Source organism: Pipistrellus hanaki (genome assembly GCF_964339955.1).
Source record: "Pipistrellus hanaki genome assembly, chromosome: 1".
Classification (NCBI taxonomy): Eukaryota; Metazoa; Chordata; class Mammalia; order Chiroptera; family Vespertilionidae; genus Pipistrellus; species Pipistrellus hanaki.
The window spans coordinates 1,475,106-1,543,629 of NC_140503.1; the positions used below are offsets into that span (position 1 = coordinate 1,475,106).

General features: G+C 64.1%; 3 protein-coding genes across 3 annotated transcripts; 2 read left to right on the plus strand and 1 right to left on the minus strand.

Moving 5' to 3' along the window:
* Positions 1-3,755: 3,755 nt before the first annotated feature.
* Positions 3,756-48,692, minus strand: TDRD9 (tudor domain containing 9; the record flags this gene model as incomplete). The annotated part of the gene is made up of 36 exons (XM_084860838.1): positions 3,756-4,173; positions 5,600-5,672; positions 6,409-6,527; positions 6,986-7,124; positions 7,892-7,988; positions 8,429-8,538; positions 9,547-9,617; positions 10,809-10,961; positions 11,537-11,797; positions 12,580-12,669; positions 12,877-13,089; positions 13,596-13,707; positions 15,780-15,953; positions 17,126-17,226; positions 18,186-18,293; positions 18,984-19,100; positions 21,118-21,171; positions 21,649-21,693; positions 22,042-22,105; positions 22,179-22,242; positions 23,105-23,270; positions 24,096-24,227; positions 24,578-24,675; positions 25,621-25,725; positions 26,489-26,546; positions 27,569-27,653; positions 27,778-27,832; positions 28,611-28,675; positions 31,233-31,336; positions 31,482-31,646; positions 33,390-33,470; positions 34,374-34,496; positions 35,064-35,285; positions 36,190-36,287; positions 38,022-38,128; positions 48,460-48,692. The coding sequence occupies 36 exons, from the start codon at positions 48,690-48,692 to the stop codon at positions 4,072-4,074; spliced, it is 4,164 nt and encodes a 1,387-aa protein (XP_084716964.1). The 3' UTR covers positions 3,756-4,071.
* Positions 42,588-44,032, plus strand: RD3L (RD3 like; the record flags this gene model as incomplete). Its single annotated transcript, XM_084864112.1, has 2 exons — positions 42,588-42,894; positions 43,744-44,032. Exons 1-2 carry the CDS (start codon positions 42,602-42,604, stop codon positions 44,030-44,032), a joined length of 582 nt encoding a protein of 193 aa, XP_084720238.1. The 5' UTR covers positions 42,588-42,601.
* A 5,210-nt stretch (positions 48,693-53,902) lies between the features above and the next one.
* ATP5MJ (ATP synthase membrane subunit j) lies at positions 53,903-59,337 on the plus strand. The gene is made up of 4 exons (XM_084874072.1): positions 53,903-54,041; positions 57,746-57,869; positions 58,618-58,641; positions 59,183-59,337. The coding sequence occupies exons 2-4, from the start codon at positions 57,746-57,748 to the stop codon at positions 59,215-59,217; spliced, it is 183 nt and encodes a 60-aa protein (XP_084730198.1). The 5' UTR covers positions 53,903-54,041; the 3' UTR covers positions 59,218-59,337.
* Positions 59,338-68,524: the final 9,187 nt, after the last annotated feature.

The window sequence follows — 68,524 nt, forward strand, 5'->3', positions numbered from 1 at the left end:
TGGGGGCAGAGGCTGCGGGCGCCGGAGAGGGTGCGGGCGCCGGTGAGGGTGCGGGCGCCGGAGAGGGTGCGGGCGCCGGAGAGGGTGCGGAGCCCGGGACGCGGGGCTGCGGGGCGGCGGGAACGGACTGAGGAGGAGAGCCCAGGGCCGGGGTGGTGGGGCCCGCTGGGCGGGGCCTGCTGGGGGCGGGCGCCCCCGCCTGGCGGCGCAGGAGGGAACTCTGGAGCTGGGTCTCCCCGAAAGTAGGGGAGGGGTGGGCCTGCGGGGCTGGAGGGGCACCTGCTTGGGGGCGGGGAGGGGCGGGGCCTATCGGGACGGGCGGGGCCTGGTGGGAGGGGCCTATTGGGTGGGCGGGGTCTGGAGGGCGGGGCGGGGCCTGTGGGGCTAGGGAGGCGGGCCGGAGGGTGAGGCGGGGCCTATTGGGGAGGGGCGGGGCCTGGTGGGGAAGGGGCCTATTGGGGATAGGCGGGGCCAAGCGGGTGGGGCGGGGCCTGGCTGGAGGGGCGCGGCCTGAGCGCTGGGGATCCGTGTCTGGGGCCAGGGACAGGGGTGCAGGCTGTGCCCCGCAGACAGTAGCATCAGCAGCCGCAGGGATCCGGTGCCCAGCAGCCTGGCGCTGTTAACCACCTTGGGGTCCACTCCATGGGGTGGTCGGGCCTGGGCAGAAACCCCAGGCCGCCCCTCGCACCCAGTCCAGAAGGACCCCCAGGGCAGGGCGGGAAGGAAGGTGCAGGGTCCGAGGAACGATTTGGAGCTGCCCGTTCCCGGCACAGCCCAGGCCGCCCACGGTTTGGGAAGAGCCCGGATTGTGGTTCTACGGAAGTTACTGTGATCCTGGTCATAAGTAAGTCCCTTCCCGGTCACCTGGGCGCTGCCTGGGGGGGTGGGGTCTGTATTAGGTTGGGGGGTCTGTGTTAGTTTGGGGGGTCTGTGCTAGTTTGGGGGGTATTAGTTTGGGGGTCTGTATTAATGTGGGGGATTTGTATTAGTTTTGGGGGTCTGTATTAGTTTTGGAGGGTCTGTATTAGTTTTGGAGGGTCTGTATTAGTTTTGGGGGGTCTGCATTAGTTTGGGGGGTCTGTGTTGGTTTGGGGGTCTGTATTAGTGTGGGGGTCTGTGTTGGTTTGGGGGTCTGTATTAGTGTGGGGGTCTGTGTTGGTTTGGGGGTCTGTATTAGTGTGGGGGTCTGTGTTGGTTTGGGGGTCTGTATTAGTGTGGGGGTCTGTGTTGGTTTGGGGGTATTAGTTTGGGGGTCTGTATTAGTTTTGGGGGGTCTGTATTGGTTTGCTCCAGCCACCTCAGCAGGAGGGCAGAAGGCAGCTTGTTCACAGAGGGTCTCAGTCCTGGGGGCTGGGATCTGAGCTGGGCAGGCCGGTCTCCTCCCCAGGCCCCTCGTCACTGATCCCGGTGTCTGTGCCCAAACCCCCTCTCCCAGGTCACCACTTGGCCTCTGTTCACTCCAGCCCCCTAAGGCTGGGGTAGGGAGGGGCCGCTCCTGCTCGGCTGCAGCTCCCTGGGCCTCGCTCGGTGCTCTCACCGTCACGCCGGCTGGCAGTGGTTTACTGGATGTGACTCCAAAGCGCAGGAAGATGCGCACAGACAAATGGGACACAGCTGCCCAAATGGTCTGTGCACCGAGGACACGGGGCAGGGGGAGAAGCCACGTGTGGGCCCGGGAAGACGTGGCCAGCACAGCCCATTGGGCCGGAGCGCTGTCCGGACCCAGCAGCCGCTCCGGGATGGCCCAGGTGCGGGGGGTCCGGGGACACACGTGCCTGTGCTCACAGCTGCCCTCCCGCAGCCGAGGGGAGCCCGGGGCCTGAGGACGGGGATGAACGGAGCCGGGGTGCCCCCTCGGACACGCCGCCTGGAGAGCCTGCCCGGAGCCCAGGAGGCCTGGCCTGTGAGGACGGGGATGAACGGAGCCGGGGTGCCCCCTCGGACACGCCGCCCAGAGAGCCTGCCCGGAGCCCAGGAGGCTTGGCCTGTGAGGACGGGGATGAACGGAGCCGGGGTGCCCCCTCGGACACGCCGCCCGGAGAGCCTGCCCGGAGCCGCAGGAGGCCTGGCCTGTGTGCGGGGAGAAGCCAGTCCGGGCGACGGCGGCTCCCTGCTCACAGGAGGGACCGGTCTGAGCGGGACGCGGGTGGGAGTGGGGCGGGGAGGTGGGGGCCTCTTTATGGGGCGTTCCAGACAGCGCGATGCGAGTCCTGGAGACGGTCTCAGCAATGTCCGGAACATGTAGCCGGTTACCCTGGAAAACGCTGCTTTCCACTCCGTAAAGGGAGTCGGACAGACCAGGAAAGCATGTCCATCAGCAGGTCTGGCCGAGGACCGTCTCCTGAAGGACAGCGAACTACCCCGCTCCCCACTGGGGGTTCCGGCAGCGAGAACAGGAGCAGGAGCCGCCCTGCCTGTCCTCAGGGCCCTCTGCTGGCAGGGCCTGGCGTGGCCCCCTGAGGCAGGAGGCGCCGGGCAGGGCTCCAGGGCAGGGCCATGGCTCCGGGGCCTGTGTGTGTGTAAGTGACCGCACCGCTGGGTGCCCAGAAGGCCCCTCGGGCATCGCCGTCTGCCCAGGAGGCCGCTCCCAGCAGCTTCACTCCTCAGGGCCGTCAGCGGAGAGCGAGCGAGCTCACAGCCCAGCAAGGAGGCGGCTGCAGACACCAGGCCCACGAATCGGACCAGGCAGGCGAGGCCAGTGACGTGGGCGTGTGGCGGACTGCTGTGGAGACGGTTACCCCGTGCGGCTGGCTGCACGGGGTGGGGTCAGCGGCATCCGCCGAACCAGGCCTCAGACCTGACGTGAATTCCTAATCACCGCGAAGGGACAGCCCCCGCCGGGCAGAGCCACGTGGCGGGGCAGTAGGGAGGGTGGGCCACGCCCCTCTGGATAAGCCACCGCCATCGCGCCCGGGACGTGCTCCTGTCGCCGATGAGAACGCTCGGCGGGAACTCCTCCTCGACGTGTCCGACCTCGTTTCCCGAACGAGGTGTCCCCGTGCCAACGGTTTGCCAGCTCGTGGGGGGCTCCAGGCCTGCCGCCAGCGACCCTGCGGGGCTGAGGTGGCAGTGCCCCCGTCCTGACGCCCCGATTCATGAGGAGACAGCGCCCCGCCCCTGGAATTGGGGGCTGAAACCCAAGCACGAGCAGCTCACTCCGGACGCTGAAGCGAGAAGACAGCCTGTGAGGCTGACAGGCAGTTCCAACCCCAGGTCTCCAAGAGCAGCCCTTGTGCAGGCCCTCCTTGTGCCCTGGCCCATGTGCTCAATGGTTAGAGCGCTGGCCTGTGAACTGAAGGGTCACAGTTTCCATTCTGGGTTGCAGGTTCGATCCCCAGCCCTCAGGTCCAGGTCCACACTCACCACTGAGCCACACTGGCGGCGAGGCCTCTTTTAAAAGGCAGCTCTGCGAACAGCCCTGCACCCGTGGCCACAGGGCTCAGCTGGCTCCTGCCCGGCAGCGGGCTCCGTCAGGGCACAGGCCCGGTGGTGGCTCCATCCCCAGTGTGGGGTGGGCAGGCAGGAGGCCTCACTGATGTTTCTCTCTCCCCCTCTCCCTTACACTCTAAAATCAATAACAACATTAAAAAATAAGCCTATATTCCTTTATCGGTTTTATAACTTTGGACTTTTTTGGGGGTTAAAATACATTTCCGTCTCCTGATGTAAAAATGTCAGAAACAGAAACTGAGTCTAATGCTTTATTGTCTGAACAGATGCAGCTGCCAGTAACCTCCGATTTCCAAAATGGGAGCTGAGAATTGTAACTGAGATGAAAACCAAAATCACACAAAACTCAAGTTCCTTTTCCTGAACTCAGACATGTTCCCTCCTGGACAGACTGGAGGACCCGGGCGTGCAGAGCAGCTGTGGCACGTGGCGGGGCAGGGCGGGGACAAAGGGGACAGACACGCGAGCTCGGCTGCTGAGCTTCCTCGGACAGCAGACACGGCTCCATCCGGGCGAGGCTTTCAGAGGTTCTGTTTTCAGGTGAGACAGGCGGGTCCCTGCCAGGAGCAGGGACAGCTCAGACACCGGCCTGGAGGTGGCCGCCGGCCCGGCGCCCGGCGCCTAGGAGCTGAGCAGGATCAGCCGGTGCAGCTGGTACAGGAAGGGGCTCTTGCCCCGGCCGCCCTCCCGCTCCGCCTGCTCCATGACCAGCTTCGGGTCCACCTGTGGCACAGAAGCACCCGTCAGCCGTGGACGGGCCCCGAGGAGCCGCGTGCAGGGAGAACGCACGCACAGGCACACGCACACGCACAGGCACAGGCACACGCACAGGCACACGCACAGGCACACACACACGCACACGCACACACACAGGCACAGGCACACGCACAGGCACACGCACACACACGCACACGCATAGGCACACGCACACACACACACAGGCACACGCACACGCACAGGCACACACACGCACACGCACACACACACAGGCACACGAACAGGCACACGCACACGCGCACAGGCACATGCACACGCACACGCACAGGCACACACACAGGCACACGCACACGCACAGGCACACGCACAGGCACAGGCACACGCACACGCACACGCACACACACAGGCGGGAGGCAGCAGAAGTGCGTTCCCAGGTCACCCCGCCCAGCCCAGCCCCGCTGAGTGACCTGCCTTCAAACCCACTGAACGGCCCGGAGCCGCCCCCAGGCCCCCCGCGCTGTGTGGGCGTGGCGTGCGTGACTTCGCTGGAAGCATACGAAGCAGCACGTTCTCTGTTTTGTTTTTCAGGGGAGAGCGCGGACGCAGTCCCCCACCACCAACCATGCAGTCGAGTTTCCACATTTGGGAAATCGCAGGGGTCAGCACACGGGTGCCACGGGTAAGCCCCGCCCTGGGAAAGCCACCTTCGCGGCCATGGTCTCTCCCTGCCAGGGAAGTCACATCTCCTAAAGCGCTGACCGGCCTCACAGCGAAGTTCTGCTCCGAGCTTCACCCCGGGAAACGGCGGGTGGCTGGCCCCACCCCGGGGCCCGCAGAGCCCGTCCCCGCGGAGCGGGCTGGGACGGCCCTGAGGCTCCGACGACGAAGCCGGTCACAGGCACACAGAGCGAGGGCACGTGGCCTGGGGAGGGCCCTTCACCAGACACCCCGCTCTGGGCTAAAGCTCAGACCCTCCTGGGCCCATCTCCGGGACCCCACATTGCACCCCGTTCTCCGCCCTTCCCAGGAGAGGCCCAGGGGCGGAGGGCCCCGCCGAGGCTTTGATGCTAAGGCTGAGCTGGGCCCAGGTTCCCTGCTGAGGCCGGGAGGTGACCAGGGTTGGACGCGGGGGTGCGGGTGGGACCACACAGCTGGAGGGTGGGTGTGCAGGGGCGGGAGCAGGGTCGGCACCTAGGGCCCCTTCCCAGCCTCCAGCCTCTGAGCCCCTGAGCGAATGGCTGCTGGCTGGCCCGCCCGGGAGGTGCTGTGACAGCGGGAGCCAGGACAGGGACACTCAGACCTTCTGCTCCACCCACAGCCCCAGGCAGGACCAGGCCGGTGTCGGGTCCAGAAAGGGGGAGGGGGTCTGGGGGAGGAGAGGTCTGTGCGGCCTCGATAACCAGCCGCCTGCTCTCGGGCCGCTGCCCCTCACCTGGTTCCACTCGTACGGCTTCTCAGGCCACTTGGGGGCCGTCCTCGCTCTCGGCTTCAGCTGACAGAACAAACTAGAAGTTGGGAAAGAGAATCAGTCATCCACTGCGCTTTCCTAAAGAGCCAACCCTGCACCTGCCCTCGGATTCGCTGCGACCTCGCACACAGAGCAGGCTCAGGGTGCGGCTGGCCACGCAGGCCCCACGGCCCCGCACTCACGCCTCTCGAGCATGGTGACCAGCCGGACGCCCCACAGCACAACCCTGACGGGCGCCGCCCACGGCAGTTCTCTCTGGGCCACACCCACAGGCTACCTTACCTGCGACACGTATGTGTTTTCCTGAGGAGCAGGGAGGAGAGTGAACCAAACCAGCCTCTCTCCCGGCAGCTCCAGCTCCGCCGCCACTGTCAGTGCCCACAGCCAGGACACCACCCACCTGCTCGCACAGCTCAGGGTGCTGTCTGGCGGAGGGCCCTGCCACCAGCCCCGGTCTGGCTGGGTTTGGCCTTGGGGGTCCAGGCAGCAGGGGGAGGGGGGTCAGGAGGCTTGTCCCTGACCTTCCTGGGGGAGGCTCACAGGCCGAGCTCAGCCTGCAGGCCCTGCCCCCAGGGACCCACTGCCACTGCACCTGGAAAGGGTCCCTCGGCTCCATTTTTCTCAGGTCACCCAACGTGAGGGTGCCCAGCTCCTGCCCAGGCGGCTGCTCCCGCTGAGCCGGGGCCTGGCCCAGAGGGTCTGTTACCGCCGCCCAGCCTACCCTGCCCGGACTCCTGGAGGGCCAGAGGCTGGGCTGGAGGGAGCGCACTCACCCCAGCAGCTTCTGGCGGACGCTGTCCTGCAGCTGCGCCACCCGCTCGGGGCCCAGGTGCCTGGCCCCGTTGGGCCCGTCGCACACCAGCTTGTTGATGGTGGCCCGCAGGATGTTGATCTGCAGAGGGAGGAGCAGAGTGCCCGGTGGCCCTGGGGCAGCGGCTCACTGCGGCTCCCGCTCAGCATGGCACAGAGCCTCACACACACACACACACACCCCCTCCTCTCCCAGCAAATTCAGACACAGTCCCTTCCACTGCCACTGCTGTCACTTAAGAAATTAACAAAAAAGCAAAAATCAGCAACAAAGGTTCCTGAGCACAAGACCCTCCCTGAGCCTGGAGCCCCGTGCCTGTGAGCACACGCTGCCCCGCGGACGTCTGCGGGAGCCTGTGAGGAGCGGCTGGGGGCCCTGCGGGAGCCCACGGTGTGCGGCCTGGCTGCCTCTGCCTCCGCGGGAGGAGCGGGCCTCTGCGTCCCCACAGCCTGAGCGGCCGCTGCGCTGTCGGCGCCCAGGGGCACAGGAGCCGGACCGCCGCCCGGCGGGGGGGAGGGGGACACGCAGGAGCAGCTCACCTCCACCACGTCCTCCACGCTGAAGCGCACGTCGAAGGCCAGCTCCATGTCGTGCTCGGGCAGGATGGGCGCCCCGGTGGCCGGGCTCCAGCCCAGGCCGCAGAGGGCTCCGGTGTAGCTCTTCCCGTCCGGGTCCACCCTGGGCGACGAGAGACGGGGCTGGCACTGCTTCCATGAGGACAGAGCTGACCCCGGGTCCAGGCCACAAGCGGGGTGCACAGTCATCAATGACATGGTGGCCGACCACGCCTAGAGCCCCACTTCTCCCCGTGAGCAGACGAGGCGCCGTGTCTGTGCCCGCCGCTGCCCGCCGCCCCCGCGATCCCCCCCCCCCCCGGCGCCTCCTTGGTGAGGCTGGACAAGGGGCACCTGGGCGGCACTGCCTGGGCTCTTGCTGACAACTAGCTGCTAGACATTGAGCCACGCTCACAAGCCACAAACCCAGCGCAGCCTTCACAGCGTCAGAGCCACGTGCCAGCTCCACCTGTCTCCTCTGCCTGTGGCATTCGCACTCCTGGGGAGGCCGCGTGGACCTGCCTGAGCCTTAGCTGCCCTCAGCCAAGGTGCCCGCCGGCACAGGCTCCCGCCGGCACAGGGCACCGGCCAGCACAGGCTCCCGCCGGCACAGGGCTCCCGCCGGCATAGGCTCCCGCCAGCACAGGGCGCCCGCCGGCACAGGGTGCCCACCAGCACAGGCTCCCGCCAGCACAGGGCGCCCGCTGGCACAGGGTGCCCACCAGCACAAGCTCTCGCCGGCACAGGGCGCCCGCCGGCACAGGGTGCCCACCGGCACAGGCTCCCGCCAGCACAGGGCACCGGCCAGCACAGGGCACCGGCCAGCAGCAGGTGTGTCGTGGCCGGTGGTCCTCCCCGGGGCCACCCGGTGGTCCTCCTGGGCCGGCGTACCTGAGCTCCATCACCGGGGCGAACAGCATGCCGAGCAGGGCGGGCAGCCCGGGGATGTGCGGCAGCAGGGACGTCTCCCTCAGCAGCATGGTGGACCCTGAGGACAGGCGTGCGGGTCCGTGCACAAGCCCCACTGCCACCCTGGCCCCACAGGCACACCCGCAGCCACGGGCCCCATGGCCGGCCCCTCAGCCCTGCAGACCGACGCCTGGTCCCAGGGCTCAGCCGCAGCCGTGGCGGGACCTCTGCTCGGGCCTTCTCCCCTCCTCCTCGCCAGGCGGGGGTCTGCAGGGCCGGGACTTGGCTGGCTCCTCTTCGCAGCGCAGACGGTGAGGATGAGGGGGCAGCTGCTCTGGGGCAGGAGAGGCCGAGGCTCCCCTCTCAGACCGGCCTCCGCCCACCGCTCAGGGAGCAGCCCAGACCACGCGATGCACCACCCCCAGGACAGCGGCCTGCTGGAGGGCTGTAGGGGGAGAGGAGCGGGGGGAGGGGGGTGAACCGGAGGGGGGAGGAGCCGGAGGGCCCCGCCGCACTCACCCGTGGCGTTGACGGAAAGCGAGGCAGCCACCAGCACCCGCTGGTGCAGGTCCTCGGGGGCGTCGCTGATGGCCACCGAGTTGATGCTCTCCTTCTCGATCCAAACGCGCCTGGGAGGAGGGCACAGCCGTGGTCCCGCCTGGGCGTGTGGCTGCCCACTGCCCTCTCCCTCCCACCTCCGCCAGACAGGCACCCCGGGGAGGGAGGGGCAGAGAACTCCCACATCACCTGCAGACACCCCCCACGCCCACGGAGAGGAGAAAGTGGTGGGCTCTGGGCGCAGCATGGACGCCGTGCAGCCCACAGGCCCCCCGGGACCCTTCCGCCTGAAACCCAGGGCACACCGGAGCGCCGCCGTGGTCCCCTGGCTGCCGTGCGGCTGAGGTGCTCAGCCAGCAGGCCTGGGCGGGAGTCTCACTTCTAACAAGGCCCAGACCCCGTGCTGCCGGTCCAGGGCCTGAGGGGCAGGCTCCCCTGCAGCCAGTGACCCAGGAAAACGCACGCAGGAGGGCTGCCCCGGCACCGCCACTGCACCAGCCGCAACCCTCTGCTCCCACCAACCCCTCCGCGAGGGGCTCTCCGGGGAGGCACACCTGCGCCGACGCTCCCACCTGGTCCCCTCTCCCCACACCCCGTGGCCGCCGCACTGAGCCTCAGGTCTCTGACAGCCTCCCTGGGGGGCCTCCGGGGCTTTCTCCGTGCTGTGGCCCCAGGCCTCGTCAGCTGCCGTGTGAGACCACTTCCCCTGCAGGCCACCGACTGCACTGTTCGCTACGGCCCCACTGCGCCGACCTCAGCCTGGGGCCGTCTGAACGCGCTGAGCGACGACAGCGAGGGCAGAAAAAAACAAGTCTTTGGTGGAAAATACTCAGAAACATCTTGCACAGTATGGGGGGGGCAATGTTAAAATATATACACAGATAATAATTTAATAAAAAAATATTAAAAAACAAAACAAAACATCTTGCACAGAACGGCTGTCAGATCGGAGGGAGGGAGGGAGGGAGGGAGGGAGGGAGGGAGGGGAGTTAGAAAAGGTAACGGGCGCTCACACGGTGGGGTACAGGGAGCCATTTCTGGGAGCAGAGTGACCGTCCACGGGGACGAGGGAACCGTACCTGAACTTGGATATTCTGGTCACACTGTGGCACTTCAGCTCGTAGGGGTTAAAGGGCCCGTGCAGAACTACCTGTCACACAACACACACGTTACCAGGAAGCAAGACACCCCTGCACGTGCACTTAAGCCCAAAGCAGCTCTGTTCTAAAAAGAAAGATGCCCGCTGATGTTCTGTCTCCCTCCTCTCTGAGAGCAACACGAAGCTTTTAAAGCAGCCACGTCCTCGAGATCAGCAGGAGTAGTGCTCCAAGGTCCTCGTCTGACTCCTCCCTCGCCACGCACACTGCAGAGCCGCTGCCAAGGCCACGCGAGCACTCAGCCCCGGGGGGGGGGGGGGGGGCATCCCCTCCCGCAGTGCCCAGGCGGTGGGCAGGCAGCGCGGAGCGGCGGGCCCGGCAGGACAGGGTGGGGACGCCGCAGCCGGTGCCTCCCCCCTCGGGCAGGCCACAGGAACCCAATGTCCGCTGTTTCCTCCCATACACAAGCTGCTCGCCTTGGGAAAGGCTGGTCTGAAAAAGGACTAGCCCTGCTGGTGTGGCTCGGTGGCTGAGAGGGTCAGCCTGCACCGTGAAGGGTCTCGTGTTCGAGTCCCAGTCAAGGGTACTTGCGTGGGTTGTGGTTCGCTCCCCACCCCCAGTCGAGACACAACCAATGTGTCTCTTTCACATCAATGTTTCTCTCCATCTCCCTCCCTCCCTCTCTGAAAAGCAATGGAAAAACATCCTCAGATGAGGATTAACAAAAACATATCTATGTAAAAAGCCAGCGACCAGAACACTGTAATGACCACAAGGCTGGTAGCTATGACGCCCTCTGCAGCCAGCAAATTGGCCCGACTGGGGAGAGGCCCCTGCTCCTAGCCGGCCCCGCCCAGATTGGCCCATAGCCCCTCCCCCCACCAGCTCCGCCCCCAATTGGCCCCTCCACTTTGATCAGGGGCGGGACCTGCTGCCCAGTCCTGATCAGTCCCCGATCAGGAGGTCCCAGCTGGCCAACCTCCCGCTGTCTCCTCCGGATAGGCCTGACTGGGGCCGGCCTGCCAGACCCCACCGTGCACGAATTCGTGCACTGGGCCTCTCTAGTGACTGAATAACACACACTGCTTATTTACTGTGTTTGAGAAAGACGAGTCCAAGCGTTCCCTACAGCAAACCCCAAGTTTCTCTTGGTGACAGGCTCCCGGGGGACGAGGCCGGGGAGCCAGGAGAACGGCCGTGCCCGTGCCCACCTGGGCTGGCAGTGCGAGTGAGGCCGGAGGTACCTTGTGGTTTGGGGGCCCCAGCTTGTTGGAGGAGAAGCTGTCCAGCAAGACCCGGATCAGGTGCTTCTCACTGTCCTTCGTGGGGGAGGGCGAGCACGTGTTGGCCACGTGTTCTGATTTGGAAAAGAGACCCTTGAGAGCTTCGTGGCTTTGCTGAACGGAAGCAGAGAAGCTTGTCTTACTACAGGAAAGTGGGTCAAAGCCCTCTGTCCAACTAACCCGTGTTTCCGAGGCGGGACCTCTCGCAGCCGACCTCCGGGACGGAGGCTCCAGAGTGACGGCCAAAGACACCGTCACCCACACAGGAGCGGGCCGGGCTTCCCCAGGGCTCGGCCACGCCGCACTGCCCCGCCGCCGGCGCCGAGGGCGAGGGGTGTGCGAGCAAGAAGCCGGCAGAGTGCTTTCCGCACACGCGGTGCCGACCGCTGGGGATGTCACCGGGACCGGAAGTGTGTCTAGGATGGGACCCCACGGGCAGCTCTAGCTCACGACCCCCCACCCCTCTCCCCGCAGGGTCACAGCTGAACCCCGCCTGCCACAGCAGCCTCACTGCGCCCTCTACACCACAGACCCAGAGACCCCGCTGCAGGGAGGGCTGTGACGTTTTAAATGTTTGAATGACAGGAAACAGGCACCACCACCGGCCACCACAGTCTGAGGACCCAGCGGACCCAGAGGGCACCCAGGTCCTCACAGGACGCCCCCTCCCGGCCCCCAGGCCTGCGCACCCGGGACTCGTAGCACTCCTCGGCCAGCTCGGCGTGGCCCTCCTCGATGAGCACGTCCCGGACGTTGACGAAGTCCTGCAGCCCCGAGGACAGGTACAGGTCCACGTGCAGGACGCTGTGCACCACCGAGAAGACCTTGACGAGCAGCGCGCGGCCGCTGACCAGGGCGGCGAAGCGCCGGCTGGCCTCTCCGCTCCAGTGCTCGCCGCACACCAGGGACCGCGCCGACGGGCGCAGCCTGCAGACCTTGAACTCCAGCGCCTGCGGGCGAGGGCAGGGCTGGCCAGGTCTGAGCCATCCGCCCCAGGGTCTGCCCTGTGGCTCACGGCGCTCTCATAAACCCACCCTAGCCCGGTCCAGCGGATCGAGGGTCAAGCTGGTCCCATAAACCCGGAAGTCACCAGCTCTGTTCCCTTCAGGGCATCGGCCCAGATCTCCGGGGGTCCCCGTGGGGGCGTGCAGGAGGCAGCTGATGGATGATTCTCTCACATGGAAGTGTCTACCTCTCTCCCCCTCTCTCACGTTCTGCAACCAATAAAAAAGCACCTGGGCTGAAACCGGTTTGGCTCAGTGGATAGAGCGTCGGCCTGCGGACTGAAAGGTCCCGGGTTCGATTCCAGTCAAGGGCATGTACCTTGGCTGCAGGCACATCCCCGGTAGGGGGTGTGCAAGAGGCAGCTGGTCGATGTTTCTCTCTCATCGATGTTTCTAGCTCTCTATCCCTCTTCCTTCCTCTCTGTAAAAATCAATAAAATATATATTTTAAAGAAAGCACCCGAACTGAGCGAGGCTCCCGGGGAGAGGCCTGGGCTGGCTCCTCAGCAGCAATGCAGGTGCAGGAGGCCTACTCATCCTGACAGACAGCCGTCCGTCTGTCTCCAGCCGCCAGAAGTCGCCTGGTTTCAATAGGACCAGAAACCTGTACCAACTATGAAACCGTCCACGTATTTAACTCCACGACCAACACTGGCAAAAATGCCCGCAGCGACACACGTGCAGGAAAAGCAGAGCCCGATCGGGTGGGGTGGCAGGAGCCCGCCCACCTGGAAGGGAAGCTCGAGAAGCTGGCTGGGGATCTCCATCAGCAGGTCCAGGGCCACGTGGGACTTGTTGCCGTAGTCCACGAAAAACACCTGCAGGCAGGGGCGCACGTCAGCACGAGGCCCGGCGGCTCCTCCGTGTCCTCCTGCCGGCCAGGGCCGTGCGGCGTCCCCTCTGCTCCCCCGTCCCTGAGGGCGAGCTCTCCTGCGGGGCACCTGTCTAACGCTCCTTCCTGCCGCACTTCCCTCTGGCGAGGACTCTGCCCCACTGCCAGGGCCCCGTGAGCGCGGCGGACGCACCTCGGCAGAGCTCCCCGACACATACAGGATCTGCGCCCGGAAGTAGCTCCGCTCCTCGGCGTCGGCAAACGGCGCCAGGCAGACCAGGTCCGGGTGCGGGTGGACGGCCAAGGGCGCCAGCTTCAGGCGCTTTATCTCCACCATCAGCTTCTTCAGGGTGGCGGCGTTCTTCTCGTCGATCCTGTACCCCCAGAAGTGCCCCACCTCCACCACCTGCAGGAGGAGGCGCCGTGAGCCTCAGGCCCCTGCGGCCCAGCTCCAACCACTGCCGGCAGGGGGCCGGGCTCCCAGCAGCGCCCAGGAAGGGGTTCCAGCAGCTACGGGGAGGCCCGCCCCACAGCAGGAGCAGGAGGCCCGGCCGGCAGCCCTCCCCCTGCCGCCACCGCTGCCCTGGAGCCAGGTGCCCGTAGCTGCCCAGCGGCATGGCTGCCACGCGCAGGAAGCATGCCTGCACTCCAGCTGGCACGAGCTCCCAGGCCCCAGGTAACCGTGCGAGGCTCACTGTGTGGCCATACGGACATGGACAGCACAGGTGCACACTCTTACTCCCGTTAACATTTGCATGTGCATCTTGTGGCTAAAACTGGTTCTTAGTGTTTACACATGACTAACATTTAAAACTCCGCTTCCAGTCGAAAACGAGCATTGGTGCTTCACCTGGCGTGCTGCCCATTTCGGCTACGCCCCCTCCCGCGGGGACGGCACCCTCGTGGGCCTACCTCCGTGACGTCCACCGTGAGGAAGAGGTCCGGCACCAGCCGGGACCTGCCCGTCGTGCTGAACGACACCTGGACGGGGTCCACCGTCTGCTTCTGGAAGTCCACGTTCACCCTGCACGGTTTGGAAAAGGAGTCACAGGCCCGCGTGCCAGGAAACAGGCGGGAGTGTGACCTCACCGCCGCCCCGCCCCCACCGCTGCGGGACGGGAACGCCCTGGGCAAACACCGCAGAGACGGGCTTGGTCCCCCGGCTCGAGTGTCTGCTGCTTCCTGAGCGGCCACACGCCCGCGAGGGACACAGCCACGGCCTGGAGCTCACAGCAAGTGCCAGGCTGCGTGTCCCGGGTTCGGAGGCGAGGGGCCTGGGCCTCCAGAACTCAGCAGGCGGCCAGCCCAGCGGGACAGTCCCCGAGACCAGGCAGGGCCTTGCCCTCCAGCTAAGAGCGCCCGCACACTGCCCAGTGTGACACGCAGCTTCGCTGAGACGACCCTGCCCTCCCCGACACCGACTTCACTGCCGTAAGGTGGAGAATTGTAGCAGATCCTGTCCAGCTCTCCCCAGTCCAGTCCCCCTGACTGACCGAGAGCAGCTGAGGCAAAGGCACCCCAGGTGTCCAGACCACCACACCCCGTGCCTGGCCCGGCAGCCCACGATGGCGCTCACGGCACGCACTGCCCTCACCAGCTCGAGCTCCTGGTGGAGTAAAACGTCCCGAGGAGAAAGTGCGAGGGGGAAAGGCTAACCACGTGCAGGCGAACAGGACCCAGGGCCACGTGATGTCAGCCGTGGTCCCAGAGAAGAAGTTCAGGTGCTCGACGGCCGCTGCCCAGAGCCAGAGCCACAGGCGGGCACCGGGAGCCCGCTCACCAGGGAAGGGCCCTTCGCCCGCCCACCGTCCGCTGAGAACGGAGCGCAGTGTGGTTTGCTCTCAGAGGAAGGAGGGCCTGGGGTTCAGTCTAAAGAGGGGGAACGCGCCCGCCACCCTGCTGCCACACTCGGCGCGCGGCCCGCCACCCTGCTGCCACACTCGGCGCGCGGCCCGCCTCCAGCAGTGCGCTCAGTGGAGAGGCTCGCTGGCCCACAGCGGAGACGTGGCAGCCAGAGGGCAACGCCCGGGCACAGAATGGAGGCCCCTGGACAGACGCCGGCAGACCCACGGCGCACGAGAAGCCAGCAAACCTCCACGAGCGGCCACGCCACCCCGTGGCGGCAGCAGCATCGCGACCCCAGCAGAGCGCTGGTGGGCGGGGCTCAGGGACCCTGCGCACCGGGCCGCACGGGGCCGCACGGGGGCAGCTGGAGACCAGCCTGAGGCCCGCAGACGGACACAGAGCCCCCGGCGGGCGGCCAGCAGCCCCTCTTCTGTGCCTTTAGCCAAGGCCCGGAAACATCGACTCACAACAAGACCTGCCCTGTCCCAGCAACAGGGCAGGAGGGCCCGTGCCGGCTGTGAGTGGGCAGAGAAGGGGTGGCCTGTTACTCAGCCATAAAACACAAGGCAATCTTATCACTGAAACAACGTGCATGGGCCGTGAAGGCACTGCCCTAAGGGAACTCTAACACAAACACACACACACCTCTCAGGCCCGACAGGCCGGCCTCCGTGACTGAACGTGGACCTATGAACCAGGAGGTCACTGTTTGATTCCCGGTCAAGCCACACGCCCAGTTGCGGGCTTGATCCCCCATCAATGGTTCTCTCATCGTTGATGTTTCTATCCCGCTCTCCCTCTCCCTTCTTCTCTGAAATCAATAAAACCGTATTTAAAAAAATTTTTTAAAAAAGTGCTCAGGCTGTGGTTACGGGCAGCGGGAGGGGTGGGGAGAGGAAATTGGAGGAAGGTGCTCAGAGAACAGGAAGGACCAGCTCAGACTCTGGTCCCAGGCTCGTAGCACCCGAGGTGCCAGCACCACACCGCCCCCCCGCAGACAGGACAGGTGTGAGCAGTGAACCTGGCTGTTTTCTGCTCCCTCCGCTCTCACTGTCTGGGAGGCAGGAGGCAGTGGTGGTTGCTCCACACCCATGTGAACTGCACCGGAACGTGCTCAGCGGGGGAAGATGGAGCCCCTTTGGCTCCGAGGGGAGGGATGCGCCCAGCACACAGCCAGGGGAGGGCCAGCGGTGCTGCCAGGGGGTGCGGGTGGCCGTGTGAGAAAACGGGCACAGGGAGCCCTCTGAGTACCTGGTGTTCCTGAGCCGGGACACGACGCCCCCCTGCACCCGGCCCTCGATCTCCTCCGCCGAGTGCACGCTGAGCTCCAGGGCCACCTTGAGCTGGGACATCTTCACCGCCATGTACACCGCGGGCAGCACCTTGAACCTCTCGGTCGGGTTCCGGGAAAACTCCACGAAGGCCCTGCTCCGCAAGGCAATGAGGTCCCGTCACCGCCCCGGCCGGTCTGGCTCCGGGACAGAGCGCCGCTGCCACGGGAGGGTCCCGTTTGGTTCGGCAGGGGCAGCACCTCGCTGCAGGCTCCCGGCCCTGGTCAGGAGCATGCGGGAGGCAACACAGATGTGTGTCTCTCACATCGACGTCTCTGTCTCTCCCTCTCCCTCCCCTTCTAAGAGTCAAAGGAAAAAATACCCTGGGGTGAGGATTAAAAAAGTAAGTAAAAGTGAAGCTGCCGGCACCCGGGAAGCAGCTGAGTGCATCAGCACCTCTCAGCGAGAGCCTCAGCCACACCAGCGACTCCCCCTCCCCGGGACACGCAGCCACGACAGTGACAGGTCACTGCACCGACATCGGGGTCCGCCTGCACCAGGTGCAGACGGAATTCTCGGTCAAGAAACACTCGTGCTCACGATTAGAACAGAAGGGCAGGTGTGGGCTTTCTGTTTCATTGTAAAATAAGCCGCAGGTAAGAGGAGAGCACACATGCACGGTGGCCTCCCTTCAGACACCAGGCGACCACCCACAGAGTGGCAGCTGCCCCTCCCCGCCCACCGGGGGTCAGGCTGCAGGGCACCTGCCGACACCTCCCTCCAAGTGCACGGGCTTGTGGATGTCAAATGCCCGGTCAACACAGTCCCCACGACTGCCACGGAGCGAGGGACGCCGTGCTGGAGGGCAGTGCGCCAGGGGCAGGCAGCCCCTCGGGCCCTCAGGGGCTCGGGGGCCCTCAGGGGCGCGGGGGCCCTCAGGGGCGCGGGGGGCCCTCAGGGGCGCGGGGGCCCTCAGGGGCGCGGGGGGCCCTCAGGGGCGCGGGGGCCCTCAGGGGCGCGGGGGCCCTCAGGGGCGCGGGGGCCCTCAGGGGCGCGGGGGGCCCTCAGGGGCGCGGGGGCCCTCAGGGCGCGGGGGGCCCTCAGGGGAGTGGGGGGCCTGCTCCAGCCCTCGCAGGGAGCCTCTGGGACCCTCCCCTCACTGTCCCGCCCACGGCCCCTGCAACCACCCCCCCTGAAAGATGCTGACCACATGCATCTCCCTCCCACCCACGCGAAGGCCCACGGGAGTCCATGCCACGCGGTGCCAGCCTGGCTCTGTGCCCACGGAGACCACCGATGGTCCCCCATCGCTCCTCCTCCACTCACTTGGCGCCGTCGAACACTATGGACTTGACCTGGCCGCACTGCCGGAAGAGGGACTGCAGCTGCTTGTGGTAGAGGAAGCCGTAGGGTGGCGTGTGCTTCAGCTGCAAACACACGGCCCCTCAGAGCTCGGCGGCAGGAGACTCCACGCCGTGCACTCAGCACTCGCCGCTTAACTCACTAAGCCTCGTGGGAAGATGGCTACACAAAGGCTAACTCTGGCCTCAAACAGCCCGGATGCCATACGGGGAGGCTGAGGTCGCTCGGCATGGCCAAAAGCCAGCCTGCATCCCGGTCCCAACCGAGGGGCTGCAGGCTCTGTCTGGGGTGCCCCCAGCCCCCTCACCCGCTGCGATCAGGTCCCGTGGACCACAGCCCTCCCCGCTCCACGCCCTGCCTGTGGGATGTCCAGAGGCAGGTCAGCTGCCCCTCAGACTCAGCACCGAGAGCAGGGATGACGAGTCCCACTCGGGCCCAGGCAGTGCCAAGGAGACGCGGTGCTCACGACGTGCGCAGCAGGAAGGCAGCTGGGGCTCCAGCAGGCAGGGGGGCAGGAGGCCACCCACTCCTGGCGCCAGGTGGGGCCACAGGAAGGGCTGAGGGAAGCTGGGGGAGGCCTGGCCCACCACGGCTGTGCCTGCCCCTGCGGGAGGAGCGTCCCTCCCGGGCACTCGCCGCCTCGCTGAGCACCGGCTCCGTGCGCGCCCTCACTCTGCCAAGGGCGACGGCAGGGTCATTGGCAGGGTCACGGGAAGAGGGGAAAGCCGCGTGGCCGCACACCAGGCTGCTTCTGCCACCGTTAGGGGCAGGACACCTGCTTCACGTGAGCCAGGCCGAGGGGACGCCACGCGCCCACACACGGAGCAGCCCACCCCCACCACGGCCCCGCCGCCGGCCGGCCCTCCCCAGGGCTGTGAGGCCGGGGCCGCACGAGCAGGACGGCTGGGCTCCCGTTCGCAGGGACACCAGGGACCGGGCGGACTCCTGGGACCAGAGGCTGGGCCGCTGTGGGGAGGGAGCCCTGGGCCCCCCGTGCCGCCTCCGGGAAGGCCTGCCCACCCACCACGATGGTGGTCTTGGGGTCCTTGCCGGCCAGCTCCCGCACCGCCATCTCCTCGTCGGGCTGCCCGAAGGTGAAGTAGTTGGGATAGAAGGCTCCGGCCAGCACCACCTGGGGAGAGACCGACTCCCGTGCAGCCGCAGCAGCTCACAGCGTCTCCTCTGCCCGGGACGCAACGCTGACAACGTGAGGGGAGCCCCGCTCAGGCATGAAGCCGTAACAGACGCACTCGGCCGGCCGACCTGCCTCCTAGGAGCGAGAGCACTTCTGGCGGAGGGTGAGAAGGCGGGGAGCAGAGGGGGGAGCAGGCAGACCCCCCCGCCAGGACCTCAGGGCTGGCTGGGCTCGGCTCCCGCAGCCACACTGAGGTCGGAGCAGCAGCCCAGCAGGCCCCGTGGAACGTGCTCTCCGGGGCCCCCTCAGTGACAACCCCCTAACCACCCCCCCCCCTTCCAGCGCCGCCCACGCTGACACCCAGGTGCACAGATGCCCCCGGGCCCCACCCAGGGCTGCGCCGCCTTCCGGGACAATCCCTCCCGAGTCTCGGTAAGTCCCCTCCCACCGGCTCCTCAGACAGCCTCGGAGCTGCAAGGACGTGTCAGTGTGAGGGCTGCACTCGCCGACGATGCCCAAAGCGGCCTGTTCTCCGGGAAGCTCAGGGCAGGCTCAGCCTGGGAGTGAGTGCTGCCCACACACCCTGGCAGTAAGCACGGCCCAGGCACCAGCTCAGGCACGAGGACCAGCTGTGGGCAGCCCCGGGTCGGGAAGGGGCGGCGGCGTCAGCGGGCGGCAGCCACGCACCTGCAGGATGAACCGCTGCTTGTGCGTGAACTCCTGGTCCAGGGCCGGCCGCCGGGGGCCCGCGCTCATGTTGAACTGCGAGATCCTGCTCTTCAGCTCCTCGTACAGCTCCGCCACCTGCGCAGACGGCGGCACCGTCCCAGGCACGCCACGCAGACAGTGACACCGCGGGCGGGAGCACTAGCCCACCCGGAGGTGCGGCCGTGTCCCAGGTCTGCTGGGATCTTACTAATCAGGAGCAGGGATGCTCAGCAGGCTCAGACAGGAAATGCCCGACACTCACTTCCTACACATGGTGATCCCCATGCCACGCACACACCGGAGAAACTACCGCAACGCACCACCACCACCGCCAGGAGGTTTCGAGGAGCCAATGCCCGTGACCAGCCCTTGCTTTGTCATCGGAGCCCAAAACCTCTGCATGACTGGCTGCTCCTGGGACTGAAAACAGCCGCTCCGAACAGCCTCTGGTGCAGGAGCAGCGTGCGCAGCGGCCCTCACCAGACACGCTCCCGGCCCTATGCGCTGAGCTCCCGGCCCTGTGCGCTGGCCGTGAGAAGTCCCGCCGAGCCGCCTCAGGAAGTCACAGAAAGCAAACCCCACAAACCACGCTGGAGACACAACTGAGAGGACCTGGACAGACAGACAGAGCAGGGAGGAGGGAAGCCTGGGCAGCAGGAAGGCCAAGCCCAGCGCACGCAGCATGTGCGTCTCCAGATTCCTGAACGCCTTCAGTCACATGCAACCTCTCTAATCAAAAATCAATTTAAAACTAAGCGAGTCACTCACTCACTCGGCCAGAAGAATGAACTCAGAAGCCAGCCACGGAACAGAAGCTCTAACCCACTCCCTCCCCTGGGGGCCCAGCGCTCCTCCAGAGCTCCTCAGGAGACGGGGGCCAGCGCTGCAGGGCCCGGGACCCGCCCCAGGCCGGGCAGCCGGCCGCAGGAGCTCCCCGCTCCTCTGGGAAGGCAGCAGCAGACACAGGGTTAACAAGAAAGCAGAAATTAACCATTAACCCCCTTCCCCTCCCCCAAAACCCACCCAGTAAGTTCAAACCGAGAGGGCGTCCTCCGAGCCGGCGCTGGAGCGCCAGTGACAGAGCCTCACCAGGGCACCGAGGAGTCGGCTGTGTCCCCATCGAGAGCGTGTGCCTGGGTTGCAGGTCCGATCCCAGCCCTGGTTGCCGGGGTGTGTGTCTCTCTCACGTGGTGGATGTCTCTCCCCCCGACCCCCATTCCTCCCTCACTCCCTCTCTTTCCAAAAAACAATATAAAAATGCCCTCTAGCCAGGAGCCGCAGAACCAAAAGCACACACAGCCGGCTCTCTGAGAACCAGGAACAGGGAAGGCCATGCCCTGGGCGGCCCGCCCGGCTCAGCAGGCTCCGTGTCCACACCGCGCACGTCCCGGACAGCTGTGCTTAACCCCGGGGCCCTCGGACCCACCGCCTCACCAGAGTCTGGGTAGTGAGGCCTGGACACAGCGCTTCAGGCTGCGTGTCCTCTGTGGGTGGAGGACCCTGGGTCCCGCCGTCACGGTGACTCTGGAGAGGCTGCTAAGTTGCTAAGACAGCCACGGGGCAGCCACGCCCACCGAGCCCACCTAGCCCCGCCCCGTAAGACCCAGCAGCAGGGCCTTGGCCTTGGTGAACACGTCACTGCAGGGAGAATCGATCGTGCCCCAGGCTCCTGGGAGCGCCGGGGCCTTGCTCCTGGTCCGTGCTGGCACCCCTGCGCCTGGGACCTGCTGCCTCTATTCTGATCCTGTAGCTGTAGGAAGCCCCAGCCACACGCACAGCAAACAGCTGGTCTGAGCTCTGTCCTCCTAGCCAATCACTGAGCCCGAGGGTGGCCATGGGGACCCTCCCCCTCCCCCCAGCACACAATCTAACCAAGAAACGGGAGGACACAGGGACCCAGCGCCCGGAACGAGACGGGCCACTCCTCTGAGAACAGGACGAGGACAGCTACACGTAGCTGCTGTGTGTTAACGAGCACGTGAAGCCACTGCAGGTTCCCTACTGTAGACCTCACCTCACGGAGAACGTTGCTACGTCACACACACGGACTCTCCTCAGGCTGGAAGCAGGCTGTGCCTCTCGGGACACCATCACTGCCCCGGGTCCCACTTACCTCTCTGATCCTCTTGATCTGGATGTAATTTAACCGTCCCCAGTCCAGTTCGTCCTGTAACACAAAGCAGAGCCCTGGTGTCACCGCAGCCCGTTGTGGCTCTTGCAGCCACGCAGCTCCCCCGGCGGAGTTCTGGCCACAGCAGAACCGCCCGCCCAGCCTGGGAAGGAGCCCTAACAGAGCTGGGTGCGCGGGAGGGGGCTGAGCTCGGCAGTGAGCACACACCCCTGCCCACAGGCCTGAGCGCACAGCCCAGAACCAAACCTGCCGGGAAGGGGCGGCGCTGGCAGGCCGGGTTTAGGCCCGCTCTCCAAGAACAGCCAAGAGGCCTCGGTTCTGAGTGGACCGGGTCCACCGCCTCCCCACTGGCACCGAGCACCCAGGGAGAGGCCCCGGACACTCCAGGTCACACTGCGCAGGCAGCACGCCGGGCTGTGCGGCCTGCGTCAGGAGGAGTGCAGGGCCAGGCCAGGCTCAGGCTCAGGTTATGTGTCTCACAGCGCCCCGGGCCCCAGCACCGGGGGGCCCTACCTTTGGGTGCCGCAGCTCCCCTCTCTGCCGGCAGGACTGCCAGGTCTGAAAGGAAAGGAACCCAAGTTCCAAAATGCTTCACTGACGACTCCATTGTCTTCTACGTTCATCTTCACCCAGTTGGACCAGAGAAAGTTTACACATTTTTCCATCAATTTCAGAACTTGACTCCCACCCCCATCCACTTCCTCCAATATTTTATTTTTTTAATGTATTTTTATTGATTTCAGAGAGAGGGGAAGGAAGAGGAAAGGAGGGAAGGAGGGAGGGGGAGAGAGAGAGAGAAAAACATCAACGATGAGAGGCAAGTTGATCAGCTGCCTCCTGCTGATCCTAGTTCATAGGCCTCGGCTCTACACCCCGGAGCCACGCCGGCCGGGCCAGAGAACTTACTTTAAATGCCTCAACCAGGGCGATGCAGTCGCTCTTACTATTGCCAGAGAAATACACCTTGTTCCTGCAATGAACACCACGCAAGGTCACCGGTGCCCGCAGCACCACACAGTCGCTCCAACAGGAAGGCTGCCTACCTGTACCCGTCCAGGTGCTGCCGGAAGGGCATGGCGAAGAAGTTCTTCAGAGACAGCGCCGCCGCTGGAGGAAACGCGGGCCGTCAGGAGGGCACCCGCCCGGGGACAGGCGGGGGGGGGGCCTCACTCATCGATGACCAGGCACGGGGGGGGGGGGGGCCTCACTCACCGATGACCAGGCACGGGGGGGGGGGGGACCCTCACTCACCGATGACCAGGCACGGGGGGGGGGCCCTCACTCACCGATGACCAGGCGCGGGGGGGGGGGGGGGCCTCACTCACCGATGACCAGGCACGGGGGGGGGGGACCCTCACTCACCGATGACCAGGCACGGGGGGGGGGGCCCTCACTCACCGATGACCAGGCACGGGGGGGGACCCTCACTCACCGATGACCAGGCACGGGGGGGGACCCTCACTCACCGATGACCAGGCACGGGGGGGGGGCCCTCACTCACCGATGACCAGGCACGGGGGGGGGGGGGACCCTCACTCACCGATGACCAGGCACGGGGGGGGACCCTCACTCACCAATGACCAGGCACGGGGGGGGGGGGTCTCACTCACCGATGACCAGGCACGGGGGGGGGGCCCTCACTCACCGATGACCAGGCACGGGGGGGGGACCCTCACTCACCGATGACCAGGCACGGGGGGGGGGCCCTCACTCACCGATGACCAGGCACGGGGGGGGGGGGGGGACCCTCACTCACCGATGACCAGGCACGGGGGGGGGACCCTCACTCACCAATGACCAGGCACGGGGGGGGGGGGGGGTCTCACTCACCGATGACCAGGCACGGGGGGGGGGCCCTCACTCACCGATGACCAGGCACGGGGGGGACCCTCACTCACCGATGACCAGGCACGGGGGGGGGGACCCTCACTCACCGATGACCAGGCACGGGGGGGGGGCCCTCACTCACCGATGACCAGGCACTCGTCCAGGCAGCCGAACACGTGGCCCAGCACGATGAGCTTGCCAAGCTGCGCGCTGACGGGCAGCTGGGCCAGCACGCGGCCCAGGAAGGTCAGCTCGCCGTCGTGCGGGTTCTCGTCCTCCCTCTGCCCGCTGACGGCCAGCGCGCCCACCTGGGACAGAGGAGCGTGAGCCAGCCCGACGGGCACCTTCCTCACGGCGGCAGGTCTGGCGGGCAAAGGCTCGGAGAGGCACCGCGCCCACCATGGGAGACGGTGCTGCCAGCACACGGACAGCCCGGCCTGGAGCTCAGAGCACTCTGCCATTTCAGAGAGGGTGGTGCCCGTGTACCGCACGTGGCAGGGCTGCACTGCACCACCCACGCGCGCAGCACCTGGCCGCCCCCAGCAAAGCCTGTGAGCTGCGTGCAGACCGCCTTCCTCCACTCAGCGTGTCCACAGGAAACCCAGATGTTAAATGAAGGCGAAATGCCAGAGGCACCACCGGCTTAGAGGGCGGAGCCCCAACAAAGAACAAGAATGGGGTGCCTGGGCCCAGGCCCAGGGTGCAGGCCCAAGAGCATAGCTGAGGGTGGAGTCAGAGCTTCCAGCCATGGGAGTGGGGAGGGGGCAGCTGGAGTGGAGGGCAGGGCCGGAGGGTGCACAGGCCGTGGAGGGCAGCCGGCTGCCCCACAGACCGGGGCTCAGGCCGCAGCCTGCAGACCGAGCCGCACAGCCTCCCAGCGTGAACCCTTCCGGGCGGCAGTGACTCTCAGGGCAGCGTGAAGACAGAGGAGTGAGCGCAGTGGTCACCGCTCCTCACGGCAGAGCTCCCGGCCCTGGAGGCGATGGTGCCAGGTGCGGAGGGAAGCGATGCGGTCCTGCCGGGGCCAGGCTCACACACACAGTCACTGTCGGGCCTTCCGGCAGCTGCGGACCACTCCTGACCGAACACCTACGCCGCCGCAGCACAGCCGCTCCCCGGCGAGCAGCGCCTACCTCCTTCAGCAGCAGGATGGTGCGCTCGATGTCGCTGAGGCTCGGCGGGGACAGGGCGGTGGCCAGCAGAGCCCTGGGCTCCCCCATGTCCAGCAGCTTCACCTTCAGGATGGTGCTGCCTAGGGGACAACGCTGAGAGGACAGCTGCACTCAGCGAGGTCCCGGACCAAGTACATTCCTTCCGGGGGTGGGCCGGGACGGGGGGGGGGGGGGGGGAGGGAGGAGACACAGAGATAACGAAAGAGAGCGAGCAGGTAGGGAGGACCGGGAGGGGAGCGGAGCACACCGCCCGCCCTCGCTGCCTCACCGATGAGGGGGGAGCCCGCAGGGCACCCGCTCAACAGCGAGGAGCTTTACGGAACCCAAGTCACAGCTCAGAGCACGGCTGCCAGTGGGGTCTGAGGTCCGAAGGCTGGCGGCCGCTGACCTGATGCCCCGTAAAGTGTCTGTAGGAAGGGGCTCGGCTGCTGGCCGCGCATTACCAGCATCTCCGGGATGACGTGGTCGGGGATGGCGTTGTCCCAGAAGTCCCTGTGCACCAGGCGGTAGCAGTAGCCTTTCGACACGCGCCCAGCTCGGCCTGCACGGGAGACATTCAGAGGCCGCGTGCAACGGTCCTGTCATCGACAGGCGCTGAGAATGACCCCTGAGCCCTGAGAGGACCGTCTCCAGCGGACAGGCCGGCCGAGCCCTGGGCGGCGGCGGTGCCGGGCAGTCCTGGGTGGGGAAGCGCTGGCCCCAGCTGGGACCCTGGGGTGAGGCCGTGTCCCTAGGGCAGCAGACACCCAGGGCCACGCCTCCTGCCGGGCGCGGGCGAGCACAGAGGCACTGAGCCAGCGGCGCGGGTCCCCCGGAACGGCCTCGCCAGAGCGAAGGTGCGTGCAGGAGGCGGCCACCTGGTTCTCCAAGTCCTGCCTCCCCCTCGAGCCTCCCCACCCCCAGCTTTTGGAAGTGAACGGGCGAGTCCACGTGGAGCTTGTGATGGGGCCGGGGGGGGGGGGCACCACCGAGCAGCTGTGCTGCTGAGGTGTACCCCAAACCATGACTCTCCCGAGGAGGAGGGCCGCTGCCTGCATCGATGCCCAGAGGGGCAGCGGCAGGTGCTCCTTCCGGGGCACGCAGCCCCATGACAGCGCGTCGGCCCTGCCGCCTGGCACCCTGTCCTTCCCCAGGAGTTCCTGTCCCACCCCCACCCCCACCCCATCTGCCAACGACAAGACTTTCTGAGCAGACAATCAGCAGAAACAGAGACACCTCCTGGAACCAATCAGTGAGGTCAGCGAAGCCACCGGCCACGTGATGGGCAAGGTCAGTGGCGCCTCGTACAGCACTGAGCATGTGACCAGCAGTGCCAACCAGGCCCCGAGACCCTCCCAGCACAGGCAGCATCTGTCACATGGGCACAGCCTGCACCAAACTCGACGGGCTAGAGGTCCAGGGTTCGGGCAGGCCTGAGCCGGCCCCGTGGCGGGAGGGGTTGAGCACGCAGGAAGGACAGCTGAGGTGGAGGCGTGTGGCCACTCACCTTTCCTCTGGTTACAGCTGGTCTTGGAGGCCCAGCTCAGGCGCAGGCTCTGGTAATTCGTATCTTCGTCACAAACCAGAGTTCTCGTCAGACAGAAGTCTATGACTGCACCGAAGAGGGGGTGTGAGGAGGGCAGCGAGGGACTGCCGGTCGCAGGCCCGGGGCGGAGCTGGGGCAGGCCTGCGGGCGGCGGGCCGCTCCCGCCTCCCAGGATCGGGCGTTGGGGCAGAAAGGACAGGTCCCTGCAGCCCGACTGTCACAGGAGGAGCCACTGGGGGCAGGGGGCTGCCGGCCTTCACTCTACATCTGCCCAGGCCCAGCCCTGCAGTGACAGCTTCCCCACACCCACAGCCGAGTGGCCCCCACCTCCTGGTCACCAGCTGCAGGGCCCAGAGACCCCGTGCCTCCGTCCTGTTTTACGGTGCCCGCTCCCTCCTCCCTCACTGAGGCCGCCTGCCCCGGGGTGCGCCACGCCTCTCCCTCAGCCCTGTCCCCCGAGAGCCCGCTGGGCTCCTGCAGGGCTCATCTCACCTGCACCCGCTCCCGCCACACCGCCTCCCCCTCCTCCCCCGCAGGGTCTCCTGAGAACAGAGACCTGTTTTCTGCTCTCCCCCCAGCACACACACAGACACTCCCCCCACCCCCCCGCCACAGACAGCCCACCCACCGTCCGTCTGTCCTGGCCGCACGCCTTCCTGCTGCTCCTCAGGCCGTCCTGGCCAGAACCCCCCTCTCCACCAGCCGCTGCCCCGCCCCCCTCAGAGCCCCCACCCGGCGGGTGTCTCACCGGACCGCCCCCCTCAGAGCCCCCCCTGGCGGAGGTCTCACCGGACCGCCCCCCTCAGCCCCCACCCAGCGGGTGTCTCACCGTACTTGACGTCCGGCACGGTGACGGAGCTCTCGGCGATGTTGGTGGACAGGATGATCTGCGAACAGCAAAGAGCCAGGTTCTCCCCGTCCAGAATGACCAGGTTAACAGGCTCCAACTCAGACAGCCGCTACAAGCTTCCTGACACTGGGCTGCGGCTCTGAAAGGCGCCATCTCCTGGCTCCCCACCGCACTGACCCGGGCCTGGGCCCTCTCCCTCCCCCACCGCACACTGACCCGGGCCTGGGCCCTCTCCCTCCCCCACCGCACACTGACCCGGGCCTGGGCCCTCTCCTCCCCCCTCCCCCACCGCACACTGACCCGGGCCTGGGCCCTCTCCTCCCCCCTACCCCACCGCACACTGACCACTGACCCGGGCCTGGGCCGGGAGGAGATGTCAGAGTCCTGTGGCCACCAGCTGACCCTGCCTTGAACCCCAGCTCCCTCCGCCGCGCGGGGCTCAGGCAGCTCTGCCTGCTTTTCTCATGAGTGAAATGGAGACGATGGCACCGCCCACTCACGGTGTGGGGCAGACCCGGCCCGTGAACCGGGCTAACGGGGCTGGTGCTGAGAGCTCCGCCCGCGGGGGAGCCAGGTCAGGGAGCGGCCGTGTCCTGGTGTGGCGCCCTCTGCGGGACACCCGCCTGCACAGCCGGAGGCACCCGTCCCCCTACCTCGCCTCCCTGACCGCGCTGCCCGCCATTACTGACTGGACCACGCAGGCTTGGGCAGGGGTGTGTTCATCGCACCGCCGTGGGTGAGGCCCACGCCCCGGCCGTCCCTACTGAACCCTACGCCGCAGCACAGCACCTGCTCCTCCCCAGGGTCACTGTCAGGGCAGAGCCGGGCCCCGGAAGGGCTGTGCAGCAGCGGCCTGGGCTCCAGCGAGGCCCGCTGCCCTGCAGGCTGACCGCCCCTCGCTCAGGCACAGGCTGCGCTCACCGACGTCGCCTGAGCAGTGCCAGGGACACGGGCAGTCTGCGCTCCTAACAGGACAGAGGAGATGACACCCTGGCAAACTGACCGAAAGCCAGACAGACGCCCAGCACAGGGTGCAGTGCCCTGCAGCCCCGCGCCCACCTTTCTGTAGCCGGGCACGGGGCTCAGGAACACGTTGTTCTGCTCCTCCAGGGTCACGCTCGAGTGCAGGGGGTAGACCTGCAGCCTGGTGGGGACACGGTGTGAGCACAGTGAGGCCGCACAGCATTGCTGGCCGCGCAGGCGCTCGGCTCGTCGCTGCAGGCAGAAGCCGGGCGTGTGCTCCTGAGGATGAGCGCTCACTGACCCACCTCTTCTGGATCATGTTGGTGAGGAGCTCGTGCATGTAGTTTATCTCGCTCAGACCTGGGCACGCAGAGGGGAGGCAAGGAAGCAGATGTGCGTTCGTGGCGAAAGCACGCCTCCGTCAAAGCGGGCCCTCCCCACCCACTGCACCCCCCCCCCGGGCGTGTGAGGGCAGCAAGTGGAAACGCCCCCCCATACCCCCAGCAGTGCCGTACGCTTCCCCCCCCCCATTCCCTGATTTCCTACAACGAGCAGGGAAACTTCTACAGCCACCAAGTAGTGGTTAGGAAGTATTAAATGTTATCACTCTGGTTAAGAAGTATTAAATGTTATCACTCTAAAATAGGGGTGTCGAACTCAATCAGAGAAGGGGCCAAAATCTAAAATCCAGCCTAAATCGCGGGCCGAATGGTTTACTGAACAGTCATAAACTGACAATGTCATAAACTGACAGCGGAGTGCAGTGATGACAGCACGGTGCTGTCATCATGTGATGCATCATGTGATGCGGGCCACATTGCAAGGCCTGGCGGGCTGGATTTGGCCCGCGGGCCTTGTGTTTGACACATGTGCTCTAAAACATTATTAACATTGAAATAGTGAAGAAGGCCTGGCCAGTGTGGCTCAGTGGTTGAGCATCACCCCATGGATGAAGAGGTCACAGTTCAATTCCAAGTCAGGGCACATGCCTGGGTTGTGGGCTCGGCCCCCAGTGGGGGGCGTGCAGGAGGCAGCCAATGAATGATTCTCTCTCATCTCCCTTCCTCCCTCTAAAACCTATTTTTTAAAACGTTCAGAGGGAGAGACAGAGAACACCTCTCCGAAGGCTGGCACTCACCCGGCAGGAACACCAGCACGCTGCCCCGCTCCCAGGCGAGCTGGGCGCCCGCCCAGGCCTTGTTCCTGTAAAAACGGAGGCGCCACGTTAACCAGCGAGGACACGTGCCGTCCGAGCCCGCCGTCCTGCAGCGCCCGGTGCCCACAGCCTCGCCAGCACGCGGGTACCGTTCTCCACACGAGGAAACGCGAGGAGTCCCCGGGCCGCAGGCTCCCCTGTTCTCCCCCATAAACACTGTCTGTCCACGTTTCCTTGGATTTGGTTGTAATCCACCCTCAAACCTAACACCCTGAACACGAACTCGATCCCTGGCCGGCAGCGCAGCTGTCAGCCGGTCGTTCCGACAGGCCCGTCACTGGTTCGACCCCGCACCGGCACATACAGAGTCAGTGAGTGCAGAACAACACCGGTGCTCCTCCCCCCGCCCCGCCTCCCGCTCTAAAACCAATAGAGATGCCTTTAAGATAAACTCTAAGGTCCTCACTGTCATCAGGAAGCCTTTTACAGGACAAGATCTCAAACCACGCCCTTGCCGCCCCCACCCGGCCCGCCACTGGATGGCCTGGTGGCAGTGAGGACCTGCCTTGCAGACCAGGCAGCCTTCCGTGCCAGCCAGGGCTTTGGGAAGATCACAGCACTGACCCCCGCTCTGCCAGCTGGTGCCCAAAGCAAGGACACGCCACGTGTCAAACGATGCGCCCAACTCACAAAGGTCCCGTGGCCAAGCTGTGGACAACTGACCATCGAAAAAGAAAACTGCCTGTGATTCACTTAAATCAATCAATCTAAGTCCCAAGAGAATGAGAAGACAGGCACCAACGAGCGGAAAAGCAGCCCGTGGGCAGGAGGCCGCGCGCAGGACAGGGGACCGAGGGAGGACAGGCTGCGGGCAGCAGCGCCCACACCAGACCCCGCGAGTCCAAGGGGCAGCGGCGGCGAAGAGGGAGCCCCGGCTCCAGCCTGCACGGCCCAGGCGCCACGGCTGCATGTCAGCCCGACCACAAAGCAGGCTTCCCTGCGGGAGCAGGCCGGCCAGAGGCGACTCGGCATGAGATGCCGACAAGACCAGACCACCGAGCACAGGAAGGACAATGAAAACGAGTGCATTCAATGCGTGTAAGTTCCATCTCAATCAAGTTCAATAACAATTCAGGGAAAGCAAGAATATGGGGAGAAATAATAGCAACCTAACTTTTACATCTAACGACTATTCCAAGAAGGAGAATGACATAAAGATATTTTTAGCTAAATAAAAAATAAGCTACCCAGCCAGGGCTACCAACAGACATCTTTTTAAAAAATTATTTAATGACTTTAGAGAGAGGAAGGGGGAGAGGGAGATTTGTTGTTCTATTTACACACTCGTTGGTTGATTCTTTTTTAAAAAAATATATATATATTTTATTGATTTTTTACAGAGAGGAAAAGAGAGGGATAGAGAGTTAGAAATGTCGATGAGAATCATCGATCAGCTGCCTCTTGCACAACCCCTATTGGGGATGTGCCCACAACTAAGGTACATGCCCTTGACTGGAATCGAACCCGGGACCTTTCAGTCCACAGGCCAATGCTCTATCCACTGAGCCAAACCAGTTTCGGCGTGGTTGATTCTTTTTAAAAAATATATAAATTGATTTCAGATAGGGAGGGAGAGGGAGAGATAGAAACATCAGTGATGAGAGAGAATCCTTGATCGGCTGCCTTCTCCAAGCCCCACACTGGGGATCGAGCCCACACCTGGGCACGTGCCCGATCAGGAGTCACACCGTGACCTCCTGGTTCATAGGCCGACCACTCAGCCCCGCCCGCCGGGCATTGGTTGGTTCTTGTAAGTGCCTGGCCAGGGCTCAAACCTGAGACCTCTGTGCGTCAGAACAACACTAACCAACTGAGCTTCCCAGCAGGCTCCCGCAGACTCTCTGGCAACGTGTGAGGGGCTGCTGCGGGAAGAATGAGGATGACCCGAGGAGAGGCTGGGTGCAGGAGAGGAAGGGAGTAATGAAATGACACCCATGGGATGACTCCAAGCACAATGGTGGAAAGTGTAATGACACAGGCAGGAATTTTAAACACAGCTAACCCGGCGCTCAGCGCCACAGGCTGGCAGTGACCGGGTGGCCCCTCGCCGAGGGCCTCCAGGAGGGGCCAGGACCGTGACTGCCCCCAGCCTATCTCCCTTTCACAGCCGGTGACGGCCAGAGGGGCACGCACGCGGGGGCGGGGGTCTCGCAGGCCGCAGGGTCAGTGCCCAGCTGCCCCGATGCACCGTGTGCGCACTCAGCGCCGCGAGCAACGAAGGTCCCGGATGCAGCACCTGCTGCCAAACAACACGCTCCGAGCACCACGAGCGCCCAAGGGTGCTCCTCGGGCAAAGGTCCCGGTTCAGCGAGTGAGCGTGGGCGCGGACCCCCCGAGAGGGGAGCGATGGGGGCGCCGGCCTGCGGTCCTGGCCGTCACTGCCTGGCTGGACGCCAAGGTCGGTGTGGTCCTAACGTCGGGGAAGTGGCCCGTGGAAACCTCACCAGACGCTGAGCTCATTCTAACTACGAGAGGGACGACCAAGTCTCCACATCGCGTCCTAACAGACACACAGCTCCGGCGGCCGCCGCGGGGGCCTCCTACCCGCTCTCCTTCATGTCCGTGTCGTCGAACATCTGGATCAGGGAGATGGCGACCTCGTACATGTCCTTCGTTATCACCGGCTCCTCCAGGACGTGGGGGGACAGCTGGAAGCAGGAGGAACCGAGGGGTCGGAGGGCATCGGGCTGGGCTGCGGCTCCCCTCAGGGCGGCGCTGTGACCGAGACCCCGAGGCGAGGCACGCGTGTGCAGCCAGCGCCAGAGCCCGTGTCGCGGAGGCCCGCCCGCGTACCCTGCCGTGCGGCACGTGCCCCAGGTCGCCGAGGTAGAACTCCTCGATGGCGTGCGGCTGCCCGGCCACCTCGAACACATAGGCCGGGTTCATCTTGTTCTGGACGGGCACCGCGAAGTAGTCGGCGAACTCCCTGCAGTTGATGGTGGCCGACATCAGGATGACCTGCGGGCGGGCAGACGGACACACACCGGGGGCAGGTGAGGGGGACGGCTGGAAGGGGGGCCGCTGGTCCATGCCTTCCGAGATGCCAACAGCGCGGACCCGACTTCTCGTGGGGGCGATGGCTGCCAGCCTTCCCCTTCTCCTCACACACCTGTGGGTGAGGAGCTACGGGGTCCCAACGGCGTGGCCCCGGCCCCCAAAGGAGCCTCTGCTCAGAAACCACTGGAAGCGGGAGGGCCTGGAGGCGCTCCGGGAGGAGGGGCAGCAGCCGAGGGGACGCGGGACGGGACGGCTGGGCACGGGGCAGGACCAGGGAGGAGCCCCCACACTGCGGACACGGCTGGGTGCTGCCCAGGGAAGCGCGCTGGTGCCGCCCTCACAGCACAGCGCTCCCCGGGAGGCCCTCACGGCCGGCTCCCGCGGAGGAGCCTGCGTGCGGTGCAGCGTGGCGGGAAGGGAACGCGGGCGTTCGGGGCGGCTGCGCTGTGAGCAGACCTGTGCTCCGCTGTGGCGCTCGGCACAAACGGTGGCACCACACCGAGCAGACGCGTGGAGGGGACGGGCCCAGGGCGGAGAGGACACTCTGAGGAGCCCTGGGTGAAACCTGAGGCCGCGTCTGCCCTGGGCCCGCGGTGCAGGCAGCGCTGCCCGGGCCCCACAGGCAGTGGGAGGCCGTCTGCCGGCGCTCGGGCACCGTCTCTTTTTAAAAAGTAACAGGAAAGGAATTTTCCAGTTTCAAAAACTGCCTGCGAAGCCTCCTGGCGCCTCAATTCTACCTTTGGCCCAGCTGCACCCCCTATCGAGGCCCCGCATCCAGAAAACGCTCTGCTCCACGTTTTCTAATAAAGCAGGACGCTGCTGAACAGACGGCCAGCTCCTGCGTCCTGCACAGCGGGCAGGCTCCCGCCACAGGCAGCAGGGAGACAGAAAGATCACGGCACCAACTCTCCTGACTACTGAAAACTAGAAAAAAAGGAACTACCGTAGAGCAAAAGATGTCACGACAATGACCATCATAAACGGTCCGGTCTGTCTGACCACCTTTAACCTCGTCCTTACGTCAGAATCCCAGGAGGAGAGCACTGGCCACCCTCCCACGCGTTCAGTCACCTCCAGCGTGAGACAGGGTTGCACGTGGGTTCCGAGCCACCGGGTGAGCGCGCCCTCGTGGGGAGGAGGGACGTCCGCTAAGCGAGTAGCTGAGGCACCTGGAGACCAGCCCGGCCCGACTCCGAGTGCCCGTCTCCAGCAGGGGCCCGCCGCAGCCCTGGCCAATGACAGAGCCCATTCTGCCCCCTCTACGCCTCCCCTTCTGCTCAGAGGGCGGACAGCACTGACCCCAGGGCGTCAGGTGCCGCGTCATGTGGGTCTCTAAGACGCCTTGCATCGGACTGGGCTCAGACTCCCCTGCGCTTTGGTGCCGTTTTCAAAGCGGCGACTGCAGCCGCCTGCACACGCCTGCACACGCCTGCACACGCGGTGCTTCCCACGACAGCGGGGCTCCACCACCCACGTCCCATCATGTCAGCCCCTCAAGGCCTGCCTCCGGCTGCGGCGTCGCCACCTCAGGCAGCACGGTGCCCAGAGCCGAGCCCACCGCCCTCCGAGCAGGCCTCCCGCGGCCGGCCGGCCAGGCCTCAGCACTGCCCACCAGGACGGTGAGGGTCCGTCACTGCCGAAGGAAGGAGGCAAGGCCACGCCGTCAGCCTCAGCCCCGCGTGCTCCGCCCCCGAGGCCGCTCACCTTCACGAAGCGGGAGTTGGTTCTCAGCAGCTTGCGGACCACCAGCAGCAGGAAGTCCATCTCCTCGGTGCGCTCGTGCACCTGCCAAGGACCCAGGGCAGCCCGGCTGACGGGAGGGCCGGCGGGGGCGGGGCGCTGCTGGGTCAGCCCGGCTGAGGGGAGCCCCGGGCATTTGGGCAGAGTGATGCTCAGCACCCTTGGCCCTGCCCATTCAACACCAACCAACGCCACCTGGCCCCAGCCCGGAGAACCAGGGGCCACGCCCGCGCCTCTGCAGGTCACACGTTAACTGCTGCTCAGTGGTGAGTGCGGGGCAGCGGCCGGCAGCAGTGCCGTCTGACGGGACGTGTGCTGCGGCCCGGGCACTGCAGGCCGGAGACGGGAGGCCGGCCTGAAGAAGGCGCGGCAGGAGAGCTGCGGAGCACTGCCGCGGCCGCTTCGTGGCCCTCCTCATGCCGAGGCCTTCCTGGCAGAGCCCGAGGCCTGGAGCCACTCTGGCCTGTCCCCTCCTCCCGCCCCTCCCCTTCCCCCCCAGCACCAGCCGACAGCCAAGGGACAGGACCCGGGGCTCCGTCAGGACGGGGGAAGCTGCTGAGGGGCATTTCTCTGCCACGTGGAGCCAGAGCTGCTCGGGCAAAAGCCAGTCTCCCGGGTGGCACCTCCGGAGCCCGCACGCCGCGTGGGGAAGGAGCAGAGAGAACAGAGCAGCCAACGCCCAGCAGCCCGCATGACGCCCCAGACCCAGGCACGGCCTCCGGCCTCCGCACTTCACCGTCTCCCGCTGGAGGAATGGAGCTGCTCCCCACGGAACCCCGAGGCCTCTCCTCCGGGAGTGCGCAGGGCCCTCAGCCCCGCTGGAGTCCAACCCGACCCCGCCTCTCCCATCTCCGGGCTGGCCCACGGTCCCTGCACAGCGTCAGGCCCTGCACCGGCTCCGTGAACCGAGACCAGCGGAGCCAGGAGGCCGCGAGGGAGGGCACGCACCTCGTCGATGAAGATGTGCGTGAAGGCCACCAGGCTCTTGGCGCTGACCACCTTCTGCAGCAGCACCCCGGTGGTCATGTAGATCAGCCTGGTGTCCTCCGTGGCCACCTTCTCCAGCCCCACCTGGACGGGACGGAGCGGGAAGGGAACGTGTTCAGGTTTAAACAGCTGCATTTAACTCCAAAGCATCCGTTTTATCGGGGGGTCATACCAATTTACATTAAGACAATCACGGACGAAAGCATCTACATACAAGAATATAATTAAAAGGTAAAAGTATAAAAGCCATAAGTTGGATTTTTTTTTCCTATTAAGCTGGAAAAAAGTTAAAGTTATTTTCAAGAAATTCAGTTTCACTCTTTTTAAAATTATGCCACAGTTCTACTCTATGAGCAACTGGACTCGTTTTTAAAGTACCTTTTAATTGATTTTTTACAGAGGAAGGGAGAGGGGGAGAGAGTTAGAAACATCGATGAGAGAGAAACATTGATCAGCTGCCTCCTGCACACCCCCTACTGGGGATGTGCCCCAACCAAGGCACATGCCCTTGACCAGGATCGAACCCGGGACCTTTCAGTCCGCAGGCCGACGCTCTATCCACTGAGCCAAACCGGTCAGGGCTGGACTCGTGTTAATCCCAGCAGGAAACCGTCCGCTCGGACGCTGGCTCTCGTCCTCCGGGCAGCCCACCTGGTAGCCCACCAGGCCGCCCAGCGTCCAGGCGCGCTCCCGGCTGATCCAGCGGGCCATGCTGCTGGCCCCGATCTTGCGCGGCTGGGTGACGGCGATGTGGCAGTAGGCGCCGCGCTGCAGGCAGTCGTCCAGCACGTACTGCGGCAGCTGCGTGCTCTTGCCGCTGCCGGTGGCGCCGTGGATGATCACCACGGAGTTGCTTTCTATCAGAGAGAGAACCTGCAAGCGGAAAAGCTCTCTCAGCATTCCCGCAGCGAACGGGGCCTGAAGTCACCTCAGAACCAGCGTTCCTCCAGAGAAAGCTTTGGACGACCTTCCTTCCCCTGAGTTACGGAACCGCCACCCGGCATCACGGAGGAGCAGAAGGCTAACATGTGCTACATGTCAACAGCGTGTCCTCCACGGCCGGCAGCTGCCTCTACAGAGACCAGGCCAACTCCCCTCTGCTTCCCAGCTCTTCACCCAGAAGACCGAACACCAAACTGGTTTCTACAGCTCTTGCTAAGTCTAAGTTTCAATTATTCTTACGTTTTTAAGTAATTCTACTGAGAAACATGGAATTCTAGTAAAGAAAACATGGAAACACAGCTGTGACTACATCCAAGTGGCTTGAAAAGGCCACTTAAAACTCCTCAGACACCTGTTTAAGCAGCTTCACTGCCCACGTCCAGGGGTCAGGGGCATGGGCACCCCCCGCCATCCCCGCGCCACCTGGGCTGTGTGAGCGAGTGCCGGGCAGGGAGCACACTCAGGGGAACACTGGCCTCTAAACCAGCAAAGTGCGTCCGCTCCATCAGTGTGTGCGCCTCCATCCAAAGCAAAAATGAAACTCCCCCGGGGCCTGTCATCAGTGTCTCTGGGCGGGAGAGGCAGTGAGCGGCCCTCCCGGGAGCGGAGGACGACGAGGCACAGCCTCGTGGGAGACCGGCGCGGACGCCGAGCAGACGAAGCCCAGCCCAGGAAGGCCCGCCGGTGCTCCAGGCCGCGCCAACACCCCTGCTGGCTCCTCTGCTCGGAGCGCACACGCGGGCACCCGCCTGCCCCTCCAGCCTCAGGCTGTCCACCCGAGGGCTGGGCCCGGCACCTGTCCACACCACAAAACCCATCAGGACAGGCCTCTTACCTCCTCCCTGCACCGGTTTATGGGCAGGTCCGGGTACGTGTACGTTGTCTCAGGGACGCACGTGACAGGGCTGGCTTTAGCCACAGGGGGCCGCGGACCTGCATCAGACAAAATGAGCACAAGGCTACTTCTCACCTGGACAGAGACCAGGCCGTCCTCACGGGTTTGCTCAGCAGGTAGAGTGCCGGCCCGCGGACCCGAGGCCCGGGTTCGATTCCGGCCTCGGGCTTGTACTACGGTTGCAGGCTCCTGGTCAGGGCACGGGCAGGAGGCAACCAACCAACTGATGTGTTTCTCTCACATGGATGTTTCTGTCTTTCCCTCTCTCCCCCTCTCTCCCTAAAAATAGATGGGAAAATATCCTCGGGTGAGGGTTTAAAAAAGACAAGGCAAACCACCCCATGTTATTTCTAATCTGCATGTACACCACATTCACACACACACACACACACACACACACACACACGCGCGCGCACACCGTGCTCTACAGGCCACACTGAGGGTGATTCAGTAAAGTCCCTGGTCCCCGCTCTGCATCACACATCTGAGTGGGGCCCAGCCCGCCCGTCAGAGACAGGAGACCTGCAGGCAGATGCTCGTTGCTGGGCAATGGGGCTCAAAGGGAGCGCACAGACACAGCTCATAGCAGCGGCCGCAGAACGCACACGGTGAGTGCTCCAGGTCGCTGCTTCCTCCTGAACAGCTGGGAGCAGGGAGGTACGGCGCCCAGAGGGGCCCTCCCGCTGGCAGACACGTGACGGGCGCCGCCCCCTCGCCGCGCTCCTGGGCGCTCCTCCTGTAACTCTGGACCTCCGACCCCCTTGGCAAACTGACACTGAAATCCATGGCAGAGGGGAGGGGGGCATGTATGGGAGGGGGGGTTGGTAAGGTATGTACACATATAATACCTTAATTAAAAAAATGAGGGGAAAAAAGAAAAGAAAAAAATCCATGGCAGAGGAACTCTCACGGGAATCATTTACTTCCCAGTTAAACTGGCCCAAGCGCCGAACTCTCCGCCAGCCCGTCCTCTCCCGCAGCGTCCCTCCCTCCACCTCCCGGTCCCTCCATCTGTCCACCCGACACGCGGCACCAGCTCTCCTTGCTCCCCGTGCTCTCCGCTAGGTGGCTCCTTAGCTGCTTGAATAACGGCGGGGGGGGGGGGGGGGGGCTGTTTGCCTGTACGTGCATCCAGGAGGGCACTCGTCCTGAGCTTGAAAGGAGAGTCCGAGTTGTCAAACCTCTCAGAGCCAAAGCAGCTGCTTCTGGGCCAGCAGAGGCACTGGCTCCGGGCTGCCCGCTGCCTCCCTCCCGGCCTCACCGCACTCCCCCACAGCTCCTCTCCGCTGACACACACCAGTGCTGCCTCCTGCCTCCCAGCTGGTGAGCCCCCCCCCCCCCCGCCGCCAGAGCACTCTCAGCTAGAGTCCTTAAAGCCGCCCTGGCTGGTTGCTCAGTGGTTAGAGCATTGGCTGCGAACTGAAGGGTCCTGAGTTGAAGTCCGGTCAAGGGCATGTATCGATGCTGCGCTCGATCCGTGACCCCCATTTGAGGCACGTGCAGGAGGCAACCAATCAAGCAAGCAGCATGGATTCTTTATTGGCCAAAAGGCTACATTTCTTAGGCTTTCAAGAAGTTAATGTTTTAAGAGACCTGACTTGGGATGGTAAACACACCATGCACTATGCAGGTGATGGTTCTGGAACTGTACACTGAATCCCATACAATTTTATTAACCATCATCCCCAACAATCCAATTAAAGGAGAGAAGCAAGCGTTTCGGCGCGTGCCCAGCGCACTTCCTGCTTTGCAGCCGTGAAGGACGCGGTTACCTGGCCCACGGGCTGGGTGCTCGCTGCCGTGCAGGTCCAGCTCCTGAGCCTCGAGCTGCCTGTACTTGTTAATGTACTCCAGCTCCCCGCTCTTCCGGCCCAGAGACCTGCAAACAACACCCAAACTCAGTGCCCTGTTTCCGAGAGGCCGAGGACCCACCCTGCACTGAGGAACGCTTGAACACTCATCAAGTCACAGAAGAAATGAAAATGGTCAATTAGCAAGGAAAGGGAGCCCTAGATGGTGTGGCTCAGTGGATAGAGCATCCGCCTGCGGACCAAAGGGTCCCAGGTTTGATTCCGGTCAAGGGCATGTACCTCGGTTGCAGGCTCCTCCCTGGCCCAAGGCCAGGCCCTGGTCAGGGCGCATGCAGGAGGCAACCAATCAATGTGTCTCTCACACTGTTGTTTCTCTCTGTCTTCCCCTCTCTCTTCCACTCTCCCTAAAAATCAATGGAAAAATATCCTCAGTGAGGATTCACAACAAAAAAGTAAAAATACACTCAAATTCGTAGTCATTTACCAAGCAGATGCGAATTAAAGTGATGCGAAACCATTTTTCATCCTTCAAATTGGCAAATGCATAAACTGTTAGATCACAGGGAGGTGGCCGCCGGGGCTGACATTGCCTCTGAGGGCGGCGCCTGCCCGCGTCCATTAGAACCCACGGCTCGGCAGCCAACACGGTCCCCTCCGCGTCTCCAGAGCCCGTGGGGCAGGAGGCACGGACCCTGCCGTCGGCACCGGAGCAGCCTCAGGGCCAGAGGCGCGGCGGCGGCAGCCACGCCGGCCGCCCAGAGCGGCAGGACCTCACCGGTGACCGGCAGGCTGGGCTCCAGGGGGCGGTGCCTCTCGCCATACCTGTGGGAGTCAGAAGCGGGGGAGGCCCAGCAGAGGGACGCGCTAACCTAAGGCATACTCTTACCCTTACCTAGCCTGTGTCATTTTTTTAAAGAATGCCATCCGAGGCCATACGCAAACTAAGAGACACAATGTCCCCAACAGCCCTGGTGGTGTGGCTCAGCTGTCTGAGCAGCGTCCTGTGCACCAAAAGGCTGCTGGTTCGATTCCTGGTCAGGACACGTGCCTGGGCGTACAGGAGACAGCCAATCAGTGTTTCTCTCCCTCCCCCTCTGCCCTCCCCTCTCTCTCAAATCAGTTTTTTTTTTTTAATGTCCCGATCTTTCAGTGAGAAAAGATACCTGCACTGTGACATGCAAATGCCTGCAGCACTGCACAGGTTTCTGGGGGAGGGTCTACCCGGAATGCTGTCAGAGGAAGGCCGGCGATGCCAACACGGAGGTCTGAAGTCACTTTAATACGATGGATTCACATCAAAGGCCCTCGGGTCTGATATCCCAGCCTATCAGCACTCTTCTGGTCACTAGTTCCCTGACGTCTACTCCTTGGTTCCCTCAGCAAAGCTGCCGCTCAGGCCTAGAGGCTGCAGTCAGCTGGGGAGTGAAGGGCAGTGGGGGCTGGAGGGCGGCGGGGGTGGAGGGCGGCGGGGGGTGGAGGGCGGCGGGGGGGGGTGGAGGGCGGCGGGGGTGGAGGGCGGCGGGGGGGAGGGCGGCGGGGTGGAGGGCGGCGGGGGGGGAGGGCGGCGGGGGGGAGGGCGGCGGGGTGGAGGGCGGCGGGGGGGGAGGGCGGCGGGGGGTGGAGGGCGGCGGGGGGGGTGGAGGGCGGCGGGGGTGGAGGGCGGCGGGGGGGAGGGCGGCGGGGGTGGAGGGCGGCGGGGGGGAGGGCGGCGGGGGTGGAGGGCGGCGGGGGGAGGGCGGCGGGGGGGGAGGGCGGGGGGTGGAGGGCGGCGGGGGGGGAGGGCGGCGGGGGGTGGAGGGCGGGGGGGAGGGCGGCGGGGGGGGAGGGCGGGGGGGGGAGGGCGGCGGGGGGGGAGGGCGGCGGGGGGGAGGGCGGCGGGGGGGGGAGGGCGGCGGGGGGTGGAGGGCGGGGGGGGGAGGGCGGAGGGGGGAGGGCGGGGGGGGAGGGTGGGGGGGGAGGGCGGCGGGGGGGGAGGGCGGGGGGGGAGGGCGGCGGGGGGAGGGCGGCGGGGGGGAGGGCGGCGGGGGGGGGAGGGCGGCGGGGGGTGGAGGGCGGGGGGTGGAGGGCGGGGGGGGGAGGGCGGGGGGGGGGGAGGGCGGCGGGGGGTGGAGGGCGGGGGGTGGAGGGCGGGGGGGGAGGGCGGGGGGGGGAGGGCGGGGGGGGGAGGGCGGGGGGGGAGGGCGGCGGGGGGTGGAGGGCGGGGGGTGGAGGGCGGGGGGGGTGGAGGGCGGGGGGGGAGGGCGGGGGGGGGGAGGGCGGCGGGGGGTGGAGGGCGGGGGGTGGAGGGCGGGGGGGGAGGGCGGGGGGGGGAGGGCGGGGGGGGGAGGGCGGGGGGGGGAGGGCGGGGGGGGGAGGGCGGGGGGGGAGGGCGGCGGGGGGGGGAGGGCGGCGGGGGCTGGAGGGCGGGGGGTGGAGGGCGGGGGGGGGAGGGCGGGGGGGGGAGGGCGGCGGGGGGGGAGGGCGGGGGGGGAGGGCGGCGGGGGGGAGGGCGGCGGGGGGTGGAGGGCGGGGGGGGAGGGCGGCGGGGGTGGAGGGCGGCGGGGGGGGTGGGCGGCGGGGGGAGGGCGGCGGGGGGGGGAGGGCGGCGGGGGGGAGGGCGGCGGGGGGGGTGGGCGGGGGGGGAGGGCGGCGGGGGGGGAGGGCAGTAGAACTAGTGACCAGAAGAGTGCTGATAGGCTGGGATATCAGACCCGAGTGCCTTAATGTGCTCCAGGTGGCCTGCACCAGGTCCGAGGCAGCACAAATCACAGCAATCAGAGGCGGTCACCCAGGGCAGCAGCGGCGGGAGGCCGCAGGCAGCTGGCAGGGGACTGTCCTGAGCGCCAACCACCACGGTAACTGAAACCTCCTGGCTGCAGCTGATGGCACTGTCTGCCCTGTGAGCAGTGGGCGCTGCAGACGCCACACATAACCTCTCTCATCATGACATGCAGGCCTAATGTGAACCATGTCCCTTCTTCATGGTTCGTTTGGAGGAAAAGGCCAGAGAGAAATACGGTTAAACTAGAGGCCTGCTGCACGAAGACTCCTGCGACAGCCCTCCTTCCCCTCTCTGCCGGCACCGGTTTCCTCCGGCACCGGGACCCAGGCCTTCGCTCCGGCCACAGCGGAGAAGCGAGCCTCTTCAGTCTTCAGTCCTCTTAGGTCTTCCGTCTTTGCACTGTACCTGCGTATGCAAATTAGCCTGCCATCTTTGTTGGGTTGGTTTGCACACTCATTCCTGTTTGGCTGGTGGTCCTTGCGGAGGTATGGTCAATTTGCATATTTCTCTTCATTAGTGTAGATGTCATCTAAGGCAAAGCCACTGTGCTGCCGTCGAACACAGGGCTGGAGCGCGGACCCCGCCTGCACTGCAGGCAGCACAGTGACACCCCGGTCCTCAGCACCCACCTGACAGGAGGTGGTCGCTACAGTGAGTCACATGTCCTCACGGCTCCATTTCCCCGGCCGCACCGCCGTGTTTTCGGAGATCGCGGTGCATGCGGGCAGGCATCCTGTGGCTGTGGCCCGCTTGCACACGCTACTGCTCAGACAGAAAACGAGGGGCGCCCGGCTCCTCCGCAGCTCACCGACCCCGCGGCTCTGCCTCTCTCTCTCGGTGACGGGGCTTGCTCAGAACATGTGCTTTGCCAATAGCCAAGCCTGGTCCACTCTCCTGCTGTCCCTCAGAGGACGGGGACCCGGCTCCAATGGCCTGGGAGCACAGCTCAGGAGTCAAAGCAACAAGGTTATTTTTGGAGCTCCCGAGGCACGAATTACACTCCCTGTGACCCAGCCGCAGCCGCGGCAGGCAGCCCGCGCCCTGGGCCACATCTGTGCACGGCTCGCCCGGCGTCCACTCTCCGCCCCCCCGCCCCACATCGGAGCGCGTCCATCGCATCGAGGGCAGCACCGGGCCGCGGGCGTCTGTGCAGACGAGGAGCCAGGCACAGGCTGACCTGTAAGGGGCGGCCGCGGTAGTAAGCTATTTCGGTCGTTTCCTCCGCTCTTACAAAGTGAATTAGCGAGCCCTCTCCACAGGAAGACTTCACAACCTCGTTCCCAACATAGCACGTTATTTATTCAGGCGCAGCCCGGCGGGAGCGAGCGGGAGCAGCCTCGCAGGCGCGGCGGGAGCAGCAGAGGGAGGCGGCCGAGCCCGGCCGGCATCCCCACCGCGGACCCAGCCTCCAGGTACGCTCTCCCGTGTCTGTCCGCGCCCGTGTCCCGCATGTCTCTGGACGGCGCTGGGCTATGCCATTTAAAGTGTCCTCAGAACTTGTAGAGCAAGCGTTCGTGTGGCTCTCAGAACAGGCTCAGTCTGCAGATTATCTCTGACTTTGCATGTTTCCTTTCGGCTTAGCTCCAGAGCATGGTTAAAGCTTGGTTGGGGCACCGATCGACCTAGTTAGGGATTAAGACTTCATCCATGTTCCGACCTTCCTTTGACCTGTGTATCTACCCAGAGAAATGCGCTCCCTTTTCTGGAAAAGGCATTAAGCAGAGACAAACCTTTGCTGTCAGACCTGACACTGAATAAACGCGGACCCTCCCGCAGGCGGATGCCCCTCTTCGGCTGGATGAAGTGGCCCCGGCCCAGCCCCTGGCGCGCGGCGCGGGGCCCGGAGGCCGTGGCCAGGACGCTGCTGCGGGAGCTGCAGTGGCACCTGCAGGAGCGGGAGCGGTTCGCACAGGAGGTGGGCCACGGGCACCACGGGGCTGGCGCGGGGGTGGACGACCCCTGGCTGAGGACCCACCTGAACCCCCACACCGCCATCCCCGCTACTGAGCAAAGGCGGCTGGAAGCGCTCTGCTCGCGAGTGCAGCCCTGCCAGGCGGGAGCCGTTCTCAGCAGGTAACAGCCCCCTCGCTGTGATGGCTGCCGTGGGTCTGAGCGCTCACGCGCCCGGACGCCGTCAGCAAGCTCTTTACCGGGTGCATCCAATGCCCAGCGACCGGGCGCCAGCGAGCAAGGTCTGCTGCCGTCTTACTGGCCAGAAACGCTTTAAGTCACCCCGAAATCTCTTTCCCAGACGCATAAACTAAGCCACGTGCAGACCCGCCCAGGTGGCACCGCCACACGGCCACGGGACGTGCTGCCCGTGGGAGACAGGGGTGGCACCGCCACATGGCCACGGGACGTGCTGCCCGTGGGAGACAGGGGTGGCACCGCCACATGGCCACGGGACATGCTGCCCGTGGGAGACAGGGGGGTGGCACCGCCACACGGCCACGGGACGTGCGCCCGTGGGAGACAGGGGGGTGGCACCGCCACACGGCCACGGGACGTGCCGCCCGTGGGAGACAGGGGGTGGCACCGCCACACGGCCACGGGACGTGCCGCCCGTGGGAGACAGGGGGGTGGCACCGCCACACGGCCACGGGACGTGCCGCCCGTGGGAGACAGGGGGGTGGCACCGCCACACGGCCACGGGACGTGCCGCCCGTGGGAGACAGGGGGTGGCACCGCCACACGGCCACGGGACGTGCTGCCCGTGGGAGACAGGGGGGTGGCACCGCCACACGGCCACGGGACGTGCTGCCCGTGGGAGACAGGGGGTGGCACCGCCACACGGCCACGGGACGTGCCGCCCGTGGGAGACAGGGGGGTGGCACCGCCACACGGCCACGGGACGTGCTGCCCGTGGGAGACAGGGGTGGCAAAGGACACTGTCTGACCACGTCCTCTCCCTCTTCCCTCTAGGTTTAGAGACGTCCTGGCAGAAAATGATGTGCTGCCCTGGGAAATCGTCTACATCTTCAAGCAAGTCCTGGAGGACGCCCTGGGGGGCCCTGGGCAAGGCGGGCAGCCGGGCCTGGCGAGGGGTGCGGGGGGCCCCACTCACCCTGCGTGCCCGGGGAACAGCGCCCGGAGCTCAGACCAGGACGAGATCCCCACTGTGTCCAGTTACGTGGAGCGGCACGCGGAAAGCAGGCTCCCCATGCTCTCGCGCAGGACGTGGGACCTGCCGTTCCACCCCCCGCCCCGCTAGGCTGCTGCCAGAGGCACGCAGGACCATGGTGGTCTGAGCTTAGAAGGTGACGTGACCCCTCCCCGTTCTCTCTGCTGTGAGGTCAAAGTTAAGACCCATGAGGGCGTGTCCTGTTTAGAGCGTGTTCCCTTTGAACCTCTCCAGCAGTGCGATGTTTCTTTACTAAAATCTTTCCTAAATATTTTGAAAAGAACATGTGAAGTATTTTCTTATACCTCAAAGCCTCTCACAGGAAGAGAGGCATTTGTGCAGTAAGAGATTTGACAGATTCTGTGTGACACTCGGACAGCAACCTGCACTTTGATGCTAAGAGGAAGCTACACACAGAACAAGCGAGTGGCGTCAACCCTCGCTCCTGCGACTGTGTGGCCAGGGCATTCTCTCCGAGGGAGACCCGGGGGCAGGAGTGAGGGCAGCGTAAAGGCAGCGTGAAGACAAGGCTTCATCCCGACCCTTCATTTTTAATCTCAGCTAAATTAAGGGGAAGTATAAAAACACAGCTGTGTCAGATCAGGAAAAAGAGACGGCTGCTGTAGCATTAGTAGCTGCTACTCTCAGAAAACAATGCTGGCGTATACTTTACACCGATATCATGTTCATTTTAAATACCAGCATACTTAATACCTAAATTAAACATTTCATAACTTCATTAAAGTAGGAAATTATTTATTACTCATGTTTATCTTTATGATCCAACTAGAGGCCCAGATTCATGCACTGGAGGGGTCCCTCAGCCCAGCCTGCTCCTCACAGTCTCACAGTCTCAGGGACGGGAGGCGACCTGGCCATCAGGGGAAGGAGACGCCCCATCACACCTCTGCTGCTGCCACTGCCGGCCGCACAAGCCTTGGCCGGCCCTGGTTACAGGCGGCCCTGGGTGGCTGGGGAGCTAAGGGACTGGGTGCTGCCATGATGTGTTTGTGGGCACCACCATCTTCGAGGGCATGGCAGTCAATTAGCATAGTCCCTCCTTATTGGCTGTGGGCACCGCCATCTTTGCAATGGCATGAGGATCAATTAGCATATTCCCTCCTTATTAGATAGGATGCTAGACTTTATCATTCTCTTTTGTTTGTTAATCCTCACCTGAGGATAGAAATCCAGAGAGTGGAGGGGGGAGACAGAAAGAAACATCTATGTGAGAGACCCATCAGCTGGTTGCCTCCCACATAGGAGAGCAAGCCTGCAATGGAGGTACATGTCCTTGACCAGAATCGAACCCAGGACCCTTCCGTCGGTAGGTGGATGCTCTATCCACTGAGCCAAACCAACTTGGGCTAGACTTTACCATTCTTAAAGGAACCTAATGTCTACAATTTTATATCTGGAGATTTGTGGGGGGTTATTTTTCATCTAAAATGAAAGAAAAAAAGAACGGAACTAAACCTCCCCGCCAAAGCGCCCGCCTGGCCCTCCTCCCTGTGGCCTCCGATCCAGCCGTGCCATAACCAGGGTCAAGGCGACCAGGGCTGGTTGGACAGGCCCCAGGGAGCCGCGGAGGGCCTGCCCTCAGAGCTCTGTGCCGCCTCCGTTCGCAGGGGGCGCGGCGAGGGCTCTTCCCGCGGTGCTCGAGGTCAGCCCCACGCGCACAGCTGCTGACCGGCCCAGGGCCAGCCAAGGCCTGCACACCGTCCACGCGTGCCAGGCCCTGAGCCAGCTCCACGGCTCGTCTCCTGTGGCTGCCATGACGACGACGGCCTGCCCCCCTGGCACCGCTCGGCAGGCACCGCGTTTCAGAAAGGGAGGCTGTGAGGCCAGGCCGCAGGGGGTGTCTATGGAGGCCGTTGTTCCCCAGGCTCAGGGGAGGGTCAGTGTTTTAGCTAAGGCGTGTCCAGAGATTTCAGCGTAACATACAGCCTACTCAGCAGGCCATGGCGTGGTGTTAGCGTGGGAACCCCAAACGTTCATGTGTCCCCGTTACCGTGAGCTCGCTTCACTGCTGGGGTCTGGGAGCGACCTGCGGTGTCTCCGAGGTGTGCCTGCGCCACCAGCCCTGCCGCCCCGCAGGTTCTGTAAGCCGGAAATCCAGGAAACCCAGCGGGCCCTGCTTAGGGTCCCACAGGCTGCGATCCCCACTGGGACCTCATTCAGGCTGCGGCAAACTCCGTGCCCTGAGGTTGTAGGTCTGAGGCCCCGTTTCCCTGCTCGGAGCATCAGCGGGGACGGCCATCCCACAGCCTTCTCTGCTTCCTGAGGCCCCCTCTAACCACCCCAGGCCCGCCCTCTCCTGCCTGAACCCGGCTCGGCAGAGGCCTCTGCTCTGAAGGTGCTTGTGATTAGATAACCCGGGTTAGATCCGTTTTAGGGTCTGAACCCTCTGCTCCATCTGCCGAGTCCCTTTGCCATGTCACACAGGGGGCCGCTCCGGGGTCACCTAACTCCCAGGACTTCCTGCTGGAAGCTGAGCAACAAGCCACCTTACCACCAGCCTTTTTCCTCACCTACAGTCAGAACGCCACCCACCCCCCGGAGCTGTCCGGAGGGCTAGCACGGCTCCGAGGTGCTGCCCTGAGCCCACCACACGAGGCGGAGCCCCGGCAGGAGAGGGCAGGGTGCAGGCCCCGGACACTCCGTCAGGAGAAGGGAGACGGCCGGATGTTGACACTGTTGGCACCCGTCACTCCCGAGGCTAAGGCTCTCCTGGCAAGTTCACAGCAATTTTACACACACCGATTGTAATAATTTTTAGAATGGGGCTTATTTTTGTCTTTTCATTTATTTTACAAGAGTCTCAGTCCATAAAGATTGGAAATTTTAAAAACTAGTCCTTATTTATAGGAACACTTAATACATACTATCATTTTTGACAAGGTTAATATTAATTTACTTCCAATCTCACACCACAATGAGTAACTTAAAGCAATGTTGTTCTGTCCTCCAAGTCTAGGGAGCAGGTGGGGGGGGGTCAGTAGGAGGGCAGCCCACGGGGTCACTCAGCAGAGTCATCCAAGAGGACAAAGTGCACAAACACATGAGCAGCCGCCGCCCAACGCGCAGTCTCTGTCCCCTCCCCGCCTCCAGGAAACAAAGCCACCCAAGGCCCCAAGAGCCCCTGAGCCGCTGAGCCTGCAAAGGCTGGAATCACCATGAGCCCTGACCCACCGGATCAGACAGAGCAACAGACAAGGTCAACTTAAATTAAAACACCACCACCCTGCGGGCTGTCCCATAAAGGGTGCTGAGCTCCGGGGAGGGGCCAGGCGGGACGCAGATGCCCAGAGCTGGAGGAGCCTGCTCGGGGCCTTCAGAGAGGGCAGGTGTTTCTCCTAAGACAGCAGGCATCCTCCGCCCCCAGCGCCACAGGCAGCAGCTGCGTAAGTCAGACCACAGCAGCAGGCAGAGCAGAGCGCCCATAAAACTGACCAAAGCTCCCGCTCCCACGCTCGGGGTGTCTACCCAGTTGCGTTGAAAACCTCTGACCCCACAAAAACCTGGGCCTGGGGCCTGAGTGCTCACAGCAGCTTTATTCGTAATTGCCAAACGTGTTCTTCAGTAGGCGGTACCCAGACGTACCAAGCACTAGAGAAGAATCAGCTCTCGGGCCATGAAAAGGCCTGGAGGAACCTTAATGGCATCTGGCTAAGTGAAAAAAGCCGATCTGAACAGGCTACATACCTGTGATTCCAACCATAGAACATTCCGGAACATGCAAAACAATAGAGATATTAAAAAAACCAGTGGCTGCCGGGCGGGGTGGGGGGTGGGGGGGGGGGAGATGAATAGGCGGAGCAGAGCAATGTTCAGGGCAGTGAAACTGCTCTGTATGATACTGGTGGTGGATACATGTCCTTGTACATCTGCCCAAACCCACAGACTGCGCCAGAGTGGCCGCAAGAGTGGGCCCCCTTCTTATCTATGATGGATCCACACCGCTTCTTCATCCGTTGCAACAAATGTAGCACATTAGAGCAAAATGTTAATAGGGCAATGCTGGAGGGGTTGGGGGGGAGGGGGTCCGCGGCCCTCTGCACTCAATTTTTATGTAAAATTCAACTGCTCTGAAAAAATCGTCCAGCCCAGCCGCATCGCATGGCCCTGTGACTGAGCATCGACCCATGAACCAGGAGGTCACAGGGACATGGCACATGCCCTGGTTTCGGACTCCATCCCCAGCGAGGGGCGTGCAGGGGGCAGCCCACCCATGATTCTCTCTCATCATTGATATTGCGATCTCTCCCTCCCTCTTCCTTCCTCTCTAAAATCAATTAAATAAATAAGTAAAATATTCTATTAATAAAGAACTAGAACTCCGCATCTGGCGGGGGAAGGTTAGCTGGTGTGCGTGGCGGGACGGGGTTTGTCTGTGGCCAGCTCGCCTTGGGACGGCCTGGCATCGCCGAGGCAGCGGGGACCAGGGACGTGCCAATGGGGCCCAAGTCCTCGCTGTCCTGGCCCCGCACCCGCCCGCAGCCCGGCCGGCCGCCTACCTCCTGGATGCCGCCTGAGGCGCCTGCGCAGGTGTCGGCGCCCGCGCCCGGGCCTGGGCCTCAGCCCGGGCCTCAACAGGGCAGGCAGCAGGGGCTCTGTCCCTGCGCTGGGCCTCCTCTCTGGCCGCCTCGGCCGGGAAGGCGGGCGGCGAGCCCAGCAGCTCCACATCGGTCACGGTCTTGCCGATGGTGAACCAGTCGTTGATCTGGTCGACGGTGAGCTTACGCAGCATGGTCGCAGCCTGGCCTCAGCGCCGCCTCAACCGCCTGAGGACTACGTGGGAAGAACGTGGCTCAGCGACGTGTCCAAAGCCCCGCCCTGATCCCCCGCCGTGCTCCAGGCCCTCCAATCAGAGTGTCTCCCAGGGCCCGCCCTGCTCCAGGTTCTCCAATCAGAGTTTGCCCTAAGGCCAGGTCCTCCAATCAGAGTGTGCCCCAAGGACCCGCCCTTCTTACGTCCTCCAATCAGAGTGTTCCCCAAGGCCCCGCCCTGCTTCCGGACCTCCAATCAGAGTGTGCCCTAAGTTCTCGCCCTGTTCCCTGCCCTCCAATCAGAGTGCACCTGCGCCCTCGTGCCCAGGCTTCGTGCCTGCCAACCCAAGCCCTGCCACGCTAGGCGTGCTGGGAGCTTGGCTCTCGCCCCCACCCAGAGACCTGCGCTTTCAAAGCCCTCGGGGCCGCCACCCGCGCTGACCCGGAGCCTGCGTGGTGTGACCGCAGGGCCTCAGCCCTCTGGGCTGGCGCAAGGCATCAATGGACCGGGATGTGCCTCGCGCGTCCGCCCTCTCCCTCTGAGGGTCTCTTACGCCGGGCCCGTTCAGGGCCGCTGGGCTGGGGCTCCGGTGGAAGCAAGCCTGGACAGGGAAAGGTGGCTGCCTTGCCGAGGTCACACCTGGCGGCGAAACAGGGGCACCTGCCCCTGATCTGGGGGGCAGGAGCAGGAAGAAGGCCACGGGAGGCTGTTAGGAATGACCCAAGCAGGACCCCTACAGAACAACCGGGCACCACGGGCGGAAGAGGACTCGGGGTCCCAGCGGAAGGGCGCCGGTGGGCGAAGGCCCGCCCGAGGCAGGCAGCCCCCCCTCCTGGCGGAGTTGCGGGCCCGGAAGAAGTTCTGTGGGGCCGAAATACAAGCAAACGGAAGTCATCTTCCTCCTCTTCCCCCTGCATCTCCGCGGCACTGACCGCCCACCGGGACGGGGCGAGGGGCGCAGGGGTGGGGGCCTCGGCCAGTGGATGGCGCTGAACACCCGAGCTGCTGACCTGGGGCCAACCGAGCGCCAGACGAGTGGAGGAAGGTGGAGGACGGAACCTTGGGAAACAGCCCGAAGGAAGAGGCAAAGGGGTCCAGAGGAGGGAAGGCGACTCGGAAGTCTGCCGTGACCGCCTGCCACCATCATAGTCAGTGCCCGGCGCAGGGTCTGGGCATCAAGAGCATGGCGCTGACCAACAGCGTCAAGTCCACTCAGTTAAGGACTGGAATATGCCCCCCAAAATGCCCCGTAAGAGGTCAGCCTGAGAAAGCGCAGCAGACGCCAGTGGGCTTGTCCTGTTGGTGCCCAGAATGGCACTGGTACCAGGCAGGGGACCTGGCCCTGAGCCCTGGGCGGGTCTGCCTCCGGCCGACAGGCGTGTGTGGGTTCTTGACCTGGTGCGGGAGGAACTTCACAACACGAGTCCCGTGACTATGAGGGTGTGTTTATTCACACCGAGGACAGGGAAACCAGGAAGGGTTTCGCATAGAAGCAGCCACAGGAGGGCCCGAGCTGGGCTGCGCTGCCACTGGGAGGTGCAAAGAGGGGCCTGGGAGACAGGGTCAGGGGGTGGCCCAGGTGAGCTGTCACTGCCCATTGCCCCCCGGTGGCTAGTCTCGCGGGGTCCCTTCGCGTTTAGGATGTGCACGCCTGTGAGAGGAGAGGGGGGAGGAATGGTGCCGCGTGCTCCCCAGCAGCAGAGCTTGCTCTGGGCCCTCTCTCCCACGGGCCAGAATTGTCAGGGCAGTCTGGGGGGATTTAGCACACTGTTCCCTGTTTTCCAGGTGTGCTCTTGTGGGGGGGTGGTTTCCCTCGGTTGGCCAGTGCCAGAGCAGGTAGCACATTGCTCACTGCAGCTGGTCCTGAGATCACCCTCTTGGTTCTGCTGCTGTTCTGGGCCTGGAGCTGAAATACTGCGGCCTCGATGTCATCCCTCTGGAGGCGACCTCCTGTACCGGCTGTGAATTACTCGGCCCGTTTGTTCAATGCTCTCACCTTCCCCATTCTGCTCACCAAGGAGTTTTCTAGCTTTCTAGCTTCTTTTATTTTTATTTTTTATTTTATTGATTTTTTTACAGAAAGGATGGGAGAGTTAGAAACATCGATGAGAGAGAAACATCGACCAGCTGCCTCCTGCACACCCCCTACTGGGGATGTGCCTGCAGCCAAAGTACATGTCCTTGACCGGAATCGAACCTGGGACCCTTGAGTCCGCAGGCCGACGCTCTACCACTGAGCCAAACCAGTTCAGGCTCTGGCTTCTTATCCCGATCAGCACAGAACTGGCAATCCCAGCCCAAATCCTGGCCCCCCACTAACTTATAGTATGAGCTCCAGACCTTGCGTTCTGACTGTGCCCAATACTGCAGCCTCCAGAACGGGCCCCTGCCTGGCATGCTTGTTGGCTGAGGACAGGAAACCTCATAGGCCGACGGCGACCTGTGGGCCTTGCAGGTTTCGCATATTTGCGTCCCCAGCCGGCGCTGCTCACCCGAAGGGAGAACAGCTGACAGCAATTACAACCCCGCTGATGCAGGAAGCCGCCTCTCCCACAAGCAGCAAAGCCAAGGTCAACGTGCCTTCCCGTCTTCGCTGACCTCAGCCACGAAACGCAGCCTCTGTATTTAGTAAATCTGCTGGGGCGCCCGTCCTTTGAACATTGTTTTCTTTGAAGATGTGTTGGATTTGCAACTAAAGACGTTAAAAGTCTGTTGATCTCAAGTCACATTTGAAGTTCAAAAGCTTTCTCTTGAAATAGCTCACAATGATGCTTCCAGTCTCCCCTAAACGTTGCCCTCGGCAGTTTTCTAACCCATTATGGGTCTACAACACTTTTTCTGAGAGTGCTTCTCAGACCTGGCCCTGGTCTCAGGACTCCTCTTAACAATATCTGGCCCTGCCCTGGCCGGTGAGGCTCAGTGGGTTGGAGAGTCGTCCCATGCACCGAAAAGTCGCAGGTTCGATTCCCAGTCAGGACACAGGCCTGAGTTGCAGTTGGGGCAGGTATGGGAGGCAAAGAACAGATCAATGTTTCTCTCTCACATGGATGTTTCTCTATCTCCCCCTCCCTCTTTCCTTCCCTCCCTCCTTCTGTCTTTCTCCCCTTTCCTTTCTCTCCAAAATCAGGAAAACATATCCTCAGGTGAGAATAAAAAATAAAAATAACTGGCCCTGGTGGGTGTGGCTCGGTTGGTTGGAGCATCATCCCACACATCAAAAGGTAAAGGGTTTGCCCTGGCCAGTTTGGCTCAGTGGATAGAGCGTCGGCCTGCAGACTGAAGGGTCCCAGGTTCGATTCTGGCCAAGGGTACACGCCTGGGTTGTGGGCTTGATCCCCAATACGGGGTGTGCAGGAGACAGCTGATCAATGATTCTCTCTCACTGATGTTTCTATCTCTATCCCTCTCCCTTCCTCTCTGAAATCAATAAAAAATATATATTTTTTAAGAAGTGACGGGTTTGCCGAAACCGGTTTGGCTCAGTGGTAGAGCGTCAGTCTGCGGACTGAAAGGTCCCGGGTTCGATTCCGGTCAAGGACATGTACCTTGGTTGTGGGCACATCATCCCCGGTAGTGGGTGTGCAAGAGGCAGCTGGTCGATGTTTCTCTTGCATCGACGTTTCAAGCTCTCTATCTCTCTCCCTTCCTCTCTGTAAAAAAAAAAAAAAAAAAAAAAAAAAAAAAAGTGAAGGGTTCAATTCCCAGTCAGGGCACATACTCAGGTTTCGGGTCTAGTCCTGTCCGGGTGCATGCAGGAAGCAACTGATGGATTCATTTTTCTCTCCCCCCCCTCCTCTCTCTAAGATCAAATTTTTTTTTAAAAGCTTCAAAAAATAAAGCCATGTGATGTTAAGTATCTTTTTTAGGAAAAGTAAAATATGATTTTTCCAGTGTGAGAAAACTGACACTTCTCCATTGTCAGTGACCACTTACTGTGGCCTACTGACATCTGGGCTCTTACCGATGTCATTCTCTTGTGACATCACAAGTCACGCAGCCTCTGGGAGACTCCAGCATGCCCCTGTGAGAGAATGCTAGTGAAAAAGAACATCCGCACCTTCCCATTGTGATGCAGACAGATTTGACCACCCCCCCACCCCCACAGGAGCTTGGAAACCCCCAAACCATACTGAGAACCATGCCCTAAAACGCTGGCCTTTAGGCTTTGCTCGAAGCTTCCTGTGATTCTAAGCAGTCTTCTCCGGAAGCAGGACCCCGCTCTCCCCCCCGCCCCCCCCCCCCGCCCCCATCCTTCTGTCGCAGCTCATTTCCTTCTGCCTGAATAATGAACTACTGACTTGTTTGTTTTTTTTTAAATGCAGATCTACTGGTGATTATTCCCTGTCTTGGTTTGTCTGAAATATCACCTTATTCACCAAAGGTTAATTTCCTTATGTACTGAATTCTAGGCTGGCAGTTATTGTTAGTTTCCTATGGTTTTGTTTCCAGGTTTCAAGGATCCATTTATGTTCATGCACCTGCCTGCTTGGTTTCCATAAGGCCTTTTGAATTTGTGGTGTGACTTTTATTTCATCGCTTCTGGAAAATTCTCAGCCACCTATCTGATTATGTTTCTGCCCCCTCTCTCATCCTTTAAGACTCCAAGTACACATCTGACGTACCCCCTTGCTGTACCCCCTCTCTGAACTGTTGTCGCTACGTTTCTGAATGGTTTCCTCTGGCTTCCAATGCAGTTAAGTCTTCAACTCTCTCAGCTGCTAAACGCACCCAATTTCTCTTTGGCTCTTTTTCAAATCCGGAAAGTGGTTTTCTTTTTGTTTCACTTGCTACCATTTTCTGCTGAGATTTCCAGCCTTGGTCTGATCTCCTTGCCCAGGGAGGGGGCTTTTGAAAGGCTGTGTCTGTAGGTCCAGTGTCTGGGGCCCTGGCTCTTGCCGTAGGATTTCAATGCACGGAACAGATACATAAATGCACGCGGGGCAGACATGTTAACAATTCAAGGAGAAATGGCAAGAAAACCGCAGAGAAGGTTAGCCGGTCCCCTTTTCAGGTCGATCAGCACGTCCGCTCTTGCCCAGGCCCTTCCGGTTTCAGCCCTGAGTCCCGCTTCGGGACTGATCCACACCGTTCGTCACCTCATTATCACACCCCAGCCCCGCCCCACCCGCTCCTCCCCGGCGCTGCAGCCTCGGCGCGGCCGCTGGGGGCGCTGTAGTGCGCAGGCGCCGCCTGGGACGCGCGCTGGCTCCGGGGCGCCGCTCCTTCCGCCTTCCCGGCAGGCCTTGCGCGGCGCCTGCGCGTTCAGTGACCTTCCCGAGTAGCTGGCTGTGCGGGTCGGGGCTGCCCGAGCGGTTGGTCCTGCGGCGAGGTGAGTGCGGGGCCGCGGCCCGGTGCTTGGGGCGGGGCAGCCGCGACCTGGGGGCCGGGGCGGGGGCCGGCGGCGGCCCGGGGCCGGTGTGCCCGCGGAAGGAGCCGGCGGCGAGCGGGACCCTCCCCAGATCCTCGCCGCCACCCCCGCCGACCTTGCGGCCCGGCCCGGCCCCTCCGTCCCCCCGCGGGGCGATCTGGTCCGCCGGCCCCGGAGCTGGAGGCTGGGTCAGGGGGTTCGGGGGTCCGGGTGCGTGGGTCCACCGCCCCTCTCCCTCTTGGGCGAGCGCCTCGGCCGCGGGGGCCGGTGATGGAGCCGGAGTCCAGGCTCAGAGCCGAACCCGCCTGTGGCGCGTTCTCCCCGGCACCCCTCAGCTTCCCACGCACCGTGTCTCCGAGCTACACTGTGTCTCTGTCGTGGGGGAGGGAAACGGGGCCGAAACGGGGTTCAGGGGCGACGCTTGGATTGCACGGACCTGAGCCTGCGCGCCCGGGCCGGCCGCCACGGCAGGGAGGGAGCGGCTGCTGCTAACGCGCCGAAGCCTTTGCGGGGCGGGGTACACGGACACCCCCCCTGGCCTTTGGGAAGGACGGGCCTGGGAAGGAAGGTGCTGTGAGACGCGCACACGGAGCTGGGGATGCGGGCGGACAGGTGGGGTCACTATTAAATGTTGAGAACGTGTCACCTGTCCAGCCAACTGTGGCAACTTTGGTTAAAAGGAAAGTTGGGGCGCCTGGCTGGTGTGGCCCCATGATTGAGCGTCAGGAGCACAGCCCTCGTCCTTCCTATTCTACTTTCAGACGCTGCTTTGTGTCATTGATGCTGCCGCCCATCATAATTCTCTCTCGTCGTTGATGTTTCTCTCTCTCTCCTCTGAAATAATGAAGACGTGTCTTGTTTTTTTTAAAGGAAAGTTGCGGGGGGGAGTGTTGGCCTGTCCTGGTGGCAGTGATTGTGGGTGAGAAGACGATGCCGGACTCCTGAGCCCTGAGCTGAATGTCGGGGTGACTAGCGGTTCTTCGGGTCCCTCCTTCCCTGCCTCCTGTGCGCCCTCCAGACCCTCCTGGCCTCTCAGGGGCCTGGCCCAGGGCGCTTCCCTGTCCTCTGGGTGTCCTAGCCTTTCTGCTGCTGCTCCGGTGGTTCACTGGTGCTCACTCCTCACCAGGCACCCGCTGGGTTCCTTGTCTCCTCGGATTACGGGGAGCACCTGGGGGGCAGGAAGGGGGCTCCCTGCTTCTCAGAAGGATCTCCTGAACCGGCAGCTTCGGGACTTGAACGAGATCGGAAGCAGAGCAGGCAGAGCTGGTCCGATGGGACCTGGGGTTCCATTTCTTCCCTGTGGCCCCTGGCACCTTCCTCCCCACCCACTGCGGGTGCAGGAGGTGAAGCTGCCCTCCGGCACCTTCCACGTCAGCTTGTCGGGTTCATGGAACCTCATTCTGACGGAGCGGCTCAGTGCCGTGTGAGGACGGAACCGGCGAGGGCTCCGGGGGAGGGCACAGCCCGTCCTCCCAGCGGCAAGCGAGGGGCAGGTTCTTGTGGGAACCGGAAGCAGGGCTGGCGGAGGACAGGCTGCTTTCTAGAGTATCACGTGTAGGGCAGGGAGTGGGGAGCGATAAAGGGTGGAGAGCTGTTAAATACGCATCACATCTACACTAAAGAGAAATGTGCAAATTGACCATGCCTCTGTGATGCCCACCAGCCATTTAGGCGTGCGTATGCACATTAACCAAACAAAGGTGGTGGGTTATTTTGCATACACAGGTGTGGAGCAGCTGGGGCAGGGTGGCCATCAAGCAGGCTGCATCCCGGCCGCTCTGAGCCTATAGGTCCGCGGGCAGGCCCAGAGCAGCCGGAGTTCCAGGCGACCCCCAGCCACTCCGGGCCTACGTGCACAGGAGCAGACACCAGGGCCTACGGTGGCATCAGGTAGGCAGTCCACAGAGCGGAGAACCACGGGAGCAGGACAGAAGGACATCTCCTGAAGGCTCCCATGTTAGAGAGGGTGCAGGTCAGGCTGAGGGACCCATACACAGCTTTCGTGCACCGGGCCCCTGGCTTTAGAATGAAAGCTGCGCTCGGCGCTGTACCGCCACGCCCTGGTATGTGGTATAACAAGCCCTCGAATCCCTGGCTCAGGGTAGCTCATCTTCACACCCTTTGAGGGGGTGCTGTTCTCACCCCCGTTTTACAGATGAGGAAACTGGGGGGGCCAGGGTTTGACCCCGGGCAGCACAGTGGCCTGGGGTCTCGGTGCAGACCTGGCCACCGAGTCCACGCTCAGCCCACGTTGGCTGGTGAATAGGGAGCCCACGTGCAGGTTTCCGTGCGGAGACCAGGGAAAACAGGAGGACAGTTCTGCGCAGCCAGGGGAGGGGAGAGGCAGGCGGAGGTGGGGAGGCGGCAGCATCAATGACACAAAGCAGCGTCTGTGCTCCTGACGGTGGTTTGAGTGAGTGTAGGCATTAGACCAGCTGTTTCTGCAAAGCTCGCCTGAGGATAGGTGTTTGGTGATTTTTGGGGGGGAGAGGGAGGTAGAGAAACATCAATCCGTTACCTCCTATACATCCCCCGTTCGGAATGGACCCACAGCCTTGGGTGTGCTGGGTGGCACGCCCACCCCCGGAGCCGGCAGGCTGTTACCAGACTTACTGGGATGGAAGGGGAGTCTGCAGTAAAGCATAAACATCATCACAGCGTCCTGTGAGACCTGCACGTGGCAGTGCGCTGTGAGTGGAGGGACGGATGGCTCATCGATCACATCCAGCAGCTCATGAGGTCAGTTGTCATGGCAGCTCTTCGGATTGAGCTGTCTGAGCTGCCGGCTCGTCCTTAGCAGTGGCTTCAGACGGGCACATAGAACACATCGCAGCCCAGTCAGCGCCGTGCTTGGTTGTGTCATTGAAGTTAGCTGAGAATGGAGCCCAAAGGTCTCACAGAGAAAGCACACGCGGTGATGGACGTGTTACTGAGCGCATGGGGGAGCCCCCACCACGTGTACACTTTACCGTCTTACCGTTTCCTGTTGTCGGGCAGACCTCGGGGCGGCTGGAACTGGAAGCAGTGAGTTGCAGCTGTCACTGTGCGCCACCTGGTGCCGTTCTCCCAGGAAACGGTCGTGCCTTGACCGTGTTCTTGTCCCGCTTTGAATGCCAACAGTCCTGCCCGGCCGGCGTGGCTCAGTGGTGGAGCGCCGACCTATGAACCAGGAGGTCACGGTTCAGTTCCCGGTCAGGGTGCAGGCCCGGGCTGCAGGCTTGGCCTCCAGTGTGGGGCGTGCAGGAGGCAGCCGATCAGTGATTTTCCTCTCCCTTCCTCTCAGAAATCGATATATATGTATTAATGCCAACTGCTCTTAGCGTGATGATGCAGACACACCAGTTCTCAGTGTAAAGCTGTGAGGTGGTGTGTGAATTGTGGCAGGACTTTCGCGGAGGGTAGCCCTTGAGGGACATTTGCTGACGCTGCGGGATGGCACAGGCTTGAGGAATGAGGTGACTGACTGAGGGACGCTCTGGCCCAGGTCAGGCGGTGGGGGGCGGGGGAAGCTCAGAGAGCCAGGAGCAGGGGCCCGTGGGGGGGCCGGCATCAGAGCGGATCCCTGAAGAGTCGGGAGCAGGTGGACGTCATGAACAGGTGGGAATCTCCTGCCAGTTCTGTTTAAGCCGTGGCTGTGCTAACAGGTATCCCTGCTTTCCTTCCAGATGTTCCAGAGCCTCCTCAGAACCGTGTGGGTCCCCCTGAAGCCCTACTACACGCAGGTGTACCAGGAGATCTGGGTGGGCATGGGGCTGATGGGCCTCATCGTGTACAAGATCCGGAGTGCGGGTGAGTGTCCTCGCTGGGCTCCTGGGGGCACGGGCAGAGTCACTCCGAGGAGCTCCGGGCCCGTTGAAGGGGCTGGAGCTCTTACCTAACCATTGGGCCCCGTTAAAATGTGGGGAGCACACGTCGGCCAAGGGGTGTTCGGGGACATTTGAATAAGGCCTGGCTACCAGGGAACTGACTTCCCAGGTGGGACTGCTGTTCGGAATGCGTGGTGAGAGCCTCGGCTTTAGGAATGCAGACTCGGGGGGTGAGTCCTGTGTGCAGTGTTTATGCTCCTGTGCCGTTGGCTGAGGGTGTGAGATGTCTCCACGCTGACAGGGAGGCAGGGTGGCCCGGTCACGTATTGACAAGCGATTGGTTCGGAGGGAAAAGCAGGAGGGAGCTTTTCAGTTGCCAGAGGAGGGCTGGGGGGGGGGGGGGCGGAGTGAGGAGCCTGCCACGTGGAAGCGGAAGCGCCCTCGCCGGAGCCCCCTCGGCTGAGAGGCCAGAGCGGCTGAGAGGCTGTGAGGCTGTGAGACCGAATGCCGCTCCTGAGCGCTCCCTGTCGGCTGAGAGGCAGGAGCGGCTGTGAGACTGTGAGACTGAGCGCCGTTCCTGAGCGCCCCCTGTCGGCTGAGAGGGAGGAGCGCCATTCCTGAGCGCCCCCTGTCGCTCCGCCCAGCTGTGACCTCCCCGCCCCGTGCTGGCCCACAGGGACCGGCTCCGGCTTCTGTACAGCGCTGACCACTTTTCCTTTCTTTTCTTTCAGATAAAAGAGCCAAAGCTCTGAAAGGTAAGGTGCCTGCTTTAAGTGGGTGGGGACGAGCCCCATCGGAGGGGAAGGGAGTCAGGCCTGAGGGGACGGAGGTGGGGGGGGGCTTGGGAAGGTGAGGTCTGCCTCTCGGTCTGAGGTTCAGGCGGTGCTCACGCGTGTGCAGCAGGAGGGAGCGCGGACAGGCAGGGAGCTGGCCCCGGTCGGGGAGCCACAGTTGCTGGGCACCCCGCCCGGCCGGTGTCGGGGGAGCCCCCTGAGCTTAGGCCCTGGCACTGGCGGGTCTTACGTTCCTTCCCAAGTGACAGCGAAGCGCTGTCATCTGAGCCCTGCTCGCCCAGGGCTGCCCCGGCCCCCGGGGAGGAGACGTGGCCCGCCCTCCATCCTGGCGCCCGAGGGAGCTGCAGGCACGCGTGGGCCCAGCAGCCCTCACTCCCCGGGCGACCGCGTAGAAACCACCCTCACACGATGGCCGTGCTGACACTTCCCCGCTTCCGATGCTGACAGGGTAGCTGCACTCGGCTTGCTCTTCCTAACTGTGTCTGTTGTGCTTCTTCCGAAGGTTCGAGTCCCGCGCCTGCTCACGGCCACCACTAGCAGCTGGGCGAGTGCAGCGGGGAGCGTCGGCCGGCGTCCGCCTCGGCTGTCAGATGGGGCACCGTGCGGTCTAGAAGAGCCGTGTCCTTGCTGGCATGAATAAACATACCTGTGGGCACACGCCTGCTCGCCGTGCGGTCTAGAAGAGCCGTGTCCTTGCTGGCATGAATAAACATGCCTGTGGGCACACGCCTGCTCGCCGTGCTCCCCCCCCTGTGGCGGCCGACCCCGCGGATCTGTGCAGCCAGGCGCTCTCCGGGGCGATCGGCCTTGGGGAGCCCCAGGAATTGGTGCAGCATCTCGGTCTCATGGGCTGTGGGCTCAGGCCCAGGCCGCCCCCGTCTGGGCTCAGTGCCCGTGAGCTCGCACACGGGGCGGCGATGTGCACGCCTGACTTGGCGCCGTTGTGAGGCGGGCGGGTCTGGAGGAGCATCGTATTCCCACTAAGCTTAGACAGAAGGTCCCGTCAGGCCACTGTGGGCGGGGTTAGAAGCTCAATGCCATCGGAAGACAGTCAGGGTCCTTCAGTGAGGCCAGGGCATGGCCTTTCCTCCACCCAAGCGGTGGCCACAGCCCTCAGAGAGAGCTTTCACCTACAGCCGGAGCGGGGAGCCACAGGGGGTCCAGGGGAACCTGTTCCGGCAGATTAGGGCTGGTTGTGGAGCAAGATGACACCGTGCCTGGCCCTGGCTGCCCCCTGCTTTTCCTCTGCGTCCAGCATGCGGCCGGGCCTGGCCAGTTGGAGCCCGACCAGTGGCTGGGCGTCCTGTGGGTTCCTGTGCCTCCGTGTCTGTCAGATCGGCCTCCGCCCACGGCTGCCTCGGGCTCCCGCGGGAGTCTGCGTGAAGGCATTGGAGGCCCAGGAACATGGGGGGATCTTCTCTGTTCCCACAGGAATCCCATTTTCTCCCGAAAGAGAGCGGCCTCTGGGGGATGAGCTGGCGCCTGGTTCAGAAAGACAGGATCCCTCACCTGGCGCTGTGCTCAGACCAGCCGGTGTCAGTCCCGGGGGCCCAGCGCTGCCGGCTGGTGGGGCGTGCTGATGGGGGGCCACTTGGAAAAAAGAGGACTGATCTATGGAGAGCGGCACCCACAGAGGCTTCTGTCCACAACACCGCCCGCCTCGCTGGTTCTAAGCCAAACACTGGGGCTCCGGGCCACGTGCAGGGCCCAGGCTGGGCTCCCAGAGGCTGAGCCGCCCGGAAAGGGACAGGAGGCCCACGGAAGGGCCTGGAAGGCACAGGGCGGTGTGGCTGGGCGCCTGCTCCCTTGTTGCCTGTGGCTCCTGCGGTGTCATCTGGGCGGGTGACAGTGTCTCCTTAAAGATGCCCGTCACCCACGTGGCCCGCACCTGGACCCACTGCAGAGCGGTGAGGACTGAGCCGAGATCGAGGGTTCCCTCTGGAGGCGGGCTGGTGTGCTGGCTGCAGCACGGGATGTGTAGCAGGGCAGCTGGAGGGTGTCATCAGCAGATGCCGCCCACCTGCCCCGCCTTTCGCTCAGCAGGGCCAGCCTGCCTGGGAGAGGGAGCCCTCTTCCCACTGCACAGGCCGCTTCCCAGCTCCTCTGGCTTTGGGAACAAGCCGGTCGTGGCCTGGGGTGGCCTGTAGGTGGAGCCAGTGTGTTAGGAGCCAACAGGCACAGCTTCCTGCGGGTGACAGTCCCCACATGGGGACTGCTGGGTGCTGGCGCTGGGCAGAGGGGCCCGCGGAGCAGCCCTGGGGGTGCTGCAGCCAGAGGGGCCCGGCCCTGCAAGAGGGAGCACTCTGCTTCTGGACGTCCCCGCAGGCCTCTGCCCACCATCTGAGGCCCCGCCCCTGCCAGGATCCCCTTTCCACAGGACAGCTCCCCCACCTGCAGGAAGGAAGCCAGGGGGTGGGGGGGGGGCGGTCAGCTCGCAGCACAGGCCCCCTTCCAGGGCGAGGTTTGCTCCTCGAACCCTAGCCTAGCCAGCAACTCTTCTCAAAGTGGGGTTCCGGGCCTGTGCTTCCGGGAGGTCCTGATCTCACCAAGTTCAAGACCCACTTCCTGGAAGAGCTGCCTTTCCAGGAAAGGAAGCCGGGCAAAGCCAGCAGCCGCCTGCATCCGCCCTTGATGCTCCTGCAGGCAGGTCCCTCAGAACCCCTCTAGCTGCTCCAGGAAACCATGGCTGAACTCACCACCCCTTCCCTTCCCGCCCACCCGCCAGGCCCGAGGGCCCTGATTAAGGCTGGGAGCAGGCTAGGAGCCCCACCCCCACCATGCTGAGGTCACGGCCGGCCCAGAGGCCTGGGCTGAGGTCAACTCCCCATCCAGCCCAGAGCCGGGCCTGGGGGCCCTGCCTTCCACCCTCTCCCCGGGAGACTGGCTCCCTTCCCGCCCCACGGAGGTCAGGTGGATCATTAACGTCACTGGCACGGACTGTACACCCCGTGCCCTCCCCGGGCTGTCCCTCCAGCAGGCCCCTCCCCTGAGGGTCACTTTCTTTAGGCTGTTCCCTCCCCTCCCCTCCTGCTTAGGAACCAACCAGCGGCCAGTCCCAGGCACCCAGCAGGAGAGCCGGTATGTGCTGACCCACCCCAGACGGGGCTGCAGAGCCACCACATCTTGTGCAAGGGACCCCCCTGGTTCCTGGCTCTGCAGGCAGGTGGGAGGAGGGTGCACCCCAGTTCTGGATGATCTCTGAGAGTCCCCTCACATCAGCCCGGGCAGGACAGAGGGTCCCCGGGACCCCCTGGAGCCCAGAACTGGGTCTGAGATGTGGGCGCCGTCCCTCCGGGCCTCTGGCCTCCCTGCCAGCACTTCTCCCTGCCCCCACCCCTCTGTCCTGCCCTCTGCTCCCGCTGCCATGACCTTTGGCCCACTATCTCCTCCCCTGGGCACCTGTCTCCTCTGTCCCAGTGGGAATACCTGAGGGGACATCGACAGGCCGGCTTGGACCTGCAGCTGGAGGTCATGGCCGGCCTGGGATGAGCTGCCCGGGCCAGGGTTCCACCCGCGACCAGTGGTGTGGCCCCCAGAGGTGTGGCCTGAGGGAGTGGGAGCCGCTCTCTGTCCCTACGGCTCTGATCCTGTCCCACTGCCCTGACTCCATCGGGTTCCCACTCTCACTGCTAGAGCCCGAGTGGGTGCGGTTTTATTTAACCTTTATCGGTGGTCTCATCATGGCATGTCCGCTGGTGAGTCTGACCGAAACTCCAGGTCTGGGCGGCGGAGGCTGTGCTGTGAGCGGGGCCCGGGGCCGGGGGCCAGGGCCGGCCTGGTCCGGGGGAGGCTCCCCACAGCCACCCCGGACTCGGCGTCTCTCCAGGGAGACGGGTCCTCAGAAAGCAATGAAGCTCCGTGCCCTTGCCCCCTGAGGGCTCACCCCGGAACCACTGCTCCTGGGGCTGGGCTCAGGGTGACCTCGGGGCCAGCGACAGCAGCGCCCCTGCTCCTCCAGGGGGCGCCTCGCTCCGGGAAGAGAGCGGGTGGCCTGGATCCGGCCCCGGGGGAGTCACTTACACCCATTACACTGGCTCCTGTCAGTGGCCGGGAAGTGTTTGTCCTCACGGTGAACAAAGCGGCCTTTGTCGCCGCCGGCCTGCCAGGCTCCGCGATAGGACCGGCCCGGTGCGTCCGGCGCCTGGGGCTGCGGCAGACAGGAACCTTCCCCCCTGCAGCCCCTCCAGGCAGCTCCCTCAGCGCGGGGCCCTGTCTCCTCTCTGAGTGGAGGTGGCCTGCCCCTGCAGAGCAGCCTGGGGGCCCTGGGCCCGCCTCCTGGGGCCTCACCCTGCCTCCCAGGTCTCAGAACGCTCCCCGCGGTACCCCCAAGACCCACCCGCCCTTCCCCTGGCCCCGGGCTGGGGGCCCCAGGCTGGGTGCCTCGGTTCAGCTCCTGGGTAGGAGCCGGGCACTTGAACACACACACACACACACACACACACACACGCCTTCCCTGGGTTGGGTCACAGCGATCTAGGATCTAGAAAGGAGGATGGACCAAGGCCACATCAGGGAGCAGGCTGAGCTAGGCCCAGGCACAGGTCAGGGGTGGAGGTGGGGGTTGGGGGGGCGTGTGAGCCGCCTCTCCGGGAGTTTCCCGCTGGGAACACCAGCAGGGCCCACACCGAGCTCAAAGCTCCCGCAAGGCTGCACCAGGCCCGAGACCCCGCACGGATGGCGGCTCAGGCCCAGGGCCCACTGCACCCGTGGCAGCCGCAGCCACCCCACCCGGGAGGGGTGTGAGGGCCCGCCGTGCGGGCTGCAGAGCCCAGGGCTGGGGGAGCCGCCCAGGCTCCTTCCGCCCGACAGGGGGCTGCGGAGCCCAGGGCCCTCCCGCCCCTGCGGACCCCGGAGGCCCCCACTTCCTCCCTCGGCATCTGGACTCCGGCCTCGTCCCCTTCGCTGGCCGCTTGGCACCACACACTCCTCGGACAGGCTCTGGCCCTCCGACCCCACCTGGCCTGCGCACGCTGGCAGGAACCGGGGCGAGTCCCACAGCCTCTCTGAGCCTCCACTTCCTCATCTATGAGCGGCCTGCCTGGCCCTGCGGCCACACGGTGCAGGCTCCACCCCGACGGGGGAAGACCTCCCAGGCTCAGTTTGCTTACGGGAAAAGCAGTTCACAGGCCGATGCACTCAGAGCGACACCATCTGAGTGTGAACACCCAGGCCTGGCCGGCGTGGCTCCGTGGCTGAGCATCAACATCTGAACCAGGAGGTCACGGTTCGGCTTCCAGGCAGGGCGCAGGCCCGGCCTGTGGGCTCCATCCCCAGCAGTGGGTGGGCAGGAGGCAGCCCATTGATGAAGTTTCTCATCCATGTTTCCATCCCTCCCTCCCTCTCTAAAAATCAATAAAAACATATTTAAAATGCGCTCACACACAAAATGCCGATCCTGTGATTACGTAGGCAGTGCCTGTATGTAACACATAGGAAAAGGCTGGCAAGATCCACACCAAACAAGAACTGCAAACACATGGGGGATTGGGGGGGGAGGGGGGCGCGGTGTTGGGTTTGGGGTTGGGGAGCAGATTAAAGGGGCTTGGAGTTTCATGTGCTTTTATTGTATGAGGCTGTGATAGCAGTGACTGCATTATTTGACATAAATAAAATTTTAAATCGCACCCCAGGGTGTGGGAGAGTTCCCACTCAGAGCCTAATGCGGCCCGCCCTCCTGCCCCTGCCCCCGCCCCCCAGCACCGCCATCCGAGGGCACCGCCCCTCCAGGTTACTGATTCACTCGTCAGGCACGTGCTGCCTCTGCCTCCACGCCGGCCTCGGGCTGGACCCGGGTCAGAGGCGCGGGCTGCAGCGGGCTGGACCGGAGGGAGGACATAGCACCAGCCTGGCCTCAGCCAGCATCTCCGTGATGTCCACAGGGCGGAAACCCTGCCACGGCTTTCGTGCCAAACACCCAGGAATGTGTCTTCAGGAGAGAAAATTGGCCCCAGCTAGAGCGTCGGCCTGCAGACTGGAATCAAACTGCAGGTTTGATTCCAGTCAAGGTGTGAGCAAGAGCAGGAGAGCCCGGCCCAGGGAGGCCCCCCTGGTAGACGGGGGATGGAGGCCCTCCCTCCCCACCCCCGGGCCCGGACCAGGGAAAGGACGCGCAGTACCCGGCCCAGGCCAGGAGACCAGCCTCTCCGCTGACCCCCTCCTGCCAGCTGCCCCTGGAGCCCTGGTGGGCGTGCGGCCCCTCACATTTTCTCCGATGGGGCTGGGGAGGCATGGCTCTCGGGCGGGCAGTGAGGCCCCTCAACACCCAGCTCAGGGCTTCATCAGAACACCGGTCAGGGGCCCAGACCAGGCTCCCTCTCAAAGGTGCATGTTCTTTCCTTTTTTTTTATATATATATATATTTTTTTTTAATTGATTTTTTACAGAGAGGAAGAGAGAAAGAGATAGAGAGTTAGGAACATCGATGAGAGAGAATCATCAATCAGCTGCCTCTTGCACACCCCCCACTGGGGATGTGCCCGCAACCAAGGTACATGCCCTTGACCGGAATCGAACCCGGGACTTTCAGTCCACAGGCTGATGCTCTATCCACTCAGCCAAACCAGTTTCGGCGTTCTTTCCTTTTTAAACCTGCATTGTTGAGAGTTACAGATGTCCCCCTGTTCCCCTACTGACCCTTCCAGCCCCCGCCCCCGCCCCCACCCCAGGCCCTCACGGCCCTCCTGTCTGAGCCCACGGGTTATGCATACGGGGTCTTCGGTCGGTCACCGCCCCTCTGCCTGCCCCGCCTCCCCTTCATGGTGCAGGGCATAACCTCCGCCAGCAGCAGCCCTGCCCCGGCGCCACGCCACCTCAGCTGGTCCTCACAGCCCCGCTCCCCACAGGAGGAACTGAGCTCTGGGGGAGGCCCTGTCGGCGGGCACAGGGGTGGGCAGAGCTGCCAGGCCCGGGCGTGAGGCTGGAGCGCCAGCTCGCAGCGCCTTGCGGTGCCTCTCGCCCCAGAGCAGGACGGCCGCCCGGAGGCGTGAGGGGAGCCGGAGAGGGCGAGCCTGCGGGGGCCGGAGGCCACCAGATCAAATCAAATTATTACTCAGGGCCCGGCCCCTGAGTAAGGCCTGGCCCCGGGCCTCAGTTTCCTGGTCTGTAAAGTGGGGTGGCACCGTCACAACAGCAGCTGATGGTGAGGCTGCATGGGGTGAACTCAGGTGACCTGTGCGTCCTCAGGGCAGATGGTCTGGGCGGGGGGAGGGGCTAAGCCCTAAAATCAGGGCCACAGAACGGGTCAGAGCACGGAGTTCCTCTAGGACCCACCAGCCACCAGTGGGGGTCTCGTGTGCAGGCCCAGAATCAGGCTGCAGGTGCCTACCCTGAAGGAGGGGTCGGCCGCACACACAGGACCTCAGGGCCGTCCCTGACCGGGGAGGAGCCGGGCATCTGCCCACCAGCCACCCCCCCCCCAACGCCAGTGGAAGCAGCTGTGACCGTGACCGAGGCCCCCAGGCTGCCCCGCCCCACCGGGCTGTGCAGAACATGCTTCAGGTCGGAGGGGCCTGGGTGCAGACCGGCTGCCAGCAGACAGCCCTGCCCTCGGCCGCAGGCATGCTGACTAGCTCCCGCTGCGGGTGCTGGGAGCTTCGTCTCCTCCCCGTCCGTGTGCCCAGCGAACAGCACCGCCCACGCGGCTGGAAGGACTTATCGGAGCCGCATCGCTGGTCATCAGACAACAACAGGCACTTAAACAGCAGCGTGAGCCGGGCCACGTGGCTCCGGGGCTGAGCACCGGCCAGTGCACCCGAAGGTCGCAGGGTCAGGTCCCGGCCAGGGCACAGGCCCAGGCTGTGGGCTTCATCCCCAGAAGGAGGCATGTAGGAGGCAGCTGATCGATGTTTTCTCTCTCTCTCATCAATGTTTCCCTCCCTCCCTCCCTCCCTCTCTAAAATCAATAAAAAACATTAAAAATAATAAAAACAATAGAGTAATAACCCCCAGCCCGCCAGGGGTGGGCCTCCGTGAGATGGGCTCCTGCCAGTCGATGCCCACACATCCATGCTGACAGCCTGGCACCCCGGGCCGGGCACTGGTGCTATCAGCAGGGCACCGTTCACCGCCCTTGGCATCCAAAGCGTCTCAGCCCCTTCACCCGGGGCGGAGGCAGGACTGCCCGGAGGTGTCCCGCCAGGAGGGACAGACAGACCGGCTTCGGGCGCTGCCCTGTGGGAGGGAACCGAGCTGAACCCCTGGCCCCGACCCAGGCTGGGGGCCGCGGGGCCTGTTTCCCCGGGAGCAGGAGAGGCCGCAGGGCCAGGGCACCAGGCGGAGGGACGCTCCCCCCGAGCCAGGGGCCAGCCCTCCTGCGCCCCTTGGTGCAGCCCTCGGGCTGAGGCCACACTGTGCCTCTCGGCTCTCAGAGGAATCTGGTCACAGCCACTTCCTCCCGCTCCCTGACCTGCTAAGTGGGGCAGGAGATGATGGACAGACGTGTGGGGACCGGAGGCTGGAGGGAGGGAGGCCGGAGGGGGAGGCCGGGGGAGGGAGGCCGGAGGGAGGGAGGCCGGAGGGGGAGGCCCGAGGCAGGGAAGCCGGAGGCAGGGAGGCCGGAGGAGGAGGCCGGAGGGAGGGAGGCCGGAGGAGGAGGCTGGAGGGAGGGAGGCCAGAGGCAGGGAGGCCGGAGGGAGGGAGGCCGGAGGGAGGGAGGCCAGAGGGGGAGGCCGGAGGGAGGGAGGCCAGAGGCAGGGAGGCCGGAGGGAGGGAGGCCCGAGGCAGGGAGGCCCGAGGCAGGGAAGCCGGAGGCAGGGAGGCCGGAGGGAGGGAGGCCAGAGGCAGGGAGGCCGGAGGGAGGGAGGCCCGAGGCAGGGAGGCCCGAGGCAGGGAAGCCGGAGGCAGGGAGGCCGGAGGGAGGGAGGCCAGAGGCAGGGAGGCCGGAGGGAGGGAGGCCAGAGGCAGGGAGGCCGGAGGGAGGGAGGCCCGAGGCAGGGAGGCCCGAGGCAGGGAGGCCGGAGGGGGAGGCCGGAGGCAGGGAGGCCGGAGGCAGGGAGGCCGGAGGGGGAGGCCGGAGGGAGGGAGGCCGGAGGGAGGGAGGCCCGAGGCAGGGAGGCCCGAGGCAGAGAGGCCGGAGGGGGAGGCCGGAGGGAGGGAGGCCGGAGGCAGGGAGGCCGGAGGCAGGGAGGCCAGAGGGGGAGGCCGGAGGGAGGGAGGCCGGAGGCAGGGAGGCCGGAGGCAGGGAGGCCGGCAGGCCCGGGGCGAGTGCTGGCGGCTGAGCCCAGCCTTCGAAGACAAAGACGTGAGGCCGAGGCTCCAGGCTGCGGACCGGCGGAGCAGCTATTTTTACATCCGCACTTCCCGTTTCCTGTTCCAGGGAGTGGCCGCCAAGCAGGGTCCTCTGCCGGCTTCCAACACGCGGGCACCACAGCGGCCCTCCTCCCACAGGACCCTCCTCCGCAGCGAGTCCGGGCCTCTTTGCCAGAACACGCAGGGTCAGGGTGTGGGCGTCCAGGGGCATGGAGGAGCTGCCTCGTGCCCAGGGGGGTGGCCTGGGGGGCTGCAGGAGCCACTGCCCGCTGGCCCGGTGTGTCCTGCCCACTGCCCTCCTCTCACCCCGACGCCTTCCCCAGCCTGGCTGCCGGGACCCGCCTGCAGCAAACGGAGGGGGACAGGACCTGGAGGGCAGGAGGCAGGGCGGGCGGGACCGGAGCCGCCCCCTTTCTCTGGAGGAGCAGCTGGACCCCAGGCCCGGGCACTGGGCCCCAGGGTGCTCACTGTGAAATGGGGCCTCGCTCAGGCCACGGCCACGGTGGTCAGGCCTCTCGGCCTCCCACCGCCAGGACCAGGAGGCCAGCTCTGGGCGCGGGGGCAGAAAGGGGCCGACCGCAGGAGCGAGGCATCTCCA

Coding starts and splice junctions, on each gene's coding strand:
- ATP5MJ (XM_084874072.1), top strand. CDS start 57,746: ATGTTCCAGAGCCTCCTCAGAACCGTGTGGGTCCCCCTGAAGCCCTAC. Junction 57,870..58,617: donor GTACAAGATCCGGAGTGCGG/GTGAGTGTCCTC, acceptor CTTTTCTTTCAG/ATAAAAGAGCCAAAGCTCTG. Junction 58,642..59,182: donor AAGAGCCAAAGCTCTGAAAG/GTAAGGTGCCTG, acceptor CTTCTTCCGAAG/GTTCGAGTCCCGCGCCTGCT.